Here is a 72,089-nt window from a genome sequence, read left to right as displayed (position 1 = left end):
TTGTTGAATGTTTTTATGACAAAAGGATGTTGGATTTTGTCAGTGCTTTTTCCTACATTAATTGAGTTGATCATGTGGTTTTTGTTCTTTATTTAGTATTATGGCACATTACATTGATTGGTTTTCATACGTTGAACCAATCTTGTATTCTTGGAATAAATCCCATTTGGTCATGCCATGTAATCTTTTTTACATGTTGATGGCTTTGGTTTGCTTGCACTATATTGTGGATTTTGAGTATGTATTTATAAGGTATATTGGTCTTTAGTTTTCATTTCTTGGGGTGTCCTTGCCTGGTTTTGGTATCAGAAGAACACCGGCTTCATAGAATGAGGTATGATGTGTTCCCTCCTCTTCTGTTTTTTGGAGAGTTTGTGAAGAATTGGTTCAGCTCTTTTTTAGGCATATCAGCTTTACAGAAGTAGAGGAAAGTCTGAACAATGTGGTCGTATGGCACTTATTCTTTATGCCAGGCTTTTAGATATTTGTGTGTGAATCCTATTTTTTCTACCATATTGTAAAATCATCCATCTATTGAACACGTATTTATTGAGCATATAGTATGTGCTAGGCATTGTGGAAGGAGTTGCAGGAATAACAGGGAACAACAGGATCCCTGCCTTGTTGGAGTTTACAGTCCAGTGATGGTGAAGGACAAAAAACAAATAAGTAAAAAACAAAGAAATAATTATTGTTGGCAGGGATGATGCCTTCTCTGGAACACCATCTCCCTAATATCTGGTATGATATCTTAAATGTATTCACTATACAATAAATGGGGAATAATTTATTTTGGTAAAATGGTTACCAAATTGTTGCTGCCTTATAACTTGGTTGGGAAGATTACGTTATCCACACAGAGTAATGTGAGAATTACATAAGGCAAAAAATAATTTTATAGTTCTCCTATTACAGTAAGGGAAAGGAATATATGAAAGTCTGAAAATCTAACCCTCAAAGCCTGATGTATAAAACAGGGAAAAAAACCTGAACAATGCATCTTATTCACAAAGCTGCCCATTGTACATATGTATGTCTCTTATGCCAGCATTTCTCAAACTGTCACATGTAGAAAAATCATCTGAGGGTCTTTTTTTAAAATACAGATTTTGATTCCACATAAAATCCTCCATTTCTAGTAAACTTCCAGGTAATGCCTATGTTGCAAGGGATTACCTGGAAGTTTAGTTGGAATGGCAAGGCTCTACACCTTGTCCTCTTTGTGCAAAAGCAAAGAACCAAGAGATAGCTGATGAATGAGATAGAAAAAATTTCCTTCAGTTGTTCAGATGTAACTGAGTTGCTGCAGAACTGTCTTCTCATCAGAAGGCCTAGAAAAATCATCAAAGTCTGCACCCCACCACCCCACCCCAGCATCCTATGAGAAAACCAGCAGAGAGGGAATAAGGGAACCCTTATCTTCCAGAATGATGTCATTTAGGCTGAAACTTAATTATCAGTGAACATCCATCTTTCCTGTCAAACAATGCAGTATACATAGACCAAATCATCTTTAATGCAAATATAAATGGTTCTTGTGTGTAGCCGCTGGGTAGATGGTTAATGCAGGGATGGAGGAGGAGGATGGAAAGCTAACTCTACTTTATAAAGGGAAAATTGCCTCAGTGCCTTGAGATTCTGTACCTATTAGAAAAACCAAACAAACCAAAAAACCCGCATAAACGTTGGTGATGGGGAATTGGCTTGCTGATGTCCAACATACAGAAATTTACCTTGAACAATTTTACCTTATTTCTGCTTTCCAGTCAAATATCCAACCTAGAAATATGTGCTTTTTCTATCAGCATGATGGTATTTTTGGTTTTTTTTTTTAAAATTTATGTGGTTGAGTTTTCTGGCACATTTCAGGTCCCACAAAACAGTTCTCTGGAGTTTTAGATATAAAGAAGCTTTAAATAAAAGACCAATTTGGTGGGCTTCCCTGGTGGCGCAGTGGTTGAGAGTCCGCCTGCCAATGCAGGGGACATGGGTTCGTGCCCCGGACCGGGAAGATCCCACATGCCACGGAGCAGCTGGGCCTGTGAGCCATGGCCGCTGAGCCTGTGCGTCCGGAGTCTGTGCTCTGCAACGGGAGAGGCCACGACAGTGAGAGGCCTGCGTACCGTAAAAAAAAAAAAAAAAAAGACCAATTTGGTAAAACCCCAAAATTACTCATTGAAACTGGTATACTATGTTGTGAAACCAGAAGATATAGAAACTGTAAGCTCCTCTTACTGGTACATAAACTCATGTATTTGGTACTGTTGCACTACTGAAATCGTTCCATTTCAAATGCTCGTAAAGGACCAGATCACTCTGTGAACCTCAATGAGAAAAAATAGACAACAAGAGTCACACGGTGTATTGGGCATGGGTCTAGCAGGGAGGTGATTCCAGGAAGTAAGAGTAAGCCTAGTAACCAGCTAGTGCAATTGGGATGAAAATTATCTGTAGTCTCTATATATACATGTACATGGTACACTTTTTACATATTACAGGCAAAAATAGACTAGACAATTTTGGAACAGAGTTCTAAAATCAGTATTTATTGACATGCATTTTTATGCCTGCTAATGTGCTTGGGACTGTAATAGGTAATGTGAAGACTATAAAAAGGTACAAGGCATTGTTCCTACATTCAGGAAACTACACGCAAGCCCTGGTAGGCATATTCATCCCTATTCCCTAAACTATCACTATCACTGTACAGTGGTGTTCATCTCAAAGGGGGATGGGAAGAAAAAGAGAGAAAGAGAGGATTCACTTTTTTCTGTGATGCCCAGGAGACTTTCTAGAGAATATGTGTTTAGGAGGTTAGAGATTAGAGTTGAATTGTTCTCCTTAAATCAGGGCAGGACAGCTTCTGCCCTGGGCGCCGGGCTTCACTCTGACTGTCTTCTCTTATGTCTTGCCCATGGGGCAAAGATCTGTAGGGCCAAGTGGATATGCCCCATAGATCCTGTGTCCTCTCTTCGAGACCATGATCTGTGGACTTGGGAGTATGGAATTGCCCACTCCAGTGACCCTGGGCTGGCTTCCAGGCCTGTCTGTGCGTGGACACCTCACTGCTGCTGTGCACACTTAGGCCACCACACTGTCCTCCATCTGCAGGGCCAACACCCATGAGCCTGTAAAGCGACCCTAGGCTTAGTGCTCCCAAGATGCTTTCTGATGAGTGCTGTGAGGCTACATGAGAGAAGCTGTGTGCTCGTGACAAAACGGGATATTGTGTTGCTCAGGGCATACTTAGGCTTTTATTTTATTATTATTTAATATCAACCTACTTCTAAGTTCTGATGGAAAATTGGAATTAGAACTCAAACTTGGTATCTTTTCCTGTTTCACACTTTCTTCACTTGATATTTTCATTTCCCCCAACATTCAATTTTTAGGTTTTTCTTGGAACGGGCACCAAAGTAGGAAAAAGAACTGAAGTAATTGTTTTTTCACCAGCTCTAGCCATTTCTGTCAAACCCTTAATATCATTTCTTCCTCTCGTCTTTTAGTTTAGAGAGAATCAGAGAGGGCAGACAAGAGGAGGGAAAGGGAAGGGGAGAAAGAGGGGCAAACAGAACACTTTCCCCTAGAGTTGGTTGTACCTGCCCCAAGGAATAGGAGTAGAATTGCTTGATGGGGCAGAAAAGGCAGAAAGATATGTCTATTATATATCCATATATGTATAAGGATTATCTATCTGTCTATCTATCTGTCTATCATCTATCCATCTATCTATCTATCATCTATCATCTATTATTTCGTCATCCTTGCTTCCTTCAGAGCTGGCCTAGAATTAAGATAGTTTCCTTCTTAATCCAGTGCCTGGAGCAGAAACTGGTGGCAGGAGGCCATACTTTATGCTGGGTACAGGTTGTCTGACTCAGTCTTGTGGTTTGGAAAAAACCCTTCTTCTTCACTGACTTTCTAGATGTGACTTTCTGAAAGAAAAAGCTTCGTTTGTTTCCACTGTGGCCCTGTTGCTGGCACCCGTGCCTATGCCACCGCCAGAGACTAATGAGCGTGGTGAGCATGTGAGGAGGTGGTGGAGGTCAGCTTCCTCGGTGTTCCATTCGTTATGTCTTCAGGAGTATGCGCGGGGTGTCAGAAGCTACTGTTTCGGTTTTTATTACTCTACTTTTGTCTCTGTTGGGTCTCTCGTTGAAAATGTCTTTCTTTTTCTTTTGTTATGAATCCACAAAATCTGAACTTAGTAGCCTCTACCTAGGGATGGGCTTTCTCCAGCATTGTCAAGGTGGCCTTGTGATAGGAGACATATTTTAGATCAAATGACCCAGGTACCATTCAAGAATTCATGAGTCCAGACCTCTTAGACCCTAGAGTAGCATAATATCAACAGAAAATTTTAAAAGAAGGAAGATAAAGCCTATATTTTCAGTGCATCCATTCTAAGGGAAATCTCAACAGCAAATGAATTATACAAATCAGCCATTCAAAATTGAGCACTTCTGGCAGTCCAGTGGTTAGGGCTCGGTGCTTTCACTGCCATGGCCCGTGTTCAATCCCTGGTCAGGGAACTAAGATTCTGCAAGCCATGTAGCATGGCCAAAAAAAAAAAAAAAAAAAAATAAGAAACTGCTCTCCCCCCCCACAAAAAAAACAAACAAAAAACCCCCCACAAAAACCAAAACCAAAACTAAAATTGACCACTTTTAAAAGGCTGTTTAGGCTTGGGTTGAATTATGAAAGATACATAGGATGTGGTCACTGCCCACAATGGGGTGGGAGATGTAGGAAGAGCTGTCAGAGATAAACAACCAGAAAAGAAAGTGTGTTTTTCAGGTGGAGAAATAAAATGTCTGTATGTTAGAGGGGTTCTGGGAGATTTTGAAGGCAAACACGTGATTTATTCAAATATAACATTTCCTGAGCTGGTGTTCTTCAAAACATAGTTTTGAGAACTGTTCATATATGTGTGCTATGGAAAAAATCTTGGTGGCAGAATGAATGGAAAGGAAGCATGTGTTTCACAGACTCTCAGAAACCTTTGATCGTAAGATGCACCATTATTTTAGGTACTACTAAGGAAGAAAAAGCAGTACAGATTAAATTATGTCATGCCATTGATTGGAAGATGCAGCCCGATTTCACAGATATTAAAGTATAAAAAACAAAAGTGAGTCTTAGACTTGATGTTACTTGGTTCATCTTCTCTTTTAAAGTTTTACAACACATATTATTAGCTCGGAGAGGTCTCACAGAAAAGAAGTCTGTTTAATTCAGCTTTCCCCCAATCTTGTAACTTGAAATGTTCTTATTGGGTAAATAAATATCTCTGTGAACTCATGCATAAAAACATATTTGATAGATTTCAATTCATCTCAATTTTAATAATATTGAACTTCAACTTGTTACATCTTCAGCCATGACAGCCTCTTCCAATTGTGTCCTGAGTCCTTTTAACATGAGTCTACAAATTTTTGAGAGCCTTTTTGCTTTCTGGTATATCAAGAATTTCTGATCTCATAGGTTATATTTCCTGCCCCATTCCCAGAATCAGCCATCTTAAATATAATTTAGTTTTCATGATTAAAAAAAATTCTAATTTTTTCTTGAGTTCTGTCACCTTATTTCTGAGTTTTTACTTTGGTTTATGTCTTCTTTCATGTCTTATATCATTTCCTTAATGTCTTTTAGCTCATTTTGGAATAGGATGCTACAGTTCTGAATATTTTTTGAATATGCCTTTCTGGCATGATTTTATTTCTGCAGCAATAGTATTCTTCTCATTCTCTTTTTCTCCTATGCTAACTTTGTATAGAGTACTTTTCTGTGGATCTTGTTAATGTGAAATTAGTTTTCTTGAACTTTTATAAAGAAGCTTGATTCAGATAGATTTTCTAACTTCACAGATCTCCCTCTTTTGTTGCTTTTGTGGAGTGTTAAAAAAATATGGTGGCTTGTTTTCAAAGATTCCTGACTCTGGTTCCCTCCCCACTTTTATCTGGACATTCTTTTCTTCATCTCTGTCATCCCTAACAAGTTCAAATTTCATTCCATTCCTAGTACTTTCTCTTCAGTGTGGGACTGTATATGAGATTTGTGGGAATATTTATTACCTAGTTTTATTCTTTTTTTTTTTTTTTTTTTTGCGGTACGCGGGCCTCTCACTGTTGTGGCTTCTCCCGTTGCTGAGCACAGGCTCTGGACGCGCAGGCTCAGCGGCCATGGCTCATGGGCCTAGCCGCTCCGCAGCATGTGGGATCTTCCCGGACTGGGGCCCGAACCCGTGTCCCCTGCATCGGCAGGCGGACTCCCAACCACTGCGCCACCAGGGAAGCCCCACCTAGTTTTCTTCTAAATATTGTCTGTGAGTTTTTGCTTTTGCTATCTAATTGGTCTGCCAATTTTTATGCAGGGATTCTGGAAGGTTTAACAGTTATTCTGACACCGTTGCCATATTTCCAGACTCCCTTGGAAGACCTTTTTAATGGCATCACTATGAGAATCTTACAGAGTAGTCGTCTGCAAAGGCTTGTTTTGATAAATGCTATCCTAATCTATTAGGAGCATTAATACTGGCTTAGAGCTATTCTGCTTAGTTCTTGAAACAAAAATGTTATCATCTAGTTTGGTTAAAATCTGTAATGTCAATCATTATAGTAATTATGACCTTGTAATATTGTAAACAGCTTTACCATTTACAGAACAACTCATACAACCATTATCTTAGTTAATCCTAATAACAGTCCTGTAAAATGGGTAGAGCAAGTAATAATGCTCATTTTGGAGATGAGGAACCAGAAACTTAGGAAAGTTTATGACGTACTCCAAGGTCACATAGCTGGAAGGTGGTGTGGCTGAGAGTTCTCCTGATCAGTTCAGGGTCCTAACTGCACTGCCATGTCATTAACCTGATTAAGCAAACGTGCTGAGGTTTTCTTCCTTGGGTATAAACACATCTGTTTGAAACAGGGATCTTTAATGTTTGCACTGTCTCTGAGGGAAAGGGTAGAAACTCCTGCTCAAGGGAGATGTTTTGGGGAAGATTCTAGGCAAAACTCAGCATTTCGATATTGTCTTAGTCCTTTTGGGCTGCTATAACGAAAATGCCTAGACTAGGGGGCTTAACCAACAAATATTTATTCTGAAGACTGGGAAGTCCAAGATCAAGGTGCTGGCAAATTCAGTGTCTGATGAGGGGCTGTTTCCTGTTTCAGAGACAGCCATCGTCTCCTTGTGTTCTCACTTGGCAGTAAGAGAGTGAGAGAACTCTATGAGGTCTCTTTTTAAGGGTACTAATCACCTCCCAAAAGGCCCACCTCCAAGTGACATCACTTTGGGGATCAGGCTTCAGCATATGAATTTGGGTGGGGGGGCGTGGGGGCATAAACAGTCCAGAGCAGATAGAGAAGCCTTTGACTCAAACCAAACCCTGCCTGGAACGTCTAGTCTTGGTGTGCTGGATGCTCCTTTGGTGTCGAGTAAGGCAGACTGTGTCCTGACCAGTACCTCTCTTTTCCTGGATCCTAATCTGAACAGAGGTTAGAGATGCCTCCTTGAATGTGGAAGAAATTCTGTGCCCTTTACATCACATTAGCCTCCTGGGGGGAAGACAGAGAGGCCCAAAGAGAAGTGGCCAGATGTGGGAATTTTCAAGAGAATGTACCACAGGCCCCTATGAGATGTAAACATTCTCCCCAGTCACACTGGGAGTCTCTTCACCCCATCCCTACCATCACTCCCACCCTCTGCTTGGTGGTAGGACACAGTAGTCTGGATCCACATCAGGATTTTTTGTCTTTGGAGTTGAGAGACGGAGTAGAGTGGGAGGGTGGGAGACAGTGGATGGAGGGAAATCTAAGTTGACCTTCTCCTATTATCAACAGGAAATCAAACTAATTGGAAAATAATTCAGCAGCAGGAAGGGGCCACATCCTCTTCTCTTTCAGATGTCTGTGCTTCCTTCTCCATATGAATCTTCTCCCCAGGCTCTCCAGTGACCTTACAGCCTTTGGACTTTCCTACTGCTCTGAGTTCTAAGCATCGTGGGTGTGCTTCTCTAACTCAGACACCTTTTTGTCATCTGTCTTTTGTCACCTGTTCTTATACACATATTCATGTTCCTGTCACAGAAAGGCAAAGTTACGTCTTCTCGTGACACTTCCAATAACAGTATTACCTGCTTGAGGCAAATGCTGATTGCTCCTTCCTTTTTTAGTGCCCTTAAGAGCTAGTATAGAGCATTCCACACCCACACATTACTAGCTAATAATGGGATTTACAGGTAAATATGCATCAACTTCTAGACAGTAAGAAGGAAAACATTTTTTCCCTACGTCAATAGTAATCTTAGTTCTGAAAAGAAAGAACTATTTGAAGGGAGAAACAAGGTAGAGATTTGATTGAAAAGAAAAAAGAAAAGGTAGAAGTGTGGGCATAAAAGAACATGAGAAGCCAGGCAGACTGATGGCCACATCTAAGATTCAAGCACTAGGCTGTATTTCTTCCTGAGAGCAGGGATCAGCAAACTATAGTCCATGGGTCAAATATGGCTGGTCTCCAGTTTTTATAAACAATGTTTTATTGAAACAGAACCATGCTCATTTGTTTACATATTGTTTATGGCTGTTTTCATGCTGCAATGGCAGAATTGAATAGTTGCAACAAAGGCCTCATGGCCTGTAGAGACAAATAAATTAACCATCTGGCTGTTTACAAAGTTTGCTGATCCCTGCCCTTGAGCAAGTGCACTTGCTTAGTATTAAAGCCGGAGGGAGTATTCACTGTCTGGAGTTTACCTCTTTTCCTTTCCTGCTGCCTACTTTCAATGCCAAGTAGAGGTTATAATGATACTTCATGGGCCCTAGCGCTCTCCCTTCTTTCCTGGAAAATCAAGTATTTTGTAAAAGAAAGAAGAAGGCAGGGGAGAAAGCAGAAGCTTCATGGCAGAAACTTCACGCTCCTTGAGAACTCACTTCGACTATTGGCTCTAACTCCATGGCAAGTGGAATGTGAAGGTGATGGTAGAATAATATATTAAATATATCTTCCTTTTCTAGGGAAAGAGATGCTTAGGTATATTGCTGCTCATACCCATTGTACATATATCTCATTAAAATTTATACTGCTTTAAAATGAGCTTCTGGTTGAGATAATAGTATTGGATCAAGATTTAGTTTATATTGAAATGGTTTGATTGGAATATCCTAGTATGAGGAAGCAAGGAAAAGGCCAAAAGTGCTTATACTAGATGTAATTTAGTAAAAATGGAAAGTTCAGGTGTTTCTGACATATAGAGAACATTTATAGCATTTTGGATTTTCACATTCATCTTTCCAAGTTCCAACATTTTCTTTTCTTAACCCCTTAAAAATAATGAATAATTCTGTTGTGTACCCAAAGCTTGACATATTTGGGTATATGTTAATTCAGAAGATAAAATTCTTTTGGAAATGCTCACTTTAGTCTACATATGAGAAATGAAAAGTCTACTAGCTAGAATTCTAAAATTACCAGTATCATTGGGTTTATACCATTAAATTGTTTTGAGAATCTTATTCAGGGGTCTGGAATTAATAACCATCCATTCATAATATCAACTCCAGAGTTGGCGTCTGGGTTAATGAGTTTGTCCATCTGCCCCCCACTTTTTCATCAGCAGTAAACATAGGCTTTAGTAAGCATTAAAAGATAACCTGTCTGAAGACTCACGCCCACTCTCCATCTTGGGAGGATTACATTTCTGGGGACCGTTAAGATCTATTTCAGTATCTGTTATTCACTAAATATTTGTCTTTTGCTGTCTCCAGATAATTGGTAGACTATTACTTTGCTTCCTTTATGTTAAGTATGGCCTTTGTTCAGATCACTGAAATATGAGAGAAAAGTCTTGAGGACCACTTCTGGTTATAAGCTTTAAGAGTCTACCTGTGAATCACCACTGTCGCTTCCTTTTTTCTTCAATCAGCAACATTTCATATAGTGTGGGCTCTGCACATCTGGGTTCCAGAGTGGGGTGATGTGGACGTGAGCTCTCAGTCAACCTGTGCACACTACGTAGAGCAAGAAATACACCTTTGTGTCTTAAGCCACTGGGATCTGTGGTGTCTTTTGTTACTGTGTCGTTAACCTGGCCCTTCCTGAGTGATTCAGTGTGTTTAGCATGGCTTTAAAAAAATGATTTGAATTCTCCATAGTGGGAGAAACAATCAATTATTTTCCAAAGAGACTCATATGAATGTTTGACCTGGCCTTTTAGTCAATGATTTTATATTAGTATGCCTCTGGGATGCAATACACACTTTTTTCTGTCTGTTCACTTTTGTTGTTGTCGTTGTTCCCTATGTATGTTATTCCCCAGGAAGAAGACATTTGAAGGAATACTTTAGAAATTGAATGTGTGAAAGCCAGTCCAGGTCTCCGTCGGCATCCCTTGGAGAAAGCAACCCTCAGAAAGAATTGAATGATATTAGGCCTGGGGGAAATGCAGCTAGAGAGTAACAAGCTATTAGCAAATTGGGTTGCTTTCAGCATAACATAACATAACAGGATAATATAAATATGGATTAGTGGTCCAGTCCAAGTTTTTATCGAAAGAAGTACAGATGATGTGAGGGGAGGAGGAGCTAAGACAAAGATTTAGCCAGAAAAACACATTTTTGTATATGCCAGGCCACTTAATCCATTTCTGCACTCATTTTTAAGCCCAGGCATTATCATTGATAACAGTTTGTCGCCTTTTAAAACTCAGAGTGACTAAGGCTCTTCCTATGCTCTGACAAATCGTGTACTTGGACAGTTTTAGTTGTAGTGGCCTTAGGTAGAGAGAGCTTTCTTTTCTCTTCTCTTTATGGGCAAGAGTGTCTTTCAGAGTCTCCAGTTAGGCCCAGGCACTTTCAGACCTTTAGAAAGCAGCTGCCAGAGGAAAGAAGCCACTTAAACTGGCCTGTGTAGGTTTATGTTTTCATAGAACAAAGCAGTGTTCCTCGCCTATTGTTCTATCTCTAGCCACATGTGCGTATTAGCAGCAATAATAAAACATTGCTGCATTATCCCCAAAGCATGGGTCTCTGATAAGATAAAAGCTTTTTTCCCAGAAGGGTTGGTTAGTGTCTGGGGGGTGGGAGATTGGAAAGGAAGAAGTACATTAACCTCACAGTGCTGATAGAAACGGCCTTTTCTGTTATGAAGAAAATGCACACGTTAAACACGTGCGACTCGCAAAGTCATAAGAGATCGGTTACCTTCTCACTCTACTTATCTCAGTTTATAGGGCTAGTAAGTGGTTAAAATGCTGCAGACTGTTCAGTGAGAAGTGGTCCATGAAAGACATACAAAGAGTCAGATCTAAAAAAAAAAGAAGGGACTTCCCTGGAGGTGCAGTGGTTAAGAATCCGCCTGCCAATGCAGGGAACACGGGTTCGAGCTCTGGTCCGGGAAGATCCACATGCTGCAGAGCAACTAAGCCTGTGTGCCACAACTACTGAGCCTGCACTCTAGAGCCCGCAAGCCACAACTACTGAGCCTGTGTGCCACAACTACTGAAGCCCATGCGCTTAGAGCCCATGCTCCACAGCAAGAGAAGCCACTGCAATGAGAAGCCTGTGCACCGCAACGAAGAGTAGCCCCCGCTCGCCGCAACTAGAGAAAGCCCGCGCGCAGCAACAAAGACCCAACGCAGCCAAAAATAAATAGATAAATAAGTAAATTAATTAAAAAAATTTTAATAAAGGAGAAAGGTCACAGCAAGAGAGGTTATTGAGTTATGAGTAAGTGGAAACTCAGAGTATATCCCAGTCATCTACAGTGTCCTTGTGAAGTTTGTGCACTAGTCTCTTCTTCTGTCCTTGGATGAAGCTATTACTTGTTATTGGCTTATTTTTCTTTATCCTTATCTTTATCAATATAAGACTATATGTAACATATGTATGAGTGATGAAGCAGAATAATAAAATGAACAGTTGTGAACTCACCACTCAATTTTAGGACCACAAACATCACTGTAATTTCTTATGCAATTCTCCCACATCACAAAACTCTGCCTTTTCCCAGCCTGATGGTGACCTTTGTGCTGAACATTGCTTGCTTTTATTAAAAATTATTTTCACACGTGTATATACATACACATACACGTGGGTACATTCATATAGTGTGTCGCTTGGCTTTGCTGGATTTTTGAGCTTTATAAAAATAATACACTGTGTGTAGTTTGTTGGGACTTGCTGTTTTTACTCAATATTCTTAGATGCACTCATGTTGTTTGTAAAATTTTGTCTGTTTATTTTTCCTGCTCTATAATTTTTCATTACCTGACTAAACTACAGTTTGTTCATCCACTTTTTCTGTTGATAGGCATTTGAGTTGTTTCTCAGGGTTTTTTTGGTTTGTTTTTTGTTTTTGTTTTGTTTTGCTGCTGTGAACAGAACTGCAATGATTTTTTTTTTTTTTTGCTGCTGTGAATAGAACTGCAATGAATATTTTTGTTCATGTCTCCTGGGACACAAGGGCAAAAGTTTCCCTACATATTACCCTGGATTGTATTGTAGGTAAATATTCAACTTTACATACTTTAGAGCATACTGCCACGTTTTTTCCAAAGTAGTTGTACCAGTTTGCTTTCCTTTCACCAATGTACATGAATAAAAGTTCCCACAGATCCACCTCTTTCAATCTTTGATATTATAAGATGTCTTAATTTATGCTAATCTAGTGTATAAATGGTATTTCATTGTGGTCTGATTTGCATCTCCATGATTGCTAATGAGTTTGAGCATCTTTGCAAATATTTATTGGCAATTTGTGTCACCCTTGGCTTTTTTTTCAACTAGCAAGGTAACTATGTATCCAGTTTTCATTAGAAGGGAAAGAGAAGCCAGTTGATTAAAGCCCTTAGGAATTAAGTCCACAATTGGTAGCTGATAGATGACCAGAACTAAGACAAGCAATAACTCCTGTCTGTGAAAGCAGGACAGTGTGTGAGAGTACCCTTAGGAATCGCTTAAATCTTAAACTTTTAAAATAATTTGTACCTAATAATGAACTATATCTATAAATGACGGTGCATGACAATTGAGAACTTTCTGTATTCCTACATAAATCTGTTAATATTGTGTGGTCGTAAGCAACAAAACTCACTTTGACTAACTTAAGCTCAAAAAGATTATTCAGAGCCATTCTGTTCACAATAGCAAAAGAATGGGAAAACTCGAAGTACATCCATAGGAGAATGGATGAGTCAATTGTTGGCATCATGGCATCTTGTATGATGGCCCCACTGAGACTGCATATGGACCCCAAAGGAGATCTGGCTACTGTTACCAAAAGGAAAAGGAACATGAGGCTGGGAGGAAAAAACAGCCTCCAAAACCTGACTCACTGGACTCTTTCTTAGGTAGAAAGACTGAAAGGAATTGCTGGTTTCCAAAGAAGACAAGTGGAGTTTGAATGAAAAACGCATGTTTTTTAACATCATGAGAAAATATTACTAGATTATTTTTCTAACTACCCTGATCCTCTTTGTGGCTGAGGTTTTCTAGGTTAAGCTAATAGCCAATAAGAAGTTAGTTTGTGCTAAGATGTGAGGATGGCGATGACTTGGCTGCGGGAAGGAGTATGCCCCGACTCCAGTGCCAGCTTGAACCTGTTGGTGTTGTTGGCTTTGGTGTTCATGAGCTCATGCATATCCCCTTCCTAGTAATTGTGAACCTTCGGGAGAGGAACTAAACCTGCACTCACTAAGGGAAAGGCTGTCTGCTCGGGTTTCTTTGGGTCCTGTCACTGGCAGGAGACATCTCCAAATCTATCTCTCAATCAAAGTTTGACATTAGTACTAATTTAAGTAGATAGTAAATTCACTATTTAAGCAAGTCAGATACAGTGTGCCTTGGTTCCAGAAAGGCCCCAAGAAGGCTGTGGGGTAGGAGGGACTAAGATTGTGAACTCCAGGTACTTACATACATTGCAGGGGAGGGAAGGGTGGCACCATTTTGTAATTCAAAAGAAGGGTGATCTACAACAAGGCGATATGTGGTTAGAATCATTTTCCTTTAACTTTTTTATTTAGAAGGAAACTTATTGAAGCATATGACAAAAATAAATGTATGTAAGCAATAACAGAATTTCAAGTATGAGCAGTGTCAATAATAATAATAATAGTTACCATTTATTGATTTTTCTCCTCTGTGTCTCTCAAAGTGCGTATGTGTCTTAATTCTGACCCTTATAACAATGCTTTCAGTAGTTTTCTTATTCCTATTTTACAGGGAAGAAAGCTGAAATTCAGATCAGTTAAGTAACATATAAAGCAGCAAGTGACATTGCTGGGATGATGTCATGTTTGGAATTAGAATTATGACTAATTCTAATGAGTGCACATTTGACTTTTTCCTGCAAAAAGATATACAGTATTTGATAAAGATGCCTGATATTTCTGTGCAGAATTATAGCTATATAGTGATATACATGAGGCAGTTAGGATTGGAACACTTTATTCTGAATTGGTGAAGAAAAATGATGGAACACCGGATGCTTTCTCTCCATGGTAAATACCTTTTGACATTAATATCCCACTTGTGAAATGCCTTTAGCAAACTCCTCTTTCCTTTTCTTTAACAGGTACGGAGAAGTAAGGGGCAGCTCAGATGAGGCGTCCCCTTTTGACTGGATAAAAAAAAGAGGGGCTAGAAAATGTCAAATTCTTTGGTGGAAGAGAGTCTTATGTTTGGTTCTGTTGTGATCTCTGATGTTGGGGCAGTAGAAAATTTGACCCATTTAGAAAATAGCGCCATAACATTGCATTACGACTGTTTTTCACTTAAGCAATATATCTCAATTGAATAAATTTTTCATCCTTTTATAAAGGAGAGAGTCTTATAATACTCAACAGAACCACAATTCTTTTTTCCTCAATTTATTATTTGTTGGCCAACACTCCCATCTGAGTCAACAGGCTTGGGTGTGATGCTCCTCTGGTCCATCCATCGTGGACCGGAGCTCAGCATTTAGTGCAGCCATTATCTTTCAGCTCTCACTCGAGTCAGCAATCTCGCACAGCTTGATCCCCCCTTTAATTTAGAATTTGTCTTCTTCCTTGGCTTCAGAAAGGAATGAGCATTCTCAGTGAGTAAATGTAACTAACTCCCCAGCCCTCACCCTCTTCCCACCCCAGCAATCATTAGTTGGAACATCTGTTCACCCTGTGTTTGGAACATGATAGAGCTCACACTGGGATTTTTGGTTAGGATTTTTTCAACATCAATTATTTACTAGACTGAAAGCTCTATAAAGAAAGAACTGTGTCCTAAACTCAACTGTAATTCTAAGCGTGAGCATAAAGCCTGGTATTTATTAGGGCCAAAGAAATATTTGTTCAACTGCATTGAATATTTATATCTGAGACATTAACTCAAGATGGTTGATAGAAGAGGGAAACCAGAAAGCCACATTTTGTCATAGAGATTTATGTTATGACTTATCCTCCATTGGAATAGACCCATGTTAATGACCTTATTCTTATTGCATCATTCTTCTTACACATTCGTCTTTTTAACTCTGAGAGGCAGTAGTAAGAGTTAGGCTCTTGAATCAGAAAGATTTGGGCTAGATCCCAACATTGCTGCTTCCTAGCTTGGTATGCTTGGGCAAATTACTTAAACATTCCAAGCCTCAATGTTTTTATCTCTAAAATGGGAGTAAATAATCACAACTACCTAAATGTAGTATTTTGAGATAATATTTGTAAGGTCTGTGTAGTAAGTGCTCAGTGAATGGTAGCTACAATGATTATTTTACAACCAAGAGCAAAACTGATATTTATACCACAGTGAAACTGCAGACAACTTTTCCATTCAGTTTCAAAGATATAAAATTTTGTACCATTTAAGATAGTTATTCAGAAAAATCATTATTTCCTTTCCTTACATGTACCAACAATAGATATTCAGTGATGGTTACAATAGCATGATTATCTTGTAACATAAAATGAATCTTTCACCCTAGCACCCCACTTCAAAAAATATTTTTAATTGGCCATAAGAAGTGGGTTTTCAAACCAGTTTCTCTACTGGTTCTTGTTTATTCGATACCATGTCTTGCAGTGTATATCGGTCAGCTACTGCTGTATAACAAACCATTCCAAACACACAGTGGCTTAAAACTCACGCACACAATTGTGGGTTGGGTGCGATTTGGCTAATCCAGGCTGGGCTTGGCTGAGTGATTCTGATTTAAGCTGTGGGTCTGGCCAGGCCCAGTTCCTTGTTGCAGGCTGGGTTCAGGTCTTCTCCATATGTGTTCATTCATTCTAGGCACAAGCTCTTCTCATGTTTATGAAATATAGAGGCACAAGAGGAAAGCTCATCTGTGTAAGCACATTTTAAGCCTTTGTATCATATCTGCTAATATCCCATAGGCAAAGCAAGTCACATGTCTGAGACTAAAGTCAGGGAAATATATTTCTCCTATGGATCTAGGCAATTGGCAGTAAATATTTTTGAGCAATAATCAATCTACATTAAATATAACAACACAATAAATTCTAAATTGAGGCCAGCAGTTCTGTGAATAATTTCTTCCCCAGTGTCTCACATAGCAATAGCGACTGATAAAGGGTTTCATTTTTCTAAGGGTACATTTTCAACCAACCTGTACCACTAAGTGCTCAGAATTTAGAATGTTCAGTTCAGCATGTCTAAGAGGCAGGTATGCAACAGAGCTTTAAAAATACAGCACTTAGGAAAATATACTGAAGTGAGTCCTAGGGGATATAGCTAAAGAGATTGCTATTATTTCTAGCAATACAATTTATGCTTCCTGTAGGAATAGTATTTGGGGTCTTTTTTTTTTTGAGAAAGAAAAACTAAGTTGTGCTTGTGCTGCGTTTGATAACTGGTTTCTGAAATATCAGATAAGAATTTGTATATTTGGCTTAGGAGAAATTTTAGTTATTTCAGTCTCAAAGTTATAATGAAAAAGAAAACAACATGTTCTAGATTCTAGATTTCTAAGTGTAGGTATGGGGATGGGTGAGCTGGGGAGGGCAATGTACTTACTCACACTTTTGCTTACTTTCAGCGAAGCCATATAAAGAAATATGGTCTTGAGACCCGCTCTTGGCCTTAGCACGGGAAGTTTATTCAACAAAATATGGTGACCGGAGACAGGTCCTTTACACGTTTACCACCTGCACGTAAAGGAATGTATTTGAACAAGGAATTTGCATTTTTTGGAGTGAGACTGTACTACACCGAACACTTCTGGAGCCTGTTTTTCCCTTCATCCTTCCCACTTCCATCCCCAAGGTAAGCAAGCTTCATCTTCCACACTTTGCAAAAAACAAACACCTTCATCTAAAGCAGGGGTTCCCAACCTTAGCTGCACATTGGAATCATCTGGGGAATTGAAAAATACTGATGCCTGTGTGTCTTAGAGAGGCTGATTGAACTGGTCTGTGCATAAGAATATTTAAAGCTCCCCTGGTGAATTAACTGTGGAACCAGTGCTGTGAATCTCTAATCTAAAGCCTTGCTAACTTCATCTTTGTCATCAGAATAGCTCTCTGCTTAGAAATCTGCATTCAGTGCTGTGCAAAATGAGATGTTGCATATTAACTAATGGAGTGTTATCAGTGTGTCTGGAGCTTAGCATGTTATTTCATTGAATTTGATCTTCATGACTATCCCATGAGAGAGGTATTACTGCCCTAATTCTATAGATGAGGAAACAGAGCATCAGAGAAGGACATGGCTTGCCCTCAAACACACAGTTTTTAATCACAAGGCTAGGATTCCAATGCCAACTATCAGCTTCAATGCCTTGGGCCCTTTCCTACTCCAAAATAAAGCTGAGTGTGCACTGTTTTTGTCATCCTGTAACATGTAAAAGCTTCTAAGATGGAGAGCAGTTTTTCATAATGTAAGCAGACAGCGTAGGAAGCCCCAGAGAAAAAGAACCAGGCATGGCTTTCTTGACATGAGAGAAGCCATTTTTGGCCTAAGCCATTTTGTGATCTAAGCCTGGTCATAATGCTTGCCCTTGAATAGGTCTCAGTAATCAGTGATTTTAAGGGAAGTAAGGGAATGCAGGAACAAAGGAAAAGCAGTCAAGAAACAATAGTTCAGCAATAAAACAGAGTCCTAGTTCCTCCTCAAGTGATATACATCACAGTCTAAATGTCCATTGATGGGTGAATGGATGAAGAAGATGTGGTGTGTATATACAATGGAATATTACTCAGCCTTAAAAAAGAATGAAATAATGCCATTTGCAGCAACATGGATGGACCTAGAGTTTGTCATACTGAGTGAAGTAAGTCAGAGAAAGACAAATATCGTTTGATATCGCTTATACGTGGAATCTATAAAAATGGTACTAATGAACTTATTTACAAAACAGAAATAGAGTCACAGATGTAGAAAACAAACTTATGGTTACCAAGGGGTAAAGTGAGGGGAGGGAGAGGGATAAATTGGGAGATTGGGATTGACATATACACACTACTGTCTATAAAATAGATAACTAATAAGAATCTATCGCATAGCACAGGGAACTGTACTCAGTACTCTGTGATGACCTATATGGGAAAGGAATCTAAAAAAGAGTGAATATATGTATATGTATAACTGATTCACTTTGCTGTATGGCAGAAACTAACACAACATTGCAAATCAATGATACTCCAATAAAAATTAATTTAAAAAAATGCGCCTCAAAAAAATACATCACAGTCTGATCCAGTCTTTGAGTTCTGCAGGGACTAAGGCCCCCACCCAGGTAGAGGACAGAATGATGATGTTGACCCTTGTGAAATTCAATCAACTGAAGCTTGGACTCTGTCGGCCTTGGCCCCAATTCTACGCTGAATTCACCTCTTCTCAAGCCCCTAAATGAATATGCATGTGCTCTTAGCTTAAAACTTTCCCCAATTTTCGGGGAGACACTGCTTTGGGAAATGTTCCCAGTGTTCTCCTTACTTGCTGCAAGTAATGGATCCTTTCTTCTCCCAATCTTTGGCTTGGTTGTGTCTTTTGGTTCAACACCCATCAAGAGGCAAACCCAGTGTTTAGGTAACAGTGCACGTGCTGTGGTGGGACACATAAAAAGCAGAGTGAATAGTATGCCAAGATATGAACAGGCAACAATAGTTTGATTTCAAAGCCAATTGAAACTAAGTATGATAAAGGATATGCAAGAGCAAAAGGCAGTTAGATCGGAGCTGGGTAGCTTTCTTAAGACTGTATATTATATGTATATCAGCTAAAGGAAATTTGTCAGATGTTTCTTTGGTTGATTACAGAAGGGTGGATGGAAAAATATAGGAATTTCTAAAAATGTCTTAAAATTGGAAAGGAGGGAATTGTAGAAGGTGCTTGAGATCGAGAGAAAAGTGGTCATTGAGCTGGGGAAGCCCAGTGGCACGAGGCAGAGCAGGACTGTCAGACTGAACAAATCGGCTGGGTCCCCAGATTAGAAGTGTTGTATTTTGGCTGCTCTCTGTCCAGCCAAGTCGTTTTGCAGACACACCCTCTCTGTGGGCCCTTGGGTGACGTGCTGATGGTGTGTGGTGTGGAGATTGTCCTCACAAGATGCATCCTGTCCTCCTCAGGGAGGCCTGGCCTCAGCGGACATCTCGGAGAGGAAGTCTCAGAGCCAGGTCTGTTTCCAACTCTTCTATGTCCTAAAACCTTAAAACAAAACATGAACCTCAGAAGATCAAAGAGCAAGTGAGAGGGATGTGAAGTGAAGAGAAGAAGGATCCTAGGCAATAGAGCTCATAGGCAATGAGCAATAATTATAAGAGAGGATTTTCAATAATTTTCTCCAAAATTGTATTAGGTCCTGACAACATGAAAAGTTAAGACTGTAGGTTTTACTCTGATGTTTTAGTTTAAAAGTGGATCTATCCCTTGTGGACAAAAATATGTCACCTGCCATATCAGTAAATAAAGGGTGGTGTGGCCATCAAGCCATCAGCCACGGCAGCTGCCCCCGACTGTGCACCCTGAGGGGCTTTAGGATGAAGAATGGGATGCTGACCCTAGATAGTTAAGGTGCATGTCACAGGAATGATATCAAGGAGCCCAGACTCTTGCATCTTACCATACACAGAAAAGTGCTAAATTCATTATCTTGAGATGTCTGTTTTTTCTTTAATTAACAGTAAACTTTTGATGTTCAGCTACCTGATTTTTGTTGCAAAAAATCCTATATATCTTGGTTCCTCCCTTAACTCTTTGGAACGGTCCCTCAAAGCCATCTGAGAGGCTGCCTCCTGGGCTTAAGTCCTCAATATGTCTGCGGAATAAAACATCATTCTTAACTTTTAGGTTGTGCATTTTTCTTTTCAGTCAACACCCTCTTAGCTGAAAGTGCTTCCAGGAGCTGAGCTTTACTGCTCTTGTCACTGGCTTCTTGTCAATGTTTCTGAGTTAGACCTGGGGTTACATCCTGATCCGCTGAGGGACACTCAGGTCTCTCTTCTGATTTCTCAAAGCTGAAGACTGATTTTTACTTTCTCATGAACCAATTAGAAAGCTCCATTTACAAGCTCAATCTATGAATAATAAAACCTTATAGTTTTATAGTAAAGTGTGTTTTTTTGTTGATTATAAAGTATGTTATCCTTTTTTATTCTTACAAAATCCTGCCGAAATAGTCAGAATAGTCTTTTTTTATCCCCATTTTACAGATAGAGAAACCGAGGAGGTTCAGAGCGGTTGTGTGAATTGTGCCACAGTGCCGTGCATCGTGCTCTTCAAAACCTGTTCCCACCTGGAGCCACGGTTGGCTCACAGGAAGCTGAAGTCAGGTGAGGCAGGTATTACTACCGTTTCCTGGGTGAAGAAGCTGAGACCTGAGAGGAGAGCTCATTTTCTCCAGGTCTTTGGGTAACGCACAGCTAAGGTCACCAAGGCCTTTCACTTTCACATTTGGATCCTTCTTTCATGATGGTTAAACAATGTTTGTGAAAATTCACTTTTTGAAGGAAAAGAAATAGAGGACGAGTAAGACTGCTGCCACTGGTGATGAGATATTCCTATGTACGCTTTCATGATTCTAATAGAATGGGCAGAATGCATGTATTCTGATTCTTTTGGAATAAAATTCCCACTTCCAATTTAATGCTGAGTTATTATTATATTTTTATTTTTTAAAATTGAAGTATATTTGATTTATAATGTTGTGCTGGTTTCTGGTGTACAACGAAGTGATTCAGAGATAGATATATATATATATATATATATTCTTTTTCATATTCTTTTCCATTATTGTTTGTTTATTACAGGATATTGAATATAGATAGCTCCCTGTGCTACACAGTAGAACCTTGTTGTTTATCTATTTTATATACAGTAGTTTGTATCTGCTAATCCCAAACTCCTAATCTATCCCTCCCCCCACCATCCTCTTTGGTAACCATAAGTTTCTTTTCTATGTCTCTGAGTATATTTCTGTTTTGTAAATAAGTTCATTTGTATCATACTTCAGATTCCACATATGAGTGATATCATATGATATTTGTCTTTGACTTACTTCACTCAGTATGACAATCTCTAGATCCATCCATGTTGCTGCAAATGGCATTATTTCATTCTTTTTTATGGCTAATATTCCATTGTGTGTACCCACATCTTCTTTATCGATTCATCTTTCCATGTGTCACCGAACACTTAGGTTGCTTCCATGTCTTGGCTATTGTAAATAGTGCTGCTATTAACATTGCGGTGCATGTATCTTTTTGAATTAGAGTTTTCTCTGGATATATGCCCAGGAGTAATGGTGGGTTATTTTAATGATGATGAACTTAGAATGCGCATTTAACCACAAACTCTTCAATTTGGTTCAGTCCAGAGCTTTCAATTTTGGTCACTTTTCTTCTCTTTCTTTAATGATTTATTTTTCCTTCTTCTGCCTCATAGAGTTAAATTCATTCCCTTCACATTAGTTAGGAAGTGGTTTTCAAAAAACAGAAAAAGAAGATGATCCAAGGAGAGTGAGGGAAGTATGTACTATCACTTCTAATCTCTTTTTTTTCTCATCATTTAAAAATTTCTACTTTTGTGCTTGCTTTATAATATACATGGCATATTAGTAGGCTAGTCTATTACTTATGTATAATATACACATTTATGTATATAACTATCACACAAACACATGCAGACATACTGAGGTGTGTGCACAAGACATTTTAATTTCTAGGGATATAGGTCCATAAAAGTTTGGAGACCCCTAATGTTATGGTTGAATTGTGTCCACCTCCCCCCCAAAAAGATGTTGACTATAGGCCCTAGTACCTCAAAAAGTGATCTGATTTGAAAATAAGACCATTGCAGATATAATATATTATATTACAGATGAGGTCATACTGCCGTAGGGTAGGCCTCTAACCCAATATGACAGGTGCCTTTATAAGAAGACAGCCATGTGAAAACAGAGAGACACAGGAAAACTCCATGTGAAGATGGAGGAAGAGATTGGAGTGATGCATCTATGGGCCAAGGAATGCCAAGGATTGCCAGCCGTCACAAGAAGCTAGGAGAGAGGCATGGAACAAATGTTCTCTAGGGCCCCTCAGGCACCATTTCTGCCGATACCTTGGTTTCAGACTTCTAGTCTCCAGAACTGTTAGACAATACATTTCTGTTGTTTAAAACCACCCAGTTTGTGGTTCTTTGTTATGTCAGCCCTCAGAAAGTAATAAACTTAGTATATATTGACACAAAAATTATCTGAACTATTTTAAGAAAACTTGACAAATTTACACTGTTTTCAACTGGTACAATCTATTGACATGACGCTTTCATTAGGAAATCTAAGTAGACATTTGAAGTCTGAGGAGGGTGCTGAGAGTCAGGGGGAGAAAAAATGCCCAGTGCCTTTGGACCTCTCATTACCAGGAGGAAGCCATGAATGTCTCCACAGAAATAATGGGTCCAAGAACACGCTTGGGAGACTGGGAAAGGCCACCGGGCTTTCAGAGCAAAAAGCTGAGTGGTTGAAAAAAGACAGTGGGATGTAAAAGAAATCAGAGAGGCCTGGGGCTAATTATTGCTGGTTTATTTTTTTTTTCCATTTGTTTATTTGCTACAAGTCAGATTTTGGAGCAATTAGCAAAATATCATGCAAATATTCCCAGTGTGACAACACATGAATAACTTTAATTCTGCTGAACGTTTGTCTTGTTGCTACAAAATACATCTGCTATTTGCATTAACTTAATCTGTTAAGATATTGTGGACTAAACCACAGACTTCCAGAGACATTTAGGAATCAACTTCCCATTTTTATTGGACACTTTTGACTAGCAAAATCTGCTTTCGTGATCACATGATCCCACGCCAGGAGCACCTCTTTTCCCAGGGCTGTTTCAGACAATAGAAGAAGAAGCATAATGGAGCATTAAAGAGGGAAGTGTTGGCGGGGCAGGAGGGATGCTTATCAGTAACAGAAGCGAGCAGTGAAATAAATAATTGAAGGAAATGTTGTAACACATGGATATGCGTTCTGTGCATTTGAGAGACAGACAGAAAGGCATTAAACTCTTGACATGTGCAAAGTACTGTGTTACATACTTCACATAATTCATATCATGGAAATGATCTCATGACCCCTCTAGAGGGTAGATTTTAAGGGGGCAAATCATTTGCCCCACATTATACAGAGAATAAGGAGCAGGGTGACTATTCCATTCATTCAGCAGATGTTTATTCGGCCCCTACCCTGTGCCAGGTACTGTTCTAGTTACTGGGTGTAAAGAGGTAAATAAAAAAATAAGAAGAAGAAAGGCCACTGTTTTTAGAGAGTTTAGCTCTAGATGAAAGACTCAGACATGTGAAAGTAAACAGACAAATAAAGAAGACACATTCAGGGCTTGCCTGGTGGCGCAGTGGTTGAGAGTCCGCCTGCCGATTCAGGGGACATGGGTTCGTGCCCCGGTCCGGGAGGATCCCACATGCCACGGAGCGGCTGGGTCCGTGGGCCGTGGCCGCTGAGCCTGCGCGTCCGGAGCCTGTGCTCTGCAGCGGGAGAGGCCACAACAGTGAGAGGCCCGTGTACCGCAAAAAAAAAAAAAAAAAAAATAGAAGACACATTCAGATAGGGATGAAAGTGATACAGAAAGTAAGACTGTGTGATGTGCTAACAAGTACTTGGCAGGTGACTTCATCAGACAAAGTGGTCATGGAAAGCCTCTCTGAGGATGTGACAGTCACTGAGACTTGACAGATGAGAAGTCATTTATGCAAAGAAGAACATCCAAGAAGAAGGCATCCAAGAGGCAGTACTGTATCACGGTAGAGAGCCTTCATTCTGGAGGGAGGTTGCCTGTCCCACAAGTCTCGCCTCCACCATTTACCAGCCGTGTTACTATGGGCCAGTCTCCAAAGCTCTCTGTAGAATAGAAAAACACAGGCCTCTTCTTGACTTGTGGTACAGGTCAAAAGGAAACCACATGTAACAAACAAGAGTGTCTGGCTTGTACTGAGTTATGAATGTAGATACATTACTCAAGTGGATATCCAGTATCTGAGCCCATGCTCATTATGAATAAGTCTCAAGGAAAGGATAAAGCAATAGAAGTTAAGTGCTAATGACACCTGCCCTGTCCCTTGTCAGTGAGCTCCCTACTGTTTTTCTGCTTCCGCAATACTCCCAGGCTAAGAACTATGTAAACTCACTAAACCCTGACGAGCAGGCCACTCTCTTGGCCTGGAGCCTGCATAGCCTCCACATTGCCTGTAACATATCAAGTCCAAACACCTTAACTTTGCACTTAATGAATGACCTCCATGATCTGACCCCAAACTCCATTTTTGGTCTTTTCTTCTCATGTTACTTTCCTGTGCCCAAATTAGTTTTCTCACTATAACATGAATGTGGCATCTACTTGCTGGAGGTCAGGATCTGCAAAAAGATTGAATGATATGATGATGAAAGCCAGCACCAGTGCCCAAGAAGACGGGAGCAGCCTCCACCAAGATGCCTTCCTGAGGACACGCACCCCAGTGCATGTCATCACTGCACCCCTCCGTGCTCAGACCTGTGCCGGTGACACCACTGGCAGAATCCGGGGGAGGAGGAGCTCTATTTCTCAGCCTTGGAATGCACCTTGAACTTCGGTGGGTGCCTAGCCCATGAGCAGGTGATCCATAGATCCATCCGTTGTGTATGGGTCGGATTCCCAGGGTGCCAAGAACTTGGCAATGGCCAGGAGGATACATTCACCCACTTTCCGTGCTGCCTTTCCTCGCCCCAATCCTATCTCCGCTGGTCTAATCCAAAGCAATAAACCTGGCTTTGTCATTCAAAACAAAACAAAACTGAAACTTCTCATATCCTTACAGTCATTCTTTAATTCATTTATTTTACAGATGCCTGTTAGGTGTTAGCACTGTGCTAAAAGCTGGGAGATTATGCCCGATTAATCTCTCTGTTGTTTCTGCTCTTGAGATGTTCTCGATCTAATGGCAAAGACATGTAAAGCACACTTTATAATCCAACATATTGTAACAGAAGTATTGCAGGTGCAAGATGAGAAGCTCCCACAGGAGGAAGGGGCATAGGGTAAAGACCCCACTTGCAAGATGAAAGCTGGAGGGGGATAAAGAAAGAAGGAAGGGTTTTCCAGCAGAGAAATCAACCTTCGCAGTGTCAGGGTGCCGTGATGGTTATGTTGCATTTAGAGGAATCATGGATTCATTGTCCTGTCTTCATACCAATCTCTCACTTAGTCATGTGACCTTCTCTTCACTTACTTCTACTCCTCCAGCCCCCCTGCAACCCAAGGTCTCCTAGGTTCACAGAGGGGTAATGATTGAAAGCATGGACTTTGGAGCTGGGATAAAATGTGATCTGATCTTGGCCCCAACCAGTGAATATTTGCTTGACTTTGGGTGAGTTCTTTATCCTCTCTGAGACTTGGTTTCCTCACCTGTAAAATGGGGATGACAAAAGAACCTACTTTATAGTGGCGTTGGAAGAACTGAATGGGGCATTGCGTGTAAGTCACTTAGTACAGTGTTTTCCTGGTATAGCTGCCCCTTTACATATTTCTATTCCCTACCCTACAAGTTCGGCACCTCCCTAGGTGTGGCATGCACCATGATATAGTTGTTCGGTGAATTAGTAGATGAATACATGTGTTTGACATTGTTAGTTTCCTAACGTCCTAGTTTCCATCAATGGCTAAGGTTTTAATTCCATTTTAGTAAATGATAAACTATTGAAATATAGTTTCCTGCTTTTGAAACATTTTAATTAAATTATTATTATTTTTTAACCTCTAAATCCTTATTCCCAGGAAATGTCCACCCTGAAGTTCCTTTCTTTTGCCAGAAGAGAGCAATTCATCAGCTTTGAGAAGATTATGGTCCAGCAGGGAGCCTATTCAAGTCCATTTGAGACATAGATCCCTTTGAGGCTTTAATACAAGGAAGGCACATTGAAGGCCTCGTTAATGCAAGTATTAATATTCATAATACACCCCAGTCTCTTTTGTATCTCAGACTCATTCCTCTTCCGTAACACTGTGATCTGTATCACTTTATCAGCTGCCCCCCAAGGGAATGTGCTTGATAATTCACAAAACAAATACATCTGCTCCGTGGCCCCTCTGCCCCATCAGTCTCCCAGTGTATCCAGCTCTGATTTCTCAGTGCAAGGGCATGTGATGAAACCTCCAGGCCTGGTCATCCAGCGCGGTGCCACTGATATAACCTTCCCGAGAACTGGTCCCACTTCAGGCTGGCCCCGTGCAAGGGCATTCAGGGGAGGACACCTTTTCCTGCCTCCTTGACAATGGGCAATGCCTTATGGAGTGCCATTTAATAAAAGAATCATTTGGGTTTGTTTCTGATGCTACAATGTCACAAACGTCAGTTCATTGTACTAAGCTGGAGTGGCTGGGGATTTCTGGCCCGAAACACCAAACAAATGTATAAAAGTAGAACAGAGGGCTTGACTGGATGTGTAATTGGAAATACAGATTGACATTTGAGAAATAATATCTGATTTCACTAATTTTCCTTTTATTGGGGTGGGGTGGGAATGGGAGAGGGGTTCTATAAAATGAGTTTGTAGCTACGTGAAAAAAAAAATCAAGTCAGCTATGTGTGTATAGCCGTTGTGATATTTTTAGCCACACATTGACTTTTCCCCTTAACTTATCTGTTTAGTGAGTACGGAAGTGGCCTATTATATATTTCTTCAATCAGTTGTAGCCGTGGGCTTTCTTTATATTTGGCGTTTGAGACACCCACTGTCCCTTTCACTCCCCAAACATCTGAAAAGCATTGAGATAGCTCAGCTAGATTGCTTTCTCACAATTTCAATCACATTTGCATAAAATCTCTGGTCCTCACTTTGAGTTCCCTTTTAATCTCCTTCCCCAGGAATTCTTGTTTACATCCCTTATCAGAGCTGAGGAACTGGGAAAAGACCCAGTTGCGGCCTTTAATTTGAGATCCTGAGGTTGTCTGCTTCAGAAATAAGACGGTTTCACACATGGTGTCCTAGGAATCATGCTACCCCCTTTCAAGAAGACCTGAGGAGATGTGTGTGTGTGTGTGTGTGTGTGTGTGTGTGTGCAGCTGAAATCTGCTCTGCTTCTTTCTTCTCAGTAAGGACCAGAAGTACCACATCATGGTTTTCCATGAGGCTGACAAGACTGGTGGTAATCCATGACTTTGAACTTTAAAATCAACAAGCAGCCCCCCTAAAAGAGTTCACAACCACATGAAGAGACAGGTGCACTTGATAGGTTCCATTACAAGAACAAACAGGACTTACAGAGCAGAACCCTGAAGGCAACTTTATTTTTGTCCTGACTTCTCCTTTTAAACCTGCTCAATGGGGAAAGGTTTTTCCCTACCATTGGATAAAATTTCAGAGTCTATGGCCTTTCTGCTTACTTTCAGATGATACATGTCCAATGGCCACCTAAAGGAAAAAAAAAAAAAAAACCCAAAGCACAGTCTTGAATAAGAAGTCAGGATGGCCAGTCCACAGCAACTGTTCAGTGTTCATGCAGCGGTAAGCCTTCACCTCCGTCTCCAACCTGCCCACCTTCTTTCTTCCTTGTGCACCTGGACCTCCACTCTCTAGCTGCCGTCTCACGCCCCTGTGGGGTTGTAGAGATCAGTAAGAGAAACAGGAAAGTTCTTTCAAGACTTGTACTATTGTAAGCTGGCTCTGCTTTCTCTGGGCTGGAATTTCTAAAAGATGATTAAGGACCATTCTGTCTCCTGTGTGAAAAGTGCAGGGTTGTTCAGACGTCACCTGCTGGACAATCCATCTACCCTTCTCTTGACATAATGCTGTTGATTTCTTGACCTGCCCTCCTAATACTCAGCCTGTAGCTCCACCCCCTCCCCTCCAGCCTCTTACAGTTAAGGTCCCTTATATCACCAAGTCAAGCCCTTTCTAGGGCACAGTTCGTGTTGAAAGTTTGGACAGCCGTTACCAAAATATTCTTCCACAATTCCAACTCCCTTAATTCCTTCATATTCTTCTTGTGGGAAAGAGGTCTGTTGACTTAGGAAACCTGTTCATAGTTATTTCTTTTGAAAATTTGTGTCTGGAACTTCACGTAGGAGTTTCCTAGGTACTGAAGTTTTGTGCATTTTCAACTTTTGTGTGATCCCCCTGCTACACGTGTTATATAGATGATTCAGATCCTAAGAGTTTGTTATCCCCTGTTTTTTACGTGTGTGTGCTCTACCCTGATTAGGACTCTGAGGGCAGAGGGTTGAGAGAAACTGAGAATTGTAAGCCTTCTCTGCATGTGGGTAGCAGTCTTAGGGAAGCTGTAGAGAGGAGGGGCCTGTCTTTGGCTGAAGAATGGAGAAACTTCGGACTGAGGATGAGGACAGTAAAGAAGGTGTTGTATGAGTAGAGCTACGAGAGGAGCTAGAGCTTGTGTGTGAACATAGAAGGCAGAGTGGCCTCCTGTGGTAGGTAGGATTCCAAGAGGACCCCCAATGGCTCATACCTTTACATAATCCCCTCCCCTTTAGTGTGGCCAGGACCTGTGACATGATGGAATGTCATTTTTCTGACTATGCTATATTAGATGCAAAGGTGAAGGGAGTTTTGCAGATGTAATTAGGGTCCCTAATCAGCTGATTTTGAGTTAAGCAGAAGATTCTTCTGGGTGGCCCTGACCTAGTTAGGTGGGCCTTAGATGGGACAGACTTTCCTGCTGGCCTGGAAGAAATCACACACTGTGAACTGCCCAGGGCAAAGAGGGGCCTTCAGGAGTTGAGGGTCTTAGTCTTATAGCTACACAACATGGAATTCTGTGTAGCTTGGAGGAGGACCCTAACCCTCAGGCGAGACCACAGCCTTGACTGACGTCAACACCACCGTTGTTTCAAGCCACTCGACGTGTGGTCAATTAGAAACACAGCAAATAGAAAATGAACGAGCCTCCCTTCATGAGACTGTCTGTTGGAGCGTGTTGAGAGACAAGGATACAAAAGTTAGTGAGAGACCTAGTTAGGTAGGAATTAGGATGCTGGATTTGATGGGAGCATACCGTTCAGTATAGATCCAGATATATTGTGTAAAATATTAACTCTGGTTGGCTTCTGTTCTGTATTCTTTACAGGTGGACTGGAGACGCTTCTCTGCATTATCCTGAACCCAGGACCCAGGCTAATGAACACCTCTTTCTTTCTTTCTTTTTTTTTTTTTTATGAACACTTCTTTCTTAATGTTGCCAATGGCAATAATAACATGCAAATAGAAGAATATAATGAATTGCATAAACGTGTTTACAGCTTCAGCCCAAAGGTGTCACTTTTCACTTTGACTTATATTTCATTGGCCAAAGCAAGCCACCTGGATACAACCAACTTCAAGGGTAGAAAGAACAAACCAGAAGTATTTGGTGAATTTCATCAGTCAGTGTTCAATAGTCATTGTAGATTCTAAAACAAGAAGGTGACTTAATGACAGCCAGCCTCTTAATTTATACCCAAGCACCTTCCTTCTCATCCCAGATTCTGAGAAGGTGTGCACGTGTTCACTGCAAGCACACAGCTTATTTTGTATTGGATGTTTGACACTACACAGAACTATAAACAACATTAAGAAACAAGTGTCTTTTCTTATACGAATGCTTTCTGCCCTGGTATTCCTGATGGATATAAAATAAATTTTGCGGCCTTTTAATAGTAGGAATTTCCATTTTCCTGCCTCTTCTATGCCTTCATAGACACCTTCCCACCGCCCCTGAGACTCAGTTTGCTAGTGAATTCAGGGTCAGGCACGGTAGACTCACCAGCTTTTCAAAGACGGATGCCGGGAGAAATTTTGAGAGGTATTCTAATTAAAATTGTGTTAAGCCTCAGAAAAGAGTGGAAGTGTGAGAGGTCTAAAGCTTGCCCAAAATAAAAACCAGCTGTACCCATGCCAGTTAGTAATAATGTTACTCCAGTTTTAAAATTCTCAGGGCACTTTCAACTCTATTATGGCTGATTTAAGAAGGACAACTTTTTTTTTTTTTTTTTGCGGTACGCAGGTCTCTCACTGTTGTGGCCTTTCCCGCTGCGGAGCACAGGCTCCGGACGCGCAGGCTCAGCAGCCATGGCTCACGGGCCCAGCCGCTCCGCGGCATGTGGCGTCTTAGACCGCGGCACAAACCCGTGTCCCCTGCATCGGCAGGCGGACTCTCAACCACTGCGCCACCAGGGAAGCCCGGGACAACTGTTTTTATCCCACTTGTGATAAGTGAAAAATCGAGGGATAGAGAATGTTTGACTTGCCTCTCTTCTTCTCCCATCAAAATGATCACTTAGGAGAGAATTTGCAGGTATTTCACTTCTCCAAGGATTATCTACATTTTAATCTTCAGAGAGAAATGGAATCTATGTCCCCCTGGGAGAATTATTTCAGGCATCATCAAAGATGTGGTAGAGGCTGGTTTGGGATGGTAAAGTTACAGATGGGAAATGCCATCCTGTCAATCGTTGTGGAAGCCAGACACAGAAGAGGGAGCCAGGAGACCAGAAGGAGAAGATACATGAACGTGCAGAGCATAACACGCCCGTGCAAGTGCTGGGCAGAAGAAGAGGCAGACACAGGAGCTGGGCACAAACAACCAGAGAGATAGTGTGAGGAATAGGAGAGAAGGCCTGTGGGACCCAGAGGAGGAGAGAGTTTCCAAAAGGAAGGAAGGGGAAAGTGTCAAACTCCACAGAGAAGGCAGCTGAAAGGATGAAGGGAAGATTTCTGTGGATGCCGTAAGTCAAGGCTATTACTGACCCGAGAGAGGACCCCATTCGTAGAGGGAGAATGAAGCCAGATTATTGTGAGACAGTCTGCTTTCCAAGAAACTGCAGAGGGAGTGGTGAGCAGAGCGATAGCTACTGTAAGGGATACCACCTCAGGGAATTAAAAAAACATTGTTATGAGCGGAGAGATCTGCATTATCAGTAGATTCATATTCTATTTAGAGGGGAAAGTGCTCCCAAAGAGAGAAAGGTTCATGGTGCTGGTGAGAGATGTACTGTTGCTGGAGCGAGGTGTCTGCTGAGGCTGCATCTCCGGAGGAAGCATTGGTCTCTGACAGGAGGAGGGTGCTCTCCTCCTTGAAGCAGGGGCAAAGGAGGGGAGGATGGGGCCTCGTAGAGACGGGTGAGATGGGGCTGGAGGGTGAGGTCCACTTCTGGAAGCCTCACTTTGCTTTCTAACCACAGAAGAAAGTGTCCTACCTGCAGGGGGAAGGACAGATGGAGAAGAACCCAGGACACAAGGAGTTTTGCCAAAAATGCCATTGTACCCATTTGGGGTCAGTCGTGCAGCATCTGGGGAGAGCTCTGCTGAGCATTGTCCTGCTTTTGGACAAGGCAGGAGGGAAATGAAGTCCAGGAAGTTCCTTTGAGCCAGCTCTCCCTTCACACACATTGACGCACCCCCAGCCAATCTTGAAAGACCATGTGCAAGTTGGGGGAGCAGGTAAGAGATGAGTTTCTTTGACTGGGTCTGAATGGAGCTTAACTTTGAACAGGGACCCTGACCCTGGAACTCACTTTTGTGAGCGTTTTTGGGGCATGAATACAAAATTTGTGAGTTGACCTGACTAATTTTGACATCTAAATCGTGAGGAATACAATTTTGAGTTCTTTTTCCTATTCGCATCTGTGACAAAGATATTTTCAACCTTGTGAGGGTTCTGCAGCTCAAGTTGAGTGCTTTTGCTTTGTGAGAAATGTGTTTTATGTTTGGGGGGGATTTGTCATTTGTTCGTTGAAGAGTGTCTCATAAAAGACACTTGTTTTGGGGGGTAGCTGTTTTCAGTAGAACTGGAGGAGGGGTTTCTGTGTGCAGGGATTAGGTTCCCTAAAAAGAGATTACCAATCCCTTTATTCTCCAGGGTTTTTCAGGAATCTTCCATGATTGGCTGAGCCGGAGGAATCTTCCCTTGACAGCTCTATAAAGAAAGAAAGACAATAAAGACAATCTCATAGGCAGTCAGTCGATGAAGATTTTTGTCTGGAATAAATTTAGCACATCTCATAAAGTTTTTATAGATGCTACCTTTCAGATGCTTAGAATATTATTACCTAGCCCAACATTTCTCTGTTCCTGATTTTTCCTCTTTTTGCCTGAAAAGAAAAAAAAAGCACTTTTCAGATGTTCTTTGGTGTCTATTTTAAGCTCTTAGCGGAGTTGTTTAAATGACTGATTTTTCTTTTTGGACTGCTTGGCGTTCTTTTCCTACTGGATTTAATTAGAGTCTTTCACAAAAATCTGACAATTAGTGGATTTTGCGATGGAATTCATGATTTGTATCTTTACTTTGCTTCAACATAGAAGCCTCAACAAGTCCTTCCTAACCATAAGGTTTTGGTGCTTTGGGGCCAAAATAGAAGAAAAATAGAATTCGGATGGGGATAAAATAACTGATCACTCCCAAATAATAGAACAGAAACTGACCCCAAACCTAGCCTGCAGCAGCAAAATTCAAGTTATTTAAAAATTCTCCTAATAAGTGAAAATGAAACAAAACAAAACAAAAAATAGTTAGGAGCTACATTATTAAGAATTCTACATGCTGTTTCATGCTGGGTTCTTTGCAGATATTATGTCTCTCTTTTGCTCTGATCTTCAGTGAAATTCTCAATTTCTGTCTCCCCCTCCCCCATGTGTTTTAGGAAGGAGTGCGTGGGAGCAGGGTTTCTGAGGCAGCTGCAAAGGAACTCTGTCTGTGCCAGGTAAAAATATATTCATATCTTTCCACATGGGTGGTGCTTGATGAACCTGCTTTAATGTGCCTTGGGTCTGCAGAGTTGTGCCACTCTACGGCATATTTTATTATTTAATGGGAAAGAAAATGTATCACTATGGTGAGGGACCCAAGATGTCCACAATCCTGCCTGATACCCCCTTATTGAGAAAATAAACTGTTTTCTTCATTTTGTGGAAAAAAAAAAAAAAAGGTGTGGGGGGGGCAGGGGGGCGAAAGGGATTTCAGTCAAGAGAGAATTATCCCCTGATAATCCTCCTCTGCCCCTTGATTTTTGTAAGTTGAACGCTCTGATTTCTGCTAGTAAGCTCCCCTTTTGCGTAAGGAAAGGATAGGGAAAAGATAACATGTTAAAATTGCTTTTTTTCCCTTTCCACAGAGAAAGGCCTATATAGGGCCATGAAATCAATGTTTTTTTTGTGGTGCTACCATCGATCCTATACCTCAGTAAGGAGACATTGGGTATTCTAGGATTTGAGATTTGTTTCCCTGATAACATATATATATAATATTTATGTAATATATGTTTCACCAAATACTCAGGGAATACAAATCCTAAACCCATCGCTGTGACTCCCTTTGCCTCCTGGCTTATAAGGCAGAATGCTGGGCGGTGGAGGAAGGCAGGGTCCATGGAGAGGTGGGTAGGGCATCCCAGAAAACGTGGTCCTGAGATGCCCTGGGCAGCCACACGGGTACCAGGTACCGGAGACTAATCTCAGGCACTCCTGGCACACCTTGGTCTCCAGATGGGTGTGAAACACCAGGTGGGTACTTTAGACATGGCATTTTATGTTGGGAGCAGAGGGAGGTAACAGGATAAAAAGGACCAGTTTTGCTCTGGGAGTTAGAAACTTTGAGCGATCCTACCAGAGACATCACTTGCTCACGGCGTGTCCTTGGGCAGGTGAAGCTACTTAATCTGGCTACATCTGGGTTCTTCTAGAAAGCAGGGGTAATAGTCTCTGCCTTGCTTATCTCAGGAGTGTGGCTAGTGTCAGGTAGCACAGGGAACGTGGCTGCTTTAAATCTGAACGTAAACGTGCTTTGCAAGCTGCAAATGCCTATGATGGAGTGCTTTCTGTGTGCCTGGCCCCGCGCTGGGCTCCCAGGGGTATGGCTGAGGGCTATGGACCACAATCCCCAGCCCTCAGTGGGCTGAGAGGATAATTCAAGCAGGAATAAGCAGCGGTGGGATCAGGTGCCTCTGCGGGGCCGTCCTAGTCAGCAGTAGGCAGATGTTTGATTTAACACAGCAGCCTTCAAACTCCCTGAGGGCTATGTGGACAGTGTGGGCAGTTGTACAAAGGGCAAAGAATCACCATATTCCATAGTCTCTGAGGCACACATTCCCCACCCACCACCCCATATTTTAACATCTCTAAAACCAGAATATCTCTTACAGTGAGTGGTTGGTTTTCATTAAAATAGCAGCTCGCTCTTGTTATCGGTACACAAAGTAACGGTGCATCTTACAATCTACAAAGTCTTACATTGAATAAAATACTCTATGAGAAGAAAAATACCATATCCTTGATATCCAACACTGCTAAGTCCAATGTTGAGAAGAAGAATTTTAAATTAGTGAGTCTCTCATCATCAAAGCAACTCAGTCTGTCGTTGAAATTGTTTTACAAAGTGGGACAGAGGAGATGTTTCCCATGGATGGCTCCGTGCAGAGCATTGGATTTTGACCTTCAGAGCATCAACATGCTTTCTTCTTCTTAGAAATTAGTTGATTTCTATATTTTTTTCAAATCTTAGAAACAGGATCTTACCTGTGGGGAAAAACTGACGTGAGAGATTCAGTCAGACATGAAGGGAAACCATTGGGTTTGCAGCCATGAACTGTATCGTGAAAGTTGCTTTCAACCCCAGGCTGTCTATTCTCAGTCAACCTTTAGCTGCTTCCAATTTTTTGGACTGACATACCCCACTTTCTTCTTTATGCCCCTTTCACTGTGCTGGAAAAGTCATATTAGAGACATTGTTCCTTGGGAATCAAAAGGAGGCAGTGGTAGGCAGTGGAGGGAAATGAGAAAGAGGTTGCTCAAGTCCTTCTACTTTCTCGGAAGAGGTTGGATCTACTTACCATTTAAAAATGCTCTTTTGGGGCTTCCCTGGTGGCGCAGTGGTTGAGAGTCCGCCTGCCGATGCAGGGGACACGGGTTCGTGCCCCGGTCCGGGAAGATCCCAAATGCCGCGGAGCGGCTGGGTCCGTGGCCATGGCCGCTGAGCCTGCGCGTCCGGAGCCTGTGCTCCGCAGCGGGAGAGGCCACAACAGAGAGAGGCCTGCGTACCGCAAAAAAAAAAAAAAAAATTTAAAAAAAAATGCTCTTTTGATTTCGACGTGAACTAGTGTCCTAGAGCCCTGACATATGGTAGCTGCCTTGGCGTACTCCAGTGCCTGGTCCGAGTCCCCTTTATTTCTGGCTTTGGGGTCCCGGTCCTCTTCCTGGCATTTTTTTCTTCTTTGGTGCCTTCACCTCTTTGGCTGTGGTCATGAACCAACCCAACCTCCATCTTGACTCCCTTCCTCCACCTGGTTGGTCCAGCAGGTGGGTGGAGTCCCTCGGCCTGACAGCTCCCTAACACTACCCACCCTTGGCATCTGTCACAGTGTAGTCGATTTCTTTTGTCTCCTGGCACTTATGAGTCAGACAGGATCTGGGCTCACATTTGACTTTGCCAGTTAACCCCTCTAATCAGCATCTCTTCAGTTGTCAAATGGGATGATAATAATAATAACGTCCACCTCATACTGCTGTCATGTTGTTTAAATGAGCAGAGGAGTTTTAAGTATTCAGTGTAGTGACTGGTCGGCCCATGGAAGCTATTCTTTATCTTCTTACCACTAGTAGGACTACTTATTGTTGTAGTGGTAGTATGTTAGTAATATTTGGGGACATGGAGAAACTTGCAGCGTTACGCAAATCAGCTTGTGATGACATTTCTATGCTCTTTAAAAGAACTAGCAGCCCTTCTCTAAGATTTGCTAGAGAATTTTAAGTCCTAATGCCCAGGGCATATATTGTATGTTAATGAATGAACTTATTTCCTCTGCATTCTAGAGCAGTGCTAGCCAAGTACCTTCTTTGAGAAAATTGAGAAAACAGTCACCGGAATCATTTTCTGTGGGGCTAAATTCTCTCAAGGAACCTCAGTTGGGAAAAGCTGATAAAGAATAGATTTCCGTAATTCACGAGGTGGAGTTTGTATTTGAGAGCCATTTGATTTAGCAGAGTGAGTGAGACTCAAAAGGGAACGAAGCTAATACATAAATTCCAAATATAGCCTGCTTCTAAGGGATTCTGAAGACTGTATCCAAGAGGAATTTTTCTGTTGTTTAAAGTTATCCTCTGTAGACCTGACCCTGAAACCTATTTCCCAGCTAATAATTTCCATTTCTACATTATTGAGCCTGAACACTGACCATAGACTTTTCTTGCAGGTGGTGCTAAGTAAGAATGTGGGTGCATTTATTTTGGAAGCTGTTGGGGAATGCTGTCTAGAATTTTAGCTGATCTCATTTGTGATGCACGATTCTTATCACAAGACAAAAATGTGCTTTCGGTTGACATTCAAAAAGAAGACAAGGAGAGATATTATTATCTGGAATAATACAGCCACATCAAGCCTTCCACTGCATTTGCACGGTGGGGACGGTTGGCTCAGAATTACCAGTTAGACTGGAGGGAAAATGCGGCAGGGACGCTTTCTCTCTGACATCTAGATCTAGATGTAGATCATAGCTGGGTAGGTACAGAGTGATGAAATCAGAAGGAACTCCGAAGCGTCTGCTTGGCTCGAATGCATTAGTGGTAGGAAAGAGAATGGTGTTTCCCTTCGTCTTTTTGGAAACTGTGAAACATCAGTAGTCTTTCCGTCCTCTTTTTTTTATGGTCTTTCATTCTGAAATTCTTCTTTTTTATTTTTAAAATTTTTATTGGAGTATAGTTGATTTACAATGTTGTGTGAGTTTCAGTTGTACAGCAAAGTGAATCAGTTATGCATACACATATATCCTGTTCTCTGACTGTATTACCAAGGGCTCATTTTGACTCAGGGCAGTTATAAGAAGAGTGAACATGAATGGGACCTGTTGCCATCAAAAAAGCCATGGTGACCCTGGGAGAGTGAGACCTTACTTACAGCTAGAATTTGGCACAGTCCTTCTACATTTTGCAGTCTTGTTTTTAGCCTCTTCCAATGGGCATTCATATTTAAGCTATGTAACAAAATGAAAATTCTTTTTAGGGAAAGGTTAAACTACGTAGACACTGGTATTAAAGGGATATTTTGCTTTTCCTGTAGAGATTTATCTTCACTTTAAAGATTAAATGTGAAATAAGCCATGAAAAGAAAAAAGAAAAAGAGAAAGCCGGATGGTAGATCAGAAGAATTTCACTTTCAACATCTCCTTCTAATGAGCCTACAATTAGACAAGGATTGTCAACAGAGCATTTGCCAAAACCCAGACAATTTTTTCAGGTGGAGGTAGGGATGTTAGGGGAAGAGAAAGTTAGAAAAGAAATTCTGTGCTGGAAAACCTAGCTGTTTCTGTGGGTTTCTGAACAAACTAAAGTAAACTGATAGTCCTCTGACCATCCAGGTGGGCTCATCTGTGGAAAACCCCTGTCTCCTTTCAGTGTACTTTAAATAGCTCAACTCACAGAAACAGGGCTGACGAGGTGATATATATATATTTTTTGCGGTACGCGGGCCTCTCACTGTTGTGGCCTCTCCCATTGCGGAGCACAGGCTCCGGACGCGCAGGCTCAGCGGCCATGGCTCACGGGCCCAGCCGCTCCATGGCATGTGGGATCTTCCCGGACCGGGGCACGAACCCGTGTCTCCTGCATCGGCAGGCGGACTCTCAACCACTGTGCCACCAGGGAAGCCCGAGGTGATATTTTTCATTCCTAGTAAACTTGTAATGCAGGCTACAAAGAAAGTGTTTTCTAACTCTTTTCAACTGTTTATTGCTAGGTAGCCTACACCCAACTGCTTCCTCATCTTCCCCCAACCTCCTCTACATGATAGCAGCCACACAGGTTGGGAAAAACTTTACAATGAAGAGCATGCCAGTATTATGTAGGCTTCTGTGTTTCATTGGCTTTGAAACAGCTTCTTGAAGGCACAGTAAAACGGGGAAACTTAGTGCCTCCAATAAATGAAATTGTGCCCTTGTCACCTAAGGAGAGAGGTGAAGGAGGAGGGGGTGTGCCATCACAGGAAGCGAAAACTCAGGGAGAGCGATACTCTTGATTTCAATCCAGAGCAAAAGCAGTGGGCTTTGTGCTTCAAAAACACTTGACCTTGACCTGCACATGTTGTAATGAGATGTTCTGAGCATCCTATTCTGAGTCTTTGATCAAAGGGCAGGTCCTGATGGCTGGTTTGGTTTAAAAATACCCTATTAGGGATGTTCCTTCTACATGTATGTAAACTCTGGGTGGGAGAGACCTTATACCGTCAGCCTTATCCTGAGGGTGTGACTAGAAATTCAGCCTCACAGTGAACCCAGAAAACTGTGCCCAGAGCATTTTGAGGGCTGCTAATGAGAACCATAAAATAACACTAAAGAAAGATCTGAATGAACATGCCAGATGACTACATTTGTACTCCCTGAATTGGGTGGAAGATTTATGCATCAAGTTTGGGGCTGCCTTCGAATCTAGCCTCTCATAAAATTTGGCTGCTGCCCTGTTTAAATAAAACGGAAGATAAAAGTGGTTTCAAGAGTGTGATGAAACGATTGTGTTATTGAAATGCTAATTTAGATGTGGCAACTGCCTAAGAAAAGGTCCTGCTTGTGCAACATGCCCAGTGAAAGCTCCTTTTCTCCAGTGTTGTGCGTGTGTTTATGCACGTACATATCTTATTGTTTGACAAGCCCTCTATGAGTGTCAATCTTGGTATGTTTCTACCCAGGGGCTTTCTCTGTGGCTGCTTTAACACACATTTTAAATGATCATTTGTTGAACACATGAGCTCTCCTTTTCAAATACCACTGCATGCTTGACAAGATTTGGAACCTTCTAGAAAAGGGTCCCTGGCTCAGTGGCTTTGATCATGGACTAGGTAATTTGCTTGACTAGAGGATTCACTTCAGGCCAGGGGAAGCAAGTAGACTGTCACCAACTCACGACCAGTTTAGTGAGGAGGCCATTCCCAGAGGCCTTCGACCTGGAACCCCTCAGGTAAAATTGCTTCATCCAATCTCCTCAGCCTCAGGAGAATGATAGGCTTTTGGAAACTGAGCAGTACCCCAGGCACTGTTGTCACTGTGGATAAACAAATGGACAGATAGCTGAACCATGGGGTCTCCCTGCAGCAATGCAAATCGAAAAGTGAATGCATTTTGAAACAAACGAAGCCATAGGTTTTTAAAAGTCAGCCTGGTGATAAAAATGTCCAGCAAATCTGTCATTTGTTTGTGACATTTGAGGGAGAATTCGTCACGTCTTGAGTTTACTTATAAAGAGGGTAACTATGAAAAATTGTCACTATAACACTAATTGTGGGGAATATTTATTCTATTCAAGTTGCTTTCTCCACTAACGCAATCTCTAAAAATGCACCGTCCAGCCTCTGGAGTATTTATGCTTTCCTTTCCATAATTATAAATGTGGAGGCTGCTGATGCATAATACCTGGGAACTAGAAAGGATCCAGAGAGAAATGGAAAAAACCCATGACAGAGATGAAAAATACCACATTGGAGCTCGCAACCCTTGGCCCAGCGAGGGTTTCAGGTCATCCATCTTGTCTTTGATTTGTCTGCCTTTTCACTTCAAATAGGTTTACAGGTTTTTAGCTGAAACCAATTAAAGAGAGCCAATTGGCAGGGTTAGCACTTGTGGTGTTTATGGTGTGCATTGTATTGATTTATGCTGCTCAGCAGCTACAGTGAAAAGCAAACTACATGGAGAGGAAGGGAAACCTCATCCTGGGGAGACGTTACAGTGTGCAGGATTAATGCGAGGACGGCAGTGAACAATGCTATAAAGAAAACTGCTGACTAGGCAAGGTCCAGCAAGAAGAGATTTCTTTCTTTCTTTTTCTCTTTTCTTCTTTTTTTTTTTTTTTTTAAGAAAGACATACCGACAGTAACAGTTCAGTGACAAATAATTAGGCAAGATGCTCAGTATCCGTTGACAGTGCAGCACTCTTTCGCTTGAAGTAGCAGAAAAGGATGCAGGGAAGGGGACCACCTTTGTTGGTTGTTTTGTTGGCCTTTAGGTTTAACATGCTGGACAATGACCTACTTTGGAAGCCCTAAGGGAATGTGTTGCAGGAGAATACTGTATGGAAGTTCTTGAGTAATGGGACAAGATAACTATTTCTTCAGATCTTACAGTATTGGGAACATCTGGTCAATCCCTTAAGCCTGGCAGGGTGAAAATATTGAATGGGATATCCTGGAAAATGGGAAGCCTTGGGGGGAATACCCATAAATTGAGGGTGGTGGAGAAGGACCCAGAACACCTTCTGAGGTCTCTTTGTGCCTTCCAGCTGTGCAGCGCTTAGAATGCTCAGTGATGCTTTTGGTCTTGATAGTTTACACATTTAATTCCTCAAAGCTATCCTCATTGGCAGGAACTAGAGGGTGGGCAAAATACTGGCATCTGTGAACATAGGATTAAACAACTGTACCTTGGGGCGGGGGTAGGGGGAGAATTGTAGCCTTTTGTTTGCAGCCCTTTATTGCACAGGCTTATGAAATTCAGGAGAGGTTATCAGACACTCGTTTGACAATTCTTATAAATGCTTGGAGACAGAGCTTTGATTATTGCAGGAAAAAAAACCGTTAAAGCAAGTAAATGGTTTGGAAAATAACTCAGGCTGGATTGTCATGTAAGACTTCTATGATTTTGTGTTAAACTTCATAAAGACAGGTGAGGCAGGCTCAGCCTTGAGTATTTGTAATGATAATAATAATTATTATTATGGTGCTAATATTCTTGCCTTGTCTTTGCTTAATAACTTATCCTCTTTTTTAATAAATATGATGACATACATTGGCTCTTTGCTTATTAAAACAGACCTGTGAGTTGGTAAGCTTAGCCATCATTATCCCTATCTGAAAGATGAAGAAGTAACCTCAGAGAGATTAAGTGATTTATTATGGCAACTGATAAGAGGAAAAGGGAAAGGAACTAACAATTACTGAAGACTTATGACTCACCAGATTCTGAACTGAACAACAACAACAAAAAATATATATATAAGCTCAAAACAACGTATCAATATCCCTTTTTTATAGAAGAGGAAGCTGGAGTCAGACAGGTGGAGTAAATTTCCCACAGGTTATAACAAACAAGAGGGGATGTTGGGTTTTGAACTCAGGTCTCAAGCTCTGGCTACTCATACAATACTCTCTCTATTTGACCACGATGGTAATTTTTTAAAAAAGTAAGCTCCCTAGTCTAGTATGTAAGGAGCTTAGAAGTCATTACTCCATCCTAACAACAGGTAAAAAGTTGAACAAACTGAAAAATCAGCAACTCTTCTTTTTCTATTTTATTTTATTTATTTGTTTCTTTTGGATGCGTTGGGTCTTCACTGCTGCACACGGGCTTTCTCTAGTTGCGGTGAGCGGGGGCTACTCTTAGTTGTGGTGCATGGGCTTCTCATTGCAGTGGCTTCTCTTGTTGCAGAGCACAGGCTCTAGGCGTGTGGGCTTCAGTAGTTGCAGCACAGGGGCTCTAGAGCGCAGGCTCAGTAGTTGTGTGCATGGACTTAGATGCTCCGCGGCATGTGGGATCTTCCTGGACCAGGGCTCAAACCCATGTCCCCTGCATTGGCAGGTGGATTCTTAACCACCGCGCCACCAGGAAGTCCCTCAACAACTCTTCTTAGATCTTTCATAGAAGTGAGGTCACAGGGCCAACTTCTGCCCCTAAAATTGGTGGATACAGAGAACCACAGCTTAGAGGAGTAGAAACTTAGGAGCAGAAATTCTGTGGGAATCAGTACTGGGATAAGAAAACTAAACTGTGGTTGATGAATTGCTGAGGCTAAGTGTGGACAGGTCTAAGAGGTCAAAATTCCAGGGAACTCAGTCATTGAGTGGCCCTCACACTTTTGTGAGTTTTACCTTCAGGAGCTCAACCAGGTTCTCACAGTGAAGGTCAGAGAAAAAAAAATCCCCTTGGGCTTCTGGCAGAGAGAGAGAGAGAAAAAGTAACCATTTTGAAATATATACCAGAGCCCTCTGTTCTTCTTAAGAGAGTCTGCCCTCACTGTGGGTATTATCAGAACCTAGCCTGCCTAGGGGAAGGAAAAACCCAACTCCAGCCAGCTCTAGCCATCCTGTACCATGAAGGGGGTTAAAGACAAACAAACAAAAAACTAAGAAGCACTTCAATTTTGAAGTTCACAGCCCAGAGAAATATGCTTACTAAAAAACTGAGATCCATTTATAGGACTATAGAATGCTTTCCCTCCTACCATACCTAACCACTGAATTATTAAAGACCTATTTATTGCAGTTCTTTTTAACCCATACATCATGTCCACTATTCAAAAAACTACTACAAGGCTCACTAAAAGGCAAAAAATCCAGTTTGAAGAGATAGAGCAAAGATCAGAACTAGACCCAGATATGGCTGGGATGTTGGAATTATCAGATCATGTATTTAAAACAATTATAATTTAAATGCTAGGGGTCTAATGGAAAAGGTAAACAATATACAAGAACAGATAGGTAATGTAAGCAGAGAGATGGGAATTCTAAAAGAATTTTAAAAATCCTGGAGATTAAAACATTGTAATAGAAATGAAAAATGCCTTTGTTGGGCTCATTAGTAGAATGGACATGGGTGAAGAAAAATTTCTGAGCCTGAAGATATGTCAATAAAACTTTCAGAATTGAAAAACAGAGAAAAAAAGACTGGAATATATAGAACAAAATATCAGAGAACTGTAAGACAGTTACAAAAGGTGTAACATACATACATGTATGTGTGTGTGTGTGTGTGTATATATATATATGTATGTGTGTGTGTGTGTGTCAGGGATAAAAAAGGATATATATATAATGGGAATGCTGGAAGGAGAAGAAAGAGAGAGAGGAACAGAAGCAATATGTGAAATAATAATGACTGAAAATTTCCCCCAAATTGATGTCATTCACCGGACCAGAGATCCCAGAAGCTCAGAGAACACCAAGCAGGATAAATGTCAAAGACAGCAAACAACAACAATAACACACAAAAAACCTACACATACACATATTATATGCAAAATTGTGAAAATCAAAGATAAAGAAAAAATTCTTGAAGGAAACGAGAGGTACAAAAACAGCTTACCTATACAGTAGCAAAGATAATAATTATATCCAACTTTTCCTCAGAAACCCTGAAGGCGAGAAGAGAGTAGCACTTAAAGTGCTGAGAAAAAAAGCTCCACCAACCTAGAATTCTCTAACCTGAAAAATTATTCCTCAGAAGTGAAAGAGAAATAAAGACTTTCTCAGACAAACAGAAATTGAGGGACTTTGTTGCCAGAAGACCTGCTTTGCAAGAAACGTTAAAAGTTCTTCAGAGAGAAGAAAAATGATTAGGTCAGAAACTCAGATCTACATAAGAAAGGAAGAGAATTAAAGAAAGAATAAGTGAAGGTACAATAAATTTTTTTTATACTCTTAATTGGTCTAACAGGTAACAGTTTGTTCAAAATAATAGTAACAACATTGTATTTAATGGTTATAGATTATGTATACATGAAGTGAATGACAGCAATAATACAAGAGACAGAAGGGAAGAATTAGTTATAGTTTTGTTATATTAATGTACTTACACTACCTATGAAGTGTCATAGTGTTGTTTGAAAGTGAACGTGGATTAATTGTAAATGTATATGGCAAACTCTAGGCAACCACTTAAAAAAGTAATAAAATAAAGTATAACTGATATTTCAAGAAAGGAGAGAAAATGCAATCATATAAGATGCTCAGTTAAAACCACAGAAGACAGAAAAAGGGTGGAAGACAAAAATTAGAATCAAGAAGAAAAACAATGAAAACAGTAGCAAATATTGTAGGTATTAACCCAACTATATCCATAATCACTTTAAATGTCATGGTCTAAAAGATAAAGATTTTCAGAATGGATCAAAATATTAAAACTGGAGATTGCCAGAATGGATCAAAAACAAGACCAAACTCTATGTTGCCTATCAGAAATCCACTTTAAATATAGAGACACATATAGATTGAAAGTAAATGGATGGAGGAAATCTACCATGCTAATACTGATTGAATTAAAGCTGACACAGCCATATTAATTTCAGATAGAGTAGACTTCACAGCAAGGAAAATTGTCAGGGATAAAAAGGGGCATTACATAATGGTAAAGGAGACGATTCTCCAAGAAGACATAACTATCCTTAACGTGATTGTGCCTTCCTTATTACAGAAATTCAATCAATAATTAATAACCTTCAAATTAGAAAACACCAGGCCTACAGGGGTTCACTGGTGAATACTACCAAAAATTTAAGAAGAAATGAAACCAATTCTTTTTTCATTTACAAAAGATAGAAGTAGAGGGAATACTTCTTAACTCATTCTATGAGGCCAGCATTACCTTAATACCAAACCAGATAAAGACATTATAAGAAAAGAAACCTACAGACCAAGATCTCACATGAACACATAGGCAAAGATCCTCAACAAAATATTAACGAATCAACTGTAACAATGCATAAAATAATTATACACCATAACCAAGTAGGATTTATCTCAGGTATGTAAAGCTAGTTCAACATTTGAAAATCAATTAATGTAATGCATCACATCTACAGGCTAAAGAAGAAAAATTGCATAATCATATCAATGAATGTATAAAAAACATTTGACAAAATTTAATACACTGTTAAGATGAAAACTCTCACAAATGAGAAATAGATGGGAAACCCCTCAGCTCAATAAAGAACATCTACAAAAAAACCTACAGCTAATATCATACTTAATAGGGAAGAAACTAGAAATGTTCCTGCTAAAATCATGAATAAGGCAAGGATATGGTCCCTCTCCCCACTTCTTTTTAACATTATGCTGGAAGTCCTAGCTAATGCAATAAGAAAAAAAGGAAATAAGAGATATACAGATTGGGAAGAAGAAATAAAACTGTCTTTTTTTCAAATTGGCATGATTGTCTATGAACAGTATTTGAAAGAACAGACTAATAAGCAATTATAGCAAGGTTGCAGGATACAAGGTTAATATACAAAATTCAATCACTTTCCTATATATCAGTAGTAATGAGTAGAATTTAAAATTTGAAACAATACATTTACATTAGCACCTAACAATAAATACTTAAGAATAAACATAACAAAACATGTACAAGATGTATATGAGGAAAACTACAAAACTCTAATAAGAGAAATTAAAGAAGAACTAAATAAATGGAGAGCTATTCCATGTTTATGAATAGGAAGACTATATATGTTTTATAATTTGCTCTATTGATTCAGCACATCCCAGTCAAAATCCTAGCAAGTTATTTAGTGGATATTGACAGTCTGATTCTAAAGTTTATATACAGAGGCAGAAGACCCAGAATAGCCAATTCAATATTAAAGGCAAAAGAATAAACTAGAGAACTGACAATACCTGACTTCAGGACTTACTCTTAAGCTACGGTAATCAAGACAGTGTGTGACTGCCATAAAAACTGACAACTAGATCAACAGAATAGAATAGAGAGTCCAGAAAAAATCCACATAAATATAGTCCACTCATTTTTGATAAAGGAGCAAAAATAATACAACAGAGAAAACAGCCTTTTCAATAAAAAGAACTGAACATTCACATGCAAAAATATGAATTTAGACATAGACTTCACATCATTTACAAAAATTAACTCAAAATGAATTATAGGCTGAAATGTAAATCTATAAAACTAGAAGATACCATAAGAGAAAACCTAGATGACCATAAATATAATGATGAGTTTTAAATACAAAGGAAATACCCATGAAAGAAATAATTGATAACCTAGACTTCATTACAGTTAAAATCTTCTGCTCTGCAAAGACACTGTCAGGAGAATGAGAAGATAAGCTACAGACTGGGAGAAGATATTTGCATTAGACATACTGAATGAAGGACTGTTACTGGATATATAGAAAGAACTCTTAAAACTCACCAGTAAGGGGGCTTCCCTGGTGGCGCAGTGGTTGAGAGTCCGCCTGCCGATGCAGGGGACACGGGTTCGTGGCCCGGTCCGGGAAGATCCCACATGCCGCGGAGCGGCTGGGTCTGTGGGCCATGGCCGCTGAGCCTGCGCGTCCGGAGCCTGTGCTCCACTGCGGGAGAGGCCGCAACAGTGAGAGGCCCGCGTACCGCAAAAAAACAAAACCAAAAAAAACCCAACTCACCAGTAAGAAAATGAACAACCTGATTTAAAAAAATGGGCAAAAGACGTGAACTGTTACCTCATTAAAGGAGATGGCAAATAAGCATATGAAAAGATGCTCAACATCATATGTAATTAGGGAATTATAGATTAAAACGACAATGAGATACCACGCTACACCTATTAGAATGGCCAAAATCCAAAACAGTGATACCACCAAATGGTGGTGAGCATGGAGAACAACAAGAGCTCTCATTCATTACTGGTGGGAATGAGAATGGTACAGTCACTTTGGAAGGCTGCGTGGCAGTTTCTTACAAAACTTAATACTCTTACCATATGACCCTTCAATCATGCTCCTGGGTATTTACTAAAATGAGTAATGTCCACACAAATGAGTTTATGCCCACACAAAAACTGGCACACAGATGTTTATTTTAGCTTTATGTGTAATTGTCAAAACTTGTACGCAATCAAGACATCCCTCAGTAGGGGAATGGATAAATAAACAATGATACATCTAGACTCTGCTAAAAAGAAATGAGCTATCAAGCCACGGAGGAACATTAAACGTGTATCACCATGTGAAAGAAGCCAATCTGAGAAGGCTGTGCACTATGATTCCAACTCTGTGACACTCTGGAAAAGGCAAACTATGGAAACAGTAAAACAATCAATGATTGCCTGGGGTTAGGTGGAACACAGAGGATTTTTAGGGCAATGAAACTATTCTGTATGATACTGTGATGGTGGATACATGTCATTGTGCATTTGTCAAAGCCCATAGTATATATAACGCCAAGAGTGAACCCTAATGTAAATGAACCAATGTAAATCCTAATGTAAAATATCATTCATTATTTTTATTGGTTAAGTCTGGCAACTCTTCTCAATGTATATTAGCAGAATAAATGTTTGGAACATCCACACCTTCTTATTAAATTATTCGTGCAGTTGCTTGTTTTAATGGCTGTCTCCCACGCTAGACGTTAAACTCTTAAAGGGCAAGGACTAAGCCTGCCCTTGATTGATAATGATGTGCCAGTGGAGGTTCATCATTTGTAACATATGTGCGGCTCTGAGTGGGGGAAGATGACAGTGGAAGAGGTTGTGCTCGTTGGGGGCGGGGCAGGGGTATGTGGGATCTCTTTGCACTTGTCTCAATTTTGCTGTGAACCTAAAACTTCTCTTACAAATCAAGCCTATTTTTTTTTTAAAAAGGAAGTCTGCAAAAGTCTCAGTATTTACTCAGGTCAAACTGGAGAAGCACTGTGGTGTGTTTATTGTCCTTGTTTTCATCCAGTTTAGATGAGCTTTTTTCAGTTGACACATCCCTTCTTCTGAATAACATTTCCCCAAGTTCCCTAATACATAGAATTCGTAGCCTTTCTTGGCTCCAAAGATATATGGCAGTTTCCTTTGTCATAGAACATGGAAGTAATATTGCCACATAATTTATCATCCAAAGCAGGACAATTTTGAAGTGAAAGGAGGCACCGTTAATAATTATACCAAGACAACAGGCACATACTTTTAAGAAAAATTTTATTGGAGTATAGTTGATTTACAATGTTAGTTTCAGGTGTACAGCAAAGTGAATCAGTTATACATATCCATATATTCACTCTTTTTAGATTCTTTTCCCATATAGGTCATTGCAGAGTATTGAATAGGGCTTCTTGGGCTATACAGTAGGTCCTTATTAGTTGTCTATTTTGTACATAGTAGTGTGTATGTCAATCCCAATCTCCCAATTTATCCCTCCCCCGCTTCCCCTCTGGTAACCACAAGTTTGTTTTCTATATCTGAGATCCTATTTCTGTTTTGTAAATAAGTCCATTTGTACCATATTTTTAGATTCCACATTTAAGGGATACCATACAATATTTGTCTCTGCCTGACTTACTTCACTCAGTATGACAGTCTTCTAGGTCCATCCTTGTTGCTGCAAATGGCATTATTTCATTCTTTTTTATGGCTGAGTCATACTCCATTGTATATATATATACCACATCTTCTTTATCCATTCCTCCATTGATGGACATTTAGGTTGCTTCTTTGTCCTGGCAGCTGTAAATAGTGCTGCAGTGAACATAGGGGTGGATGTATCTTTTCGAATTATGGTTTTCTCTGGGTATATGCCCAGGAGTGGGATTGCTGGATCATACGGTGGCTCTGTTTTTAAGGAACCTCCATACTGTAAATTGGTGCAGCCACTATGGAGGACGACAGGCATACACTTGGACTGCCCAGGACAAAACAGGAAGAATGTTCACCCTACCCACTGTGCCAAGCCTTCCAAGGAGAGCTGAGCCAGGTGGCCACGTGTGCGTTTGTGAGTAGTGGACTAAATTCATTTTAGCAGCAACTCTATTTACTTTTCCCCCTTAAATAGTGATCTTCTTGGGTACAGGCTGTGTTTTATTCTTCTATGTACCTCCTTTATTTTTCCTGGGCCTGACATGTTTCATTACTTAGCGAGTGTTCAATGAATAAATGAATGGGCTAAAGGCTTAGCTACATTTCTTCTTTTTACCTTCTGTGTCAACTCCCTCAATTAGAATTTCTGATTTCATTTATGAGTTCCTTCATTCCATCTTAGTTGATATCATTCCTCTTTGACATAACAAACTCTAGCATTTATCTCTCACAGTGATTTTTTTTGTGTGTGTGGTACACGGGTCTCTCACTGTTATGGCCTCTCCCGTTGCTGAGCACAGGCTCTGGCCGCACAGGCTCAGCGGCCATGGCTCACAGGCCCAGCCGCTCCGTGGCATGTGGGATCCTCCCAGACCAGAGCACAAACCCGTGTCCCCTGCATCGGCAGGCGGACTCTCAACCACTGCACCACCAGGGAAGCCCACAGTGATGTTTCTTTCAGATTTCCTACTTTGCTGGCTAACGCCACACTAACCAGGTAATTATAGCAAGTTTGTATGTCAGGATTTGGAGGTTGGGTTGGGGAAGTTTTGTAGAGGAAGGCTTACAAAATGGTGCATTTTGGAGCAAAGACCAAAACACTCCTGTCCACTGGGGAGAATGACAGACTGGAAAGTTACAAAAAATTTTGAGATGACTATGGTTATTTATAATAACATGGTTGTTACAATAACTATGGTTATTTCAATACCAAAAGAGAAAGTAAGTGGCACCGATTTAGAGGCCGATTGCAGAATCGATAGGAAAAAAAAGGTGTGATGAGGTCTTGATAACACAAGATATTTTTAACCAACCAACCAGATAAAAAATAAAATACAGCATGCTATTCTTGTTACATGGGTTAGATATAATTTTAAGCCTGGATAAAGCTAAGCATAGGCAAGATATGATGAGACTAACTGAGAATCTGAAGAAAGTACCCTGGGTTGCAAGTTAGGAAACCAAAATTCTAGCCTCGGCTGGGAAGAGTGGTTCTGTGACATAACCTCCAGGGGCCTAATTCGTATTTATCTGTGATGTGAGGGCGTTCAGACCATGTACACTTTAGGACCCCTTGTAGATTTAGCAGTCTCTTTTCATGTTTTTTTTTGGTAGGTACTTAGGCTGGAAGCCCCCAGAAGCAGAAGAGGCAGCTCATACTGTACCCTGAATGCTAAGAGTCATCGGCTCCCCAGACCCGAACAACCCTATTCGCACAGTTGGTAACCTTGGAACTTTTATGTCGGTTTTTTTTTTTTTTAGTTGCTGGAAGGGACCAGTTACTCTTAGAAGTGGGGCTCAGAAAAACAAATATTGTATGCTAACACATATATATGGAATCTAAAAAAAAAAAAATGGTTCTGAAGAACCTAGGGGCAGGACAGGAATAAAGACGCAGACGTAGAGAATGGATTGGAGACACGGGGAGGGGGAAGGGTAAGCTGGGACGAAGTGAGAGAGTAGCATTGACATATATACACTACCAAATGTAAAATAGATAGCTAGTGGGAAGCAGCCGCATAGCACACAGAGATCAGCTTGGTGCTTTGCGACCACCTAGAGGGGTGGGAGGGAGATGCAAGAGGGAGGGGATAAGGGGATATATGTATACATATAGCTGATTCACTTTGTTATACAGCAGAAACTAACACACCATTGTAAAGCAATTATATTCCAATAAAGATGTTAAGAAAAATAAAATACATAAATATTAACTAAATGAGTAAATAAGTTACAGGATATATTGTACAGCACAGGGAATATAGTTAATATTTTACAATAATTATAAACAGATTATAACCTTTAATAATTGTGAATCACTATGTTGTGCACCTGAAACTCACATGATATTGTAAATCAACTATGCCTCAATAAAACAAACAAATAAAAAAAAAAAAAAGAAATGGGGCTCAGAATTCCCACCTTGGAAACATTTAGTGCAACCCTGTAATTTCACAAGAGAGAAGCTGATGCTCATATTTAAATCCACGGGTCATGTCATAGAAGAATATTTGTAAAACCTATGTCTCCTGACATGACATGGCTCAAGTCTTCTAACCCCTTCACCTATTTATTCATTCATTCAGTACTTTCTAAGTACCTACTAACCAGTCAACATCTTTTTCACCTGTCAGGAGTCAAAAAGACATAGGGAATATGACCCCTGTTTAGAAACATGGATTTCCTAGACATACGTGTTGATGAAATCTCATTGTTGGCATTTTAAATTTTGTAGTTGTTTTCATTCAGCACCTGTCTGCCTTAGCTTTCACACTGAAGAATATTATACGTTTGTTTTTCTGGTGTGGGCAGTAGGGCAGAATGTTAGGTACCGCTTGTATTGATTAAGACATGCTAACCTGCAAAATCAATGCCCCCTGTCCCACCATCCCCTGCCAAATATAATGGCTTAGAGAATAAGAATTTCATTTATTCTTCATTTAACAGGCAAACAGGCCTGTTCCCTATAGTTTTTCAAGGACTCAGACTGATGGAGGCTGTGCCACCTTCAGTACATCCTTACACGGTTACCCTGGGTACCAATATCTGGCCAAATGAAGGGAAAGGGCACAGATGACTACATACAGGTTTTTATGGGCCAGGCCTTGCCACAGCACTGAACACTCTTGCTCGCATTCTATTGGCTAGAACTCAGTCACATGACCACTTGTAAAGGAAAGATAGGCTGGAAAATGTAGTCTGTCCCCTTGCCAGGAAGAGGAAAAAACTGACAACAGTCTTTGCCACGTGGTTTTATGCTCAACCAAGTGGTGAAAAGTATCCCCAAACCTCACCTTTCATTCAACCGTTGTGTGAATTCCAATTCAGATTTAGTTCAACTTTGTGGAGGATGATTTGCTTCAAGTATTAAAGAGTGTATGAGTTCATCCTGGTTGAAAATCAACTTACTTGCTTTTTTTCTGTGGCCCATACCAGATGCTTTTAGAATTCTGCCAATAAATTAAAGATTCAATTAAAAAAAATAATCAAACACAGAACACAAATTGTAAACTTTTGTCTCTATGTCTTTCAATTTCTTTTTTACCGTGGACAACACAATTACATAATATCTCAAACAACCTACATAATACTCTTTATTAGAACAAAAAAATAAACAAACAAAAACAACAACAAAAACCCTGCTTTACTTTAGTGATATTCCTGAGGGATTAAAGAAAGAGAGCCTTAACTACACATATTTAAGAAAATCGAGTACAAGACTACTATAGAAATAACTTCTATTTCACAAGAGGAATACATTTGTATAATCATGGAGATATGACTTTGCCTGCCATTAACAACTCAACATTAGAAAATCCTTCAACCTTCCAGAAATATTTTTCTGTAACTTACATGACTAACAATTAAATTTAAAATGTGGAGATCGGGTAATGGCATAGGTACGAGGGCTGGCAAGATTACTCAATCACCTCAAAAAGGTGCAAAGGGAAAACTGGACTGAGGTCTTCATGGGGGTGTAACTTGAATATAACTTTAATTTAAAATGTCCCATTAGACAGTTAGTACTATTCCCCTAGATTTCCAGATGGCTCACTCTTACACTTTAGTTTCTGCTCAAATCTTTTTTTTCAGCGAGTCTGTCTCTGACTACTTTATGAAATATAGCATTTCCCATTTACTCTGTCTCCTTTCTTGGCTTTATTTTTATTGTATAGAACTTTTTTTCCTACTGCACATCATATTATATATTTACTTGTTTATTTGTCATTGTCTCTATGCATCACTGAAATACAAGCTCAAGGAGGGCAGGAACTTCGTCTGTCTTGCTCATGATAGTATTCCCAGTACCTTGAACAAACAGTACATAAATTAGATTAGGTGCTTAATAAACTTACGTTGAATGAATGACTTGCTGATTTCATATAGAAAAAAGGTTGCCCTGTGCACATGACCTAGACATTGGTCATTGGTTATGACCTACTGTGATATCACACACTTGCATCAGTTAGCATTTGCTGCTGAAATAACCGCCCCCAAACGTAGTGGCTCAAAACAACAATTATTTATTTAGCTTATGATTATGTGGGTCTCAGTTTGGGCTGGGCTTTCAGCCGGGTGGTTTTCTTGGTCTTAGCTGTGCTCTCTTATGCATCTGTGGCCAGCTTAGAGTCAGCTAGGTGACTCTACTTTGTGGGGGGGGGGGGTTGGCTGGCTGTCCACCTGTGGGGATGGGAGTGACGTGGCATGTGTCTCATCATCTAGCAGGACAGCCCGGACTATCTGCATGACAGATGCTCAGGGTTTCACGAGTGAGAGGAGAAGGTGGAAAGCCTTTTGAGGCATATATTCAAGACCAGTACGAAGAACCTCTACTACAATCTATTGGTCAAAGCACGTCATCATGGCAGCCCAGATTCAAGGGTTGGAGGAATAAAGTCCACCTCTACCAGGATGGAGCAGCAAAGCCTGCTTTTAAGAACATGGATTTAGGAAAGGGAAGATTTTGTGGCCACTTTAGGAATCTGTCACCAAGCCATCAGTGTTTTGGCCTGGAGGGCCTACTGATCCCCGAATCCGGACAAGTGCCTCTTCTACTAAAGCATCGTTGCATCAAAGCAACCTAATATAGAAAGTTCAAATGCACATCTAGCGCTAACGTTCTTAATCAGCATATTCAAGAAGCCTTCCCTGTGAGGGAGGACTGATTGTCAGCCATCTAACAGCCATCTCCTTTCTTTTCTCCCCCACGATATTAATTATGTTCCAGGCTGCATGCATCTCTGTTCAGCTGTGTACGTTACCTCTCAATAAAAAGAGATGTTGTTTCAAAATAAATAGCCTGATACACTGTAAAGAAGCTGAAGATACTTAGAAACAATATTTTCTAAATATTTATAAGCTATATTTCAAACTCTGTTACATTCAGTGAATTGTGTAAATAAATATCAGACCTGCAAGTCACCATCCCACAGCACCAGTGAAGCTCGGCCAATTATTCATCTGTAAACAGGCAAGTCATCATCTCAGACTCTGTCCTCTGTCTTACAGCTCTGTCTTTGGATTCTAGCCAGTAAACAAACCCAAAGTGCGAAATTTGTTTTTACTTACTAAAAGGAAAAAAGAGTACCTTCATTATGAGGAGGAATGGCAAGTGTTTGTGTTCCTTATTTTTTAATTGTTAGTTTTTAATTGCTATAAGGGAAGCCATCGAGTTAAACTGATCCAAGTCTCAACTGGAACAGAGTACAGGGACACGGGGGAGGGAACAGAAGGTGGGAAGTGGATAGAAGAAGCAGAGAGTCTTTTTGTTTAATTCCTTTGAAAAGCTCCAGGCTTGCAGTGCTGCAGTCTGGAAGGACAGGTCAACCACATGCGAATACTTAGGTTACACTTCTGGAACAGTGTTCTGGTTCTCTTGGCCGCAGGTTGAGGATGAGAGGGAAGCAGGAATAACCGCAAGTAATTCATATAGTGTGACTGTATGGAACATCTACACTGTGCATTTTCTCTCTGTCCTAGGGATGCTCATATTCCAAGAGACTGGCTCCAGATCTAGACATAGAGATGACAAGTGTGCTATCAAAGTTTGGATATGATGAAACTAATATATGGAGTTTCAACACAAATCTGCAAGTGTTTGAAGAAGGGGTTGGTTGTTCAGTGTGGTGTGGAATTATGGGGGTCTTCAATGTAATCTTGAAGAGTAGGTTGCAGATGAATCTAGAAAAAGTATCTCTGGCAAAATGGGAAACATTGAAAGGATAGGAATGAATTAGGGTATTTATAGACAGTGAGAAGGTGGTACTGAATGGCGAGAAATTTGGTCTGAATGTAGACGGGTGTGTGTTGGGAAGTGATGAGAGCTGCAAAGGCAGAGAGTACCAGGTAAGGAAACTGGGACTTATTCCAGTGGTCACTGGAAGCCACTGAAGATTTTGAAACCATTATCCTAAAAATGAATGTGTGGGAAGATGTGGACAGGGATGCTGGGTTACACCTCTTAGCAAAATATAGAGTCCAAGAATGAGGATCCTCATCTCCGTATGAGTGTTAGCAAAGGTAGATGGAACAAAACAAGCCTATTGACCATCTATAACCCACCAGGTTGATCAGAAGTTTCTGTATCAATGATAGATACTCACTAACAAGGGAAAGAAGTTGAGTCAGTCTCTCTCTGCTCTCGTTCGTATTCTCTTTCTCTCTCTATCTCACCTGAGAGGTTGTATTTTAAGGCACAGTCAGATGGACTGCATTCCCTAGGAATAACACTTAATTTTAAGACTTTTTGTCCATTACTGCAGAGAATGACCCTTCTCTGTACTTCAAGTACTGGAAACTCACAGTACTTGAAAACTTGAAATAATCTCTCTCTTTAGTCTCTCTGCTTCCTTCAGTGTTTGATGCTGGTATTGTACTAAAGTTATCTATATGCACGTTCTTCAAACGAATAAATGAGCAAACAAACCTCCTGAACTAATGAAAGACCCTTGCCGTCATTCCTTACGCTAGCTTTTTTCTGACAATATGTTCAGATCAATCTTTTTCTAATTATTTATATTGGTTCTCTCTTTTCCAACTTTTCGAAGGCAGATTATTGCCTGGTACAGATCCCTACTGATCTTTTATCTTCATTTTTTTACTCTTACTGGATTACCCCATCTGTTCCCACTGTCTCCAACGCAGACACAAGTTCTCGAAGAAATGTAATACTTTCTATTTTTCAGAGACTGAAAAAAATCCCTTTAACTTAATTTGCAAATTGTATTAGAAAGTTAGAACCAATATTTGAAAGCATTAATAACTATTTATTAGAAAATAAAAATCATTTATCATAAATATTTAAATTCTAAGAAAGCAGGAAATAATAAAATTATTGAGAATTCTAATTTGCAGAGATAAGTGCTATTCATATATGGATCATGACATCTCCTCTCTGTTCTATATATTTATATGCACAGGCATACCCGTATACACACAGATTTTCATCTAGGAATCAGAGAAAGAGAAAAAAATATATAGTTGTTGTTGTTGTTTTTTTTATTAAAAAAAACCCTGAGTTACAGTCGTCATTACTCAAGATGAGGGGAAAATAGATGGCATGAATATTTATATAGAGCCCATCATGCGTAACTTAAAATATCAACATTTTCCTGGTTTACTCAAGCTTGGCAAAGCTTAGAACTTCGTTACCAAATTCCATAATACTACATTTACAAAAAATCAAGGTCATACTAAGTGCTACTGCAGAGGGAAGAGAAAACAACAAGCGGGCTGGTAGTTATAGTGGAGCCAGCTACCAGAAAGGGTTAGGAGTCTCAATAAGTCTGTTAGCGTTTGTAGCACTGTCCACCCCCTTCCTACTCTGAGATTTTACAGCCTCCACATAAATATTTTTAAAGACCCAAATTGGTTCTTCAAGGTATGACTGATAGAGGTGGTTTCCTTTATTAAAAAAGTAGTCCCATTGTTTAGAAGCAGCTGAATGCTTAGCCTTAAAGATGCAGTTTATGCAAAGAAGAGAAACGTTGATCAGTATAACATAATTTTATTGATAACATTCTCCTCCACAAACATTTAGGAGTTAGTGGAAACACCTATCCAGAAAAATTACTTAAAATGCCATAAATCTATCGTCTTATTTCTCAAATGGTTTATTCTGAGTAAAAGATGTCTCTGGAGTGTAAAAGGAAAACACTTTGGGAATTAATATAAACCAGGAAAAACGCTGGTAGTCTCTACTCAACAAAAAGAGCAAAATATCAGTATGGGGGTGGGATATATTTTTGTCTGAGCTTAGTCCTGATTGAATAAAAGAGTTTTCGTTTTTCGGTTTTTGAGGGGTTTTTTTGGGTTTTTTTGGCAAGTCACAATAATGTAACTTAAAAAGTTTCTAGAAATATTTATTGTATATAGCCTAGAAGATGAAAAGAATGTAACGATTACTCTTGGTTTGTTTTGAGGTTATTTACTTAGGGTTAAGCACCTCATTTTTCTTGTGTACAAAAAGTAATTATGCAGTCAAAAGAAATATAGCTCATATACTTCAAAACATATGAAAAATGTAAAACTTTATTACACACATTAATTTCTAACAAAGGACATCTCTAACATCAGTGTAACTGGGGCAAGCCGGATAACATGTATATATATGGATGCTTCTCCCAAATGGGTTTTGTAAAGGCAAACAAACAAATAAACAATTTCTTCTTTTTTTTTGCGGTACGCGAGCCTCTCACTGTTGTGGCCTCTCCCGTTGCGGAGCACAGGCTCTGGACGCGCAGGCTCAGCGGCCATGGCTCACGGGCCCAGCTGCTCCGCGGCATATGGGATCTTCCCGGACCGGAGCACGAACCCGTGTCCCCTGCATCGGCTGGCAGACTCTCAACCACTGCGCCACCAAGGAAGCCCCAATTTCTTCTTTTATGTCTGTCTCTCTTTTATAAATTTTTACTTCCCAATATAGGCAATAGTTTTGAGGAGGTTTTTTTTTTTTTTTTTTTGGTGTTTGTATGTTAGTGTATTCTGTTCAAGCTAGTTTCTCTAGCCCCCTGCTCTACCCCCTCCCCATTTTAAATTTTATTGTTTCAGCTACTCAAGTTGCATCCATTTCTACATGCAGCAAAACAAAGACATGAAAACCTACAAATTATAAAGTAAATAGGTTGATGGTTTTTCCAACTTGCGTTTTGCCCATTCTGACCTTCTAAAAATGTCAGCATATTCTTGGAAAGCCACTTTTACTGTGAGCCAGGCCTGTTCTGTTTGCCCTCATTTTTTTTCATTCCTGGAGAAGCAGCTCCTAGATAACAAGATCTGTCTTCTTGCCACCCTAGGCAGGATGATTTGTGGGTTGATTTCAATTGTCTTGGGGCCCAAGGCAACTTAGATGGCTGACGTACTAGAGGTATCATGCTAGACAATAGGGTACGCAGCTAATGTAAAGAATGGAGGGGCAGGGGTGATTCTCACCTTGTATGCACTAACTAGTAACTGGAAAAATCATTTTATTAATGAAAAGAAAAATAACTATAATAAAAGCAAAATAACAAATGTTATCTCACATGGGGTAGAAGAACCTGACATTTTAAACTGTCAAGCCAGAAGATCAATGGAATCTTCTCATTCCGGTAAAATATGCAAACATTGTCTTGATGTTTGAAGCTATTTTTTAAAACTAATTGAATAGAAATTCGTGAGAGGTCTGGGTGTCTATGTTTGGAGGTTGGTGAAGGATCAGAGAGTGGCTTACAGTCATGAGAAATATCACAAGGAAAAGGAATAAATAGTTCCCTCAGGATACAATAGTCTATGATAATACAGAATTTTTTAGAAATAAAAAGTGTAGCACTTATGAGTTCAGTCAAGCAACATGAACACCCGAACAAAATAAAGCCTATAGTTCAGCTTCATGAGTAACTGACCTGATAATGCAATGATTAACTTTAGCAAACCAGAATTTTTGAAGAAAATAGCTGTTAGAGAAATCATACATTACTGAACTACAATATATATTCCCATCTTTATTCTTTCTTTGTTTTTTCTCTACAGTAGTGCTTAGAGGGGAAAATCCTCAAAGAGGTTATTGGCTATGAATAGTGTCCAGGAATTTTTCAAATGAGACTTTTGAAATTTCAGTTAGACTCTGAACTGGATGTCAATACCCCAACATTTACTTGCCAGAGAATAATCATCAAAATTTAAGTTTAATGTTCCCCTTTCTATTCTTTTAAGTTCCCCTCACATGATGTCCATTGTGTGTCTGGGAGGTTAGGAAGGGATACAAAGAGATCTCTAAAGAAGTTACCATTTTAATGCAAAAATAATGTCATCTTGACATCCAACATTGTAACTTAAGCTATCAAATGAGAATGATTACTCTATAGTCAAGGAAATTATGCTTACAAACCTTCTAAGGGGATTTTTCACAACACAAATGCATATGTCTCTTTAAAGCAGTGAAGAATGAGATCTTTAAAAAGATAGCTCCTCAAAAAGGGAACCCCTATACACTGTCATTGGGAATGTAAATTGGTGCAGCCACTGTGGAAAACAATATGGAGGTTTCTCAAAAAACTAAAAATAGAGCTACCATATGATCCAGCAATTCCACTCCTGGGTATACAGCTGAAAAAAACAAAAACACTAATTCGAAAAGATACACACACCCCAATGTTTATAGTAGCATTATTTACAATTGCCAAGATATGGAAGCAACCTAAGAGTCCATCAAGAGATGACTGGATAAAGAAGATGGAACAGTATTCAGCCATGAAAAAAGAATGAAATTTTGTCATTTGCAGTAACACAGATGGACTTGGAGGGTGCTAAGTGAAGTAAGTCAGACAGAGAAAGACAAATACTGTATGACATTTCTTATATGTGAAATCTAAAAAAGTAAAACAAACTAGTGAATGTAACGAAAAATATAATGAAAAAGAAACAGATTCACAGATACAGAGAACAGACTAGTTGTCACCAGTCGGGAGAGGGAAGGGCGGAGGGGCAATATTGAGGTAGGGGAATAAGAGTTACAAACTATTATGTATAAAATAAGCTACAAGGGTATATTGCACAACACAGGGAATATAGCCAATACTTTATAATTACTATAAATGGAGTATAATCTTTAAAAATTGTGAATAACAGTATAAGTTACTGTACACCTGTAACATATAATACTGTACATCAACTGTATCAATTAAGAACATTAAAAACTTAAAAAAAAAACAGAGCTCTTCAAGTTTGCATAAGTTTTTATTGTCAGGTTATGAGCCATTCGTGGGGATGACTCTAAAAAATGTAAGTTTTCCCATGGAGAGAGCCCTAAAGTCCTCATCCTCCATTCAAGGCCAACTTACATATTGTGGCCAAGTGCCAAAATACTTCTAGGGGCCCACAAAAATGTCCTAATTTCTTTAAAAATTAGAGCAAAAAGGGAACTTCTAGGTCAAAGAAAATGTCTTAATATGTCATATTAGTATATTCTTTGTAGCAGCACAGTCATAAAATGTAATTTAATATTTCTCTTCGGGGGAAGTGGTCCATGAAGGTACAAGTGTCTTTAGTGCCTGTGAGAATCATAATGTGGCCCTGTCTCCATACACTCTCTTTCACCCTAAAATCTGCCTCCCTATTTGAATTTTTTAAATTCATGAGATTCAATTTCTTTATCTGTCAAATGGAAGTATTATCTCATAGGACTGTTCTGAGGATTAAATAAAATAGCAAACTCAAGAGCATTTTGTAAAGAACTTTCTTATGGGAGATCACATTATTATTTTCTTGGTCATGGCCATTATCATCCATCTAGTCACTGACGCTAGAAATCTGGGATGAAATTTGGATCCTGTTTCTCCATCACTTCTTCCAAAAAGCTGCCAGCATTTTTGATTTCTACCTCTGCTATGGCTCTGAAATCCATGCTTCTTTTATGGGCCCATCGCTAAAGCATTCTTCCTCTGTGTTTTTAGAACTTTTATTATGGAGAGTTTAGACAGAAGTACACAGAAGAGTATAACAAATTCCATGTACCCATTTTCTAGGTCCCCAAATCAATCCTGCTTGATATCCATATCCCAAACCACCTCTGAAGCAATCTCGTGCGTTATGTAATTTTATCTATAAATATTTCAATATCTTTCTCTCTGAGATAAGGACTGTGTTTAAAAACAAAAACCCATAATACTATACTCACTCCTAAAAATAGCAATAACTTCTTAATTCATCAAATTTCTAGTCAGTGCTCATATTTACAGTTGTATAAATGTCTTAAATGTTTTTTAAAGGTTCTTCCAGTTAGACTCCAAATAAGGTCCTAACATGTTTCTTGATCTGTAGGTTCCCTGCCAACCTCTTTATTTTTCCCGTTTATTAACTAATCTTTTAACCACATTATTCCTGTGGCTCGACTTTCTGCTTCCGCACCTTTTTCTCTTTGATTTACTTTCCATGCCACTACCGACATTATCTAAAATGGATTCCATCACATGACTCTTCTCATTAAAAAAAGAAACTCCACTGGCTTCAAAATGTTTACAGGGATGAAGCCCATTTATTTATTTGTTTAATTGTTTAACTATTTATTCAGGTTACTGAAAGCCTTCAATAACAAGATCTAAATACACATTTCCAAACTAATTTTCCAGTTTCTCTTCAATGCCTTCACTTACAGCCCTCCACACCCATCCCTTACACTCCGACCCAAAATGCTTTATTCTCTTTCAGGAACTTTGCTCAGGCTGTTTTTATTTGTCTCTGCCAGAAAAGCCCGCCACTTTCTTTGCACATCAAAATCCTTCTCATCCTTTAGAGAACTGTGGATTTCTCTTCATTCCTTTGCCAACACTCTAGATCAAAATTAACCGCCAACCTCTCTGGTTCCTTATAGTACTTTGATAGTACATCTCTAATGCTGATTATAATAATGACAGCATCAAAAAGCTTTAAATGCCTGAAGCCGTCTAATGTGCCCAACCACCTTATAGAGAAGGTACTATTATATTCCTATTTACCGATGAGGAAACAATATTAGCTAATATTAACTCAGTGTCCATTAGGTCCCAGCTACTGTTCTCTCCGAATATAATTGACTAGGTTCTATTATTATGTCCATTATATATTTGAGGAAAATAACCAAGGTCTCACAGCTAGTTAATGACACAGCAAGGCCTGGAACACAGGTAGTTTGGCTATAGAACCCATAACCTGAACCACTGTGCTAGGCTGCTCTTACGAAGAAATACAGTTTTTATAAAAAAAAGTGTGTGTGTGTGTGTGTGTGATTTTATAGCTTTCCCTCAGGAGCATGTCTTCCCCAAGGCCAGCTCTTGTCTAATTCTCAGCACAGTACTGCATACATATAGTAAAATGTTCGATGAATTAAATATATTGAATTAATCCTGAAGTATTTGGTAACTGTAACAAAGAAAGACTATTCAGAATAACGAGCTACAATTTCTGAAATTCAATACAATTCAATGTAAATTAAGACCAAGTTTACCAAAAAATTAAAAAAAGGGAAGGATTTACATATACATTTTAGCAGCATATCTATTATGTAAAGCAATGCTCACTACCATAGAGCTAGAATAGTCTAATAACTAAATTGCATGATTTTCCTCCACAGTTCTTAAAGAAATATGCAGCAGAAAATATGGAATATGAAGCTACAAAATGATGCATATTCCCAGGTTTCCCCTGATAGGTGACATTTCACAAGCAGGCCCATTGTCATTATGTAGGTGTCCTGACTGTAATACATGGACTTTTTTCAGAGGTTGACAAGCTATTTCATTTACTCATGCAGTAATCAGGGCTGAAACTTGAATAGATCTGGGGAGGGGTTGGGACATAGTGTGAAATTGTTTTCAATACTGCTTGGACCATTCCAATTTAGGAAAGAAGCAAAGCAACCAATGTCTCCTCCCAGATTCTGAGACTGTCATTCATTTGAAATTAAGATAGACAATGAAACTACAGATTCACTGGTCTTAGGCTGATTGAGAAGCAAAGACAGATGCCATTTACTTCAGTTTTGGATCCATATTAGAAATTTTTTCCAGTGTGATTCTTGTAGCTTACCAAATTCTTGAGGAATATTATTGCTTTTCTAAGGAAAAATAATTTAGTTTTTTTTTTCTTTTCTTATTTACAAAAAGAGTTGGGGAACTTCACAGGTTAGAAATAGGGGCCCAAAGTGATGAAATAGGCTTTTAGCTCTGAAATGTCAAATTCCCCAATGACATTTAGCTGAATTACATTTGCAGTTCCATCCTCTGAATTGTTTTTAAAGACAAGGACTATGGCCCAGAAAGGCCCTCAAGCCCCAGATACTGTGGGTGGGATCTGCAGCCCCAGTTCCTAATGTCTTGACTTCATTTTGCAGGAAAAATTTTCTACTTTTCCAAATTAGCTGCAGAGAGAGAGAAAGAGAGGACCCTGGTATTTGTAAAGCCCCTCTCCCTAAAAACAGTCCAGGAATAAGACTTCAAATCAGAATAATTTTGGAATTCCTAATGACTAATTTAACTGATATCAGAACTAAACTCTGCTTTGCTCCCTGTCTTCTGACAGCACCCCCTTGATAATTACCATTAGATGATTTGCACCTGCTGTCAAAGACCCTCCTACATCTTCTTATCCAAGACGCTGCTAACTCCCAAAATTCCTAGGTATGCCACTTCCCTTAAAACACAACCCATCTTGCCCATCAGTCTTTTGTTTGAGTCAAATAAATAGAAGCAAATTAAAAAAAAAAATGACCATTTGCTAGGGTTTGAGACCGGACCTGATCCCTGGCTATATATCTACATCTGTGTGGGCAGGGGAACAGGGTAAAATTTTCAGTTCACATTATCTTAAGAAATAGATAAAAACCATTGGTTAGTGGATAAGGATGGTCTCTTGTGGATATCTCACATGATTTCCCACTGATAATTGTTGTTTGAGAGAAAATTTTAAGCATTTTTATAGGTACTACTGGGTTTGATATTACAGACAATGTAACAGGGATTTTGTGTTTTCAAGGTTGTTAGAGCCAATTTCACACTTTATTCAGGTTTCCTTAGTTTTCATCTAATGTGCTTTTGCTCTTTTAGGATCCCATCCAGGATACAATGTTACATTTATTTGTCATGTCATTCTTTTTCCATTTGAATTGATTTTGTAAGAATTGTCATTGTATTCGAGAAACCTGTCTTCAAGAAACTTATAATCTAATTACTCTGGTTAACAATTCTTTATGAAATTTAACAACTTCCTGCTCTGATATGTGCAGATAGCTATGGAAATCATGAGTGGCCCAGGAGGTGGTGGTATTGTCGCAAAGTAAGATAGAGTGGAAATGATATACCCCAACAGAAAAGATGGCGGAACAGGGCATTCCTCTGCACAAGAGTAAGCCATTTGTATTTGTGAGAGTAAAGCAAAAAGATGACAGGAACCCAAGATTAATATGACTGAAGGCAGATGCAAAGAGGAAGGTAAAGTTCAGGAAAGTCCTTAGAAGTACAAGCCCCTCATGGAACTTTTTCCCCAGAAACATTCTTCTCAGCAAAGGGGGGAAGATGAATGTTCACAGTTTCTGGCCTACAGCCTAGAGCTTCATTCCTTGAATTTACACTCCCTTTTCTCCCTTTTGGCTAATCTTCAAACACTATAAAAGGATGGAGGGGTTGAGGTTTTTCTTAAATACAGCCTCTCAGAAGTTGATTTTTGCATTTGTTTCTCCTATAGGACTTTGACTGTTAATGGAACACTCCAAAACTGTATTTCCCAATTCCAGACCATCTGTGCTTTCTACTGATTCTGATTTAGGACACTTTTGATTTTCTTAGTGTGTGTCTTGTTTCAAAGAATGAAAAAATTATTACTTAGCCTTTCTGAAGACGAGAAACACTAGGTTTCTGTTTTCCTTGGTTTGAGAAAGACCTTCTGGTTTAGGAAAATGAAGTGGTTAAGAGAAAGTGGGATACTTTTTATTGAAGTATAGTTGCTGTACAATATTATATAAGTTACAGGTGTACAATATAATGGTTCAAAATCTTTAATGGTTATACTTCGTTTATAGTTATTATAAAATATTGGCTATATTCCCTTTGTTGTACAATATATCCTTGTAGTTTATTTTTACCTATTAAAGCAGGGGTACTTTTAAAACATTAGATAAAAACTAAGGAAACCTGAATAAAGTGTGAAACTGGCACTAACAACCTTGGAAACACACAATCCCTGTTACATTATCTGTAATATCGAACCTAGTAAGACTTAAAAAATGCTTAAAAATTTGTCAAAGTAAACAACATTTATCAGCGGGAAATCATGTGAAATGTCTACAAAAGACCATTCTTATCCACCAACCAATGTTTCAAAAATCTATTTCTTAGGACAATATGAACTGAAATATTTACCCTTGTTCCCCTGACCATACAGGTGTAGATATATAGCCAGGGATCAGGTCAGGTCCCGAACCCTAGCAAAAGGTAAAGTAAGTTTGTTTTTTAGATTTGCTTCAATTTGTTAGACTCAAAACCAAGTTGGCATTGAAGAGCGCAAAAGAGATTTAAAAAATGTTTTTTTCCTCTTTCTTGATGAACTCCATGATCAAGTCTTTCCTCCAGCAAATTATCTTCACTATATTCATTTTGCAATGACCAAAAAAGGAAAAACATCAGGAAGGAGTATCAGCTTTAACTTTTAATTTCCTGGTTTTTGTCAGTTTATGTCACAACATTAATTTTATTTCTACAAAAGAGGGAGGGTTGCAGGTAATTAATATGACTCTTCTGTACTCTTCCCAGAGGAAAAATACCCTATTATTAACACTGAGTTGTTAAAGAACAGAACAAAAGAAAACTGAATCTGAGATGTAGAAAGAACTTTCCCCATGTGTCACTATACACACAGGAGGGGGTTGGTATTTCACTGGCAATGGTTACTGAACTTGGTTCATTGTCAGGCACTCCTACTTGCTAATTAGATAACATCCCAGCCAGCGCTGTGAAGCTGAGTGTATAACCCTTTTAGAGACCCTGTTACAGTTTGGTGATACTTCTGCAAGTCAGAATTTCTTGCTTTCTATTCCTCATTTCCCCATCCTTTATGGAGCAAATGTTGTACACCTGAAAATTGAATTTGATGGCACTATACCAAGCTCTTAGAGGCATTTTTCTCCTCCTCTTTCTGAATTCAGAGAGGCTGAGCAAAGCCACGTGTTGATGCAGTGCAGGGTCCTCAAACATTTGTAAAATGCCTTCAAACAAAAGGGGAGTATGCTGGTATCCTGCTAAACCCTGTCTGTAATCTGCAGCCTTTACAATGAGACAAAGAAGCTGTGGCTTGTCCCCTAATATAGTTGCAATGAAGATAGAATGATGGCCCTTGAAGTAAATATAAAATAATTGTATGTGAGGGCTTATGCAAAACGGCTTTGTTCTTAAATACTGGAAAGGCAGTCACCCTGAAACAATGGGGTAAATTAGCATGCAGCCAACCCCAGGCTCTCAGCTACACACACACACACACACACACACACACACACACACACACACACACACACACACACACACACACGCACTCACACAAGTTCACAGTGACGGATGCTTGGTGCTTGCTGGGAGGTTAACAGTAAGAATCTCTCTTGGGAAGACAGCATGTCAGATTTCAGACACTTTCCCTACAAATGGGCTTTTGCTGCTCAAAGCGGGGGCTTTTCTGATCCAGATAATAAAGTCCATTTACATGAAAAGATGCCGCTTTCAGTGACATGATTAATTTCAGAAATACCTGGCATCTGAATGAAGCAGAGACTTCAAGAAATGACTGATGATGAGAAAAGATAATTAGGCAAATGTCAAGAGTTTTGCTTGGGGACTGAGGGGCTGCCCCATCTAGGTTATCCTATACTCATTCCAGATGGAAATGAAAGGCCTTTGTGGGAAGTTGGAGATGATCAACCTATGGTTGCAGAGAAAGTCTCTTTAGCTCATGTTTCTCTGGGTTTGGCTCCATCACGACCAGTGGCCAGCTGATGCTTACCTCCAATGACTTGTCAGTGAATCCCAGACAAAGCTGGCCTTGTTTTTCATGAGGCCTGAAAAATGTAAATTTATCTTTCCTTACATGTCATTTGTTCAAAAGTGACCTCTCTGTTGTGAGCCTTTTCAAAAATCTCATTGACTTTTCCTCCCCTCTAAAAGGAGAAAAACAAAAAGGGGAAAAGGCCAAACACCATTTAATACTCTGCAGAAAGGACTTTGAAGATGAAGACTGAATTGGGAGGTAATGCAAATGTCCCCCCCACCCTCTGCCCCCAAACATTGTTTTTGAACCCTTTCTTCATGGTGTTTATTGTTTTTTTTTTTTTTTTCCTCAATTGGTGAATTGGAGGATGTCAATGACTAGAGATTAGTGACCTCCACAGGGTAGAGCTGACGGAAAGCAAGGCACTCCTAGTGGACTGACAGAGTATTTCTCCAAAGGAACTTTTTAGAATAGAATCTTTACAGGAGCAAGAGAGAGGGAGGTTCTTTCCTTATTTTTTTCTGTCTGACAGTACATCTTAATTCCTCCAAAAAGATAGTCATTATAGACTAACTGTTTGTAGATAAACTGTGGTCCCTGAGTGATTCTCAGCAACCCTAACCTCTCCCCTTTACTCTTTCTTCTTCCAACTGATTGGCACCTAAAGGAGAAAAGTGCCTCCCATCTCCAGGCAATAGAACTCCTCCAAGAAGAGAGGAAATGATCCAGAGAAAGATCTTAGCTAGCAATTTAGGCCTGAGCCTACGCATTTAGATTTATATCTGGTATTAACCATGGTTGCTACGGGTTGAATTGTGTCTCCACAAAAGATATGCTGAAGTCCTAACCCCCAGTACTTCAGAATGTGACTTTCTTTGGAAATAGGGCTGTTGCAGATGTAATTAATAAAGATGAGGTCATGCTGGAGTAGAGTGGGCTCAATTCAATATGCCTAGTGTCCTTATAAGAACATGATGTGAAGACACACAGGGGAAATCACCATGTGACTCCAGAGAGAGAGATTGGAGTCATATTGTTACAAGCCAAAGAAGACCAAGGATCGATGGCCACCACCAGAGGCTGTGAAGACACCAGGAAGGATTCTACCCTACAGATCGCAGAGGGAGCAAGGCCCTACTGACACTTCAGTTTTGGACTTCTGGCCTCCAGAACTGTGAGACACAGATTTCTCCATGGTACTTTGCTATAGCAGTCCTAGGAAATGAATACAATAGTTGTATAATTTAACATCGCAGGCCTATCTTTATAGGAAACCTTCTTTTTTCTCCCTAACTTAAACTCTTACAGTCTTACCCCATTTCCATCATCATGGGCAGATATGGGTTTACTAAGAGACAGTGTCACCTGTCACAAATGGTGAAAGAGGTATAGCTTCATATTCACCAGAAACAGAGAATCTGTCCCCTAAAAGGCTTGACTATCTTTAAACATACCACTAGTCTATGTAAAACTGCTCATCAGTGTCATGGCAGCCCCTCAAAACGAATGCTCAGTATATTTAGTGAAATACCATGTGCTAGATACGTTGAGTGTGCTGTAAGTTATTCACTACTCTCTATTATAAAATACCAAGACACGAGAGGAGAAAAAAACCCTATGTGTCAGCTAGTTTTATTCCTTTGAAGAAAATACATTAAAATATATTCGTAGCAAATATGTGAAGTCTTTGGCTACGTCTGTTTCTACTAGTGGGATAAAGCTGGAAAGAATTGAAATTACCCATTGTGTGGAGATTTCTACTCAAAAAGGGACAATTCCATCATCTCTGCATAATTTAAAAAAGCTATTTACCCAAAATAGTAAAATACAATTAGTACTATACTAGTAAAACATATAACTTCGTGTGAGTTAATTTCCTTCAAGTTTTCAAAACTTGCTTTAGAAATCACATTGTTTAGTGGAAGTTTTGTGCAAATGACAAAATATTAGCAAATAAAAACAAAAATGGTTATGCTATTCTTTATCATTTGTTATATAACACAGCATAAACATATTACTGAAGTATGCCATTTCTTTGGTTTTGAGTGTTTGCTACTGTTCAAGCCAACGATCCTGACAGCTAAACAATTTTATAATATAAAGATGCTTTTTCTTTGGGCAGTAGAAATTTGCAGAAATGGGAGAGGGTCCCACAGTCCAAATACAATATGACTGTGTTGTCCTATTTGCTTTTAATCATACATAATTCCTGAGATACTTAACATTTTAAGTTTAAATATTATCTCAGTACAAAGCTTTTCCCCTGCTAATGCATAATTTCATTTAGAAATTAATATCTCCCACTTATAATGCATCAAAAACTAGAAACATTTTCCTTCCTTAATAGTGTAGGAATTAGTGTAATTTTAAAGCACTCAAGGATATAATTATTTACATGTACTAGAAATGTTAACTAGAACTATCTGATCAAGGTATGTGGAAAGTCGGAGAAAAGCAAAACATTCCTGAAATTATAAATAGCTAGCTATTTTAATGTTACTTAAAAAGAAATAATTAGGTTATGTGAACATTCCAGATTATAGAAAAACGTGTCCCTGGAATCCTTTGAAAATTAAATGTTTCTTTTCTTTTCTTTTTTTATCTTTAACTTTTTAAATTTTTTACATCTTTATTGGAGTATAATTGCTTTACAATGGTGTGTTAGTTTCTGCTTTATAACAAAGTAAATCAGTTATACATATACATATGTTCCCATATCTCTTCCCTCTTGCATCTCCCTCCCTCCCACCCTCCCTATCCCACCCCTCCAGGCGGTCACAAAGCACCGAGCTGATCTCCCTGTGCTATGCGGCTGCTTCCTACTAGCTATCTAACTTACATTTGGTAGTGTATATATGTCCATGTCTCTCTCTCACTTTGTCACAGCTTACCCTTCCCCCTCCCCATATCCTCAAGTCCATTCTCTAGTAGGTCTGCGTCTTTATTCCTATTTTATTCCTTTATTATATTCCTGATTCCTCCAGCTCCGTTTTTCGTTCTCAAGATTGCTTTGGCTATTCAGGGTCTTTTGTGTTTCCATACAAATTGTGAAATTTTTTGTTCTAGTTCTGTGAAAAATGCCAGTGGTAGTTTGATAGGGATTGCACTGAATCTGTAGATTGCTTTGGGTAGTAGAGTCATTTTCACAATGTTGATTCTTCCAGTCCAAGAACACAGTATATCTTCCATCTATTTGTATCATCTTTAATTTCTTTCATCAGTGTCTTATAATTTTCTGCACACAGGTCTTTTGTCTCTTTAGGTAGGTTTATTCCTAGATATTTTATTCTTTTTGTTGCAATGGTAAATGGGAGTATTTTCTTGATTTCACGTTCAGATTTTTCATCCTTAGTGTATAGGAATGCCAGAGATTTCTGTGCATTAATTTTGTATCCTGCTAGTTTACCAAATTCATTGATTAGCTCTAGTAGTTTTCTGGTAGCATCTTTAGGATTCTCTATGTAGAGTATCATGTCATCTGCAAACAGTGACAGCTTTACTTCTTTTCCGATTTGGATTCCTTTCATTTCCTTTTCTTCTCTGATTGCTGTGGCTAAAACTTCCAAAACTATGTTGAATAAGAGTGGTGAGAGTGGGCAACTTTGTCTTTGTCCTGCTCTTAGTGGAAATGCTTTCAGTTGTTCACCATTGAGGACGATGTTGGCTGTGGGTTTGTCATATATGGCCTTTATTATGTTGAGGAAAGTTCCCTCTATGCCTACTTTCTGCAGGGTTTTTATCATAAATAGTGTTGAATTTTGTCAAAAGCTTTCTCTGCATCTATTGAGATGATCATATGGTTTTTCTCCTTCAATTTGTTAATATGCTTTATCACATTGATTGATTTGCATATATTAAAGAATCCTTGCATTCCTGGAATAAACCCCACTTGATCATGGTGTATGATCCATTTAATGTGCTGTTGGATTCTGTTTGCTAGTATTTTGTTGAGGATTTTTGCATCTATGTTCATCAGTGATATTGGCCTGTAGCTTTCTTTCTCTGTGACATCCTTGTCTGGTTTTGGTATCAAGGTGATGGTGGCCTTGTAGAATGAGTTTGGGAGTGTTCCTCCCTCTGCTATATTTTGGAAGAGTTTGAGAAGGATAGGTGTTAGCTCTTCTCTAAATGTTTGATTGAATTCACCTGTGAAGCCATCTGGTCCTGGGCTTTTGTTTGTTGGAAGATTTTTAATCACGGTTTCAATTTCATTGCTTGTGATTGGTCTGTTCATATTTTCTATTCTTTCCTGATTCAGTCTTGGCAGGTTCTACATTTCTAAGAATTTGTCCATTTCTTCCAGGTTGTCCATTTTATTGGCATAGAGTTGCTTGTAGTAATCTCTCATGATCTTTTGTATTTCTGCAGTGTCAGTTGTTACTTCTCCTTTTTCATTTCTAATTCTGTGGATTTGAGTCTTCTCCCTTTTTTTCTTGATGAGTCTGGCTAATGGTTTATCAATTTTGTTTATCTTCTCAAAGAACCAGCTTTTAGTTTTATTGATCTTTGTTATCGTTTCCTTCATTTCTTTTTCATTTATTTCTGATCTGATTTTTATGATTTCTTTCCTTCTGCTAACTTTGGGGTATTTTTGTTCTTCTTTCTCTAATTGCTTTAGGTGCAAGGTTTGGTTGTTTATTCGAGATGTTTCCTGTTTCTTAAGGTAGGATTGTATTGCTATAAACTTCCCTCTTAGAACTGCTTTTGCTGCATCCCATAGATTTTGGGTCATTGTGTCTCCATTGTCATTTGTTTCTAGGTATTTTTTTATTTCCTCTTTGATTTCTTCAGTGATCACTTCATTATTAAGTAGTGTATTGTTTAGCCTTCATGTGTTTGTATTTTTTACAGATCTTTTCCTGTAATTGATATCTAGTCTCATAGCGTTGTGGTCGGAAAAGATACTTGATACAATTTCAGTTTTCTTAAATTTACCAAGGCTTGATTTGTGACCTAAGATATGATCTATCCTGGAGAATGTTCCATGAGCATTTGAGAAAAATGTGTATTCTGTTGTTTTTGGATGGAATGTCCGATACATATCAATTAAGTCCATCTTGTTTAATGTATCATTTAAAGCTTGTGTTTCCTTATTTATTTTCATTTTGGATGATCTGTTAATTGGGGAAAGTGGGGTGTTAAAGTCCCCTACTATGAATGTGTTACTATTGATTTCCCCTTTTATGGCTGTTAGTATTTGCCTTATGTATTGAGGTGCTCCTCTGTTGGGTGCATAAATATTTACAATTGTTATATCTTCTTCTTGGATTGATCCCTTGATCATTATGTAGTGTACTTCTTTGTCCCTTGTAATAGTCTTTGCTTTAAAGTCTATTTTGTCTGATATGAGAAATGCTACTCCAGCTTTCTTTTGGTTTCCATTTGCATGAAATATCTTTTTCCATCCCCTTAGTTTCAGTCTGTATGTGTCTCTAGGTCTGAAGTGGGCCTCTTGTAGACAGCAAATATATGGGTCTTGTTTTTGTATCCATTCAGCCAATCTGTGTCTTTTGGTGGGAGCATTTGGTCCATTTACATTTAATTATCGAAATGTATGTTCCTATTCCCATTTTCTTAATTGTTTTGGGTTCGTTATTGTAGGTCTTCTCCTTCTTTTGTGTT

Source organism: Orcinus orca, chromosome 13 (genome assembly GCF_937001465.1).
Source record: "Orcinus orca chromosome 13, mOrcOrc1.1, whole genome shotgun sequence".
Lineage (NCBI taxonomy): Eukaryota > Metazoa > Chordata > Mammalia > Artiodactyla > Delphinidae > Orcinus > Orcinus orca.
Note: the sequence above shows the minus strand (reverse complement) of the source record.